We start from the raw sequence: 72,089 nt of genomic DNA, 5'->3' as shown, positions 1-72,089 counted from the left end.
CTTGGTCAAGGGATTTGCAATGTTAGCCTCTGTAGGTACTCTGCAAATCTTCACATCTCCTCTCTCGATAATCTCTCGAATGAGATGGAAGCGTCTTAGTATGTGTTTGGTCCGCTGGTGTGAGCGAGGTTCCTTCGCCTGTGCTATAGCTCCATTGTTGTCACAATAGAGCTCAATAGGGTCAGCAATGCTAGGAACCACCCCAAGCTCGGTAATGAACTTGCGGATCCAAACTACCTCCTTTGCATCTTCTGATGCAACAATATACTCGGCCTCTGTCGTAGAATTAGCTACTGTGTCCTGCTTCGAACTCTTCCAGCTCACAGCACCACCATTTATGCAAAACACGAACCCTAACTGTGATCGATAATCATCCTGATTGGTCTGGAAGCTGGCATCACTGTAACCCTTAATAGCTAGCTCATCATTACCTCCATATATCAAGAAATATTCTTTAGTCCTTCTCAAGTATTTAAGAATATTCTTGACCGCTATCTAGTGACTTTCACCTGGATTTGACTGGTATCTGCTCGTCATGCTCAAAGCATACGAGACATTAGGACGAGTACATAGCGTGGCGTACATGATAGATCCTATGGCTGAAGCATAAGGGATCTGATCCATGCGGTCTCTCTCCTCTCTAGAAGAGGGACCTTGAGTCTTCTAAAGACTCACGCCATGTAACATTGGCAGAAATCCCTTCTTGGAGTTCTGCATGGCAAACCGAAGGAGTACCTTGTCAATATATGTACTCTGACTTAGGCCAAGCAATCTCTTAGATCTATCTCTATAGATCTGTATGCCTAGAATGCGAGATGCTTCACCTAAGTCCTTGATTGAGAAACAACTCCCTAGCCAGGTCTTGACAGACTGAAGCAAAGGGATGTCTTTCCCAATGAGTAGTATGTCATCCACATACAATATGAGGAAGACAACTATGTCCCCTACAACCTTCTTGTAGACACAAGGTTCATCTTTATTCTTGATGAAACCAAATTGTTTGATTGCATCATCGAATCGAAGATTCCAGCTCCGAGAAGCTTGCTTTAGTCCATAAATGGACCTATGCAGCTTGCATACTCTGCCAGTATGTTGTGGATCTACAAAACCCTTAGGTTGTGTCATATACACATCCTCGAGCAGGTTTCCATTCAAAAACACGGTTTTGACATCCATCTGCCATATCTCATAGTCATGGTAGGCTGCAATAGCAAGCATGATCTGAATGGACTTAAACATCGCTACTGGAGAAAAGGTTTCATCATAGTCAATACCATGAATCTGCTTGAAACCTTTAGCTACCAAGCGACCCTTATAGATAAGTTCATCCATGTCAGTCTTTCTCTTAAAGACCCACTTACACCCTATGGGTTTTACCCCTTCAGGTGGATCAACCAAAGTCCATACTTGGTTAGTGTACATGGATTCCATCTCGGATCTCATGGCCTCTAGCCATTTCTCGGAATCTGGTCTCATCACAGCTTCCTGATAGGTGGTAGGCTTATCCTCTATGAACATAACGTCATCATGGTCAGACAAGAGAAAAGAATATCTCTTAGGTTGACGACGTACCCTATCAGACCTGCGAAGAGGTATGTCTACTTGAACTGGTTGTTGTTCTTCAACTCTTTGTGGAACAACATCATCCACAACACTTTGTGGTTCCAGTTCAACTTCCATCGAGGCTTCAGTGCTATGGTCCACATCTTGAACTTCTTTAAGATCGAACGTACTCCCACTAGTCTTTCTAGAAACAAAGTCCATTTCTAGAAAGACCCCAGTCTTTGCCACAACTACCTTGTGCTGACTGGGAATGTAGAAGTAGTATCCCTTAGTTTCCTTGGGATATCCAATAAAGTAGCACTTTTCGGATTTGGGTCCTAATTTGTCTGAGACTTGACGTCGAACGTAAGCCTCACAACCCTAAATCCTCATAAAAGACACCTGGGCATCTCTCCCAATCCATATCCTATATGGTGTCTTTATCACGGCCTTGGATGGAACTCAGTTGAGTATAAAAGTTACCGTGTCTAGAGCATAGACCCAAAGAAATGTAGGAAGATCTGTGGGACTCATTATAAACCGTACCATATCTAATAGGATACGATTCCTCCTTTCGGATACACCATTCCACTGTGGTGTTCCAGGAGGAGTGAGTTGGGATAGAATCCCACACTCAGCTAAATAGTCACGAAACTCATGGCTAAGGTATTCTCCACCTCGATCTGATCGAAGTATCTTAATACTCTTGCCAAGCTGGTTTTATACTTCATTCTTGAATTCTTTGAACTTTTCAAAGGATTCAGACTTATGTGTCATCAAGTACACATAACCATATCTACTGAAGTCATCAGTAAATGTGATGAAGTACCTATAACCGCTTCTAGCAGCGACATTGAAAGGGCCACATACATCACTATGTATAAGTCCTAATAAATCAGTCGCTCTTTCGTTATGTCCACTAAAGGGAGTCTTGGTTATCTTGCCTAGTAGGCATGACTCGCATATCTCATAAGATTCGAAATCAAATGAGTCCAGCAAACCATCCTTATGGAGCTGGGATAAATGCTTGTCATTTATATGACCTAAGCGACAGTGCCAGAGATAGATTTGATTCAAGTCATTTGACTTGAACATCTTGGTATTTATGTTATAGATAGGGCTTTCAAGGTCTAGAATGTAGAGTCCGTTCATCAGAGGTGCACTACAATAGAACATATCTTTTAAATAAACAGAACAACATTTGTCCTTTATTATAAAAGAGAAACCTTTCTTGTCCAAACAAGAAACTGAAATTATATTCTTAGTTAAAGCAGGCACATAACAACATTCATCTAATTCTAATACAAGCCCAGAGGGCAGAGATAGATGATAAGTCCCTACAGCAACAGCAGTAACCCGTGCTCCATTGCCTACGCGTAGGTCCACCTCACCCTTTGCCAATGCCCTGCTATTTCTCAGCGCCTGCACATTAGTACAAATTTGAGAAGCACATCCGGTATCTAATACCTATGATGAAGAAATAGATAGATTGACTTCTATAACATATGATCCGGCAGTAAGGACGGGGGACCCCCCTTTGAGGGAAGTCAACGCCACGTGGAGGTCAAAAGTCAAAAGGTCGACCGGAAAAGGGGGCCGACCAGCCGAACGGGGTATAAGCAGAAGCGAAGATAACCCGACGGGGAGTCGGGTCTCCGACGCTCATGATAAGCTAGGTCGCCGGGCCGAGCGGGTATAAGTAGCCCACTCGGCCGAGGCATAAAGCAGTAATGTTGTGAATAGTTTCATCCGAGCACCCGACCTGGAATCTCCCGAGCGGATCCGTACCTGCGTCCGGTCGGACGAGATGGGACTGCCGAGCGGCCGGACGCTCGGCGCAGGAGCAGAAGAGACAAAAGGGTAAGGGCAACATTGGGAAACATCTTCTGACAACAAGCATGTCCAGTGACCAAGCCCTATGCTGAACCTTACGACAGAAGGTTCTGACGTCCCATCAGAGAGGTGCTTGGACTGTAGCGGTATGGTGTCAGGCAAGCTCCTCTGACAAGCCCATACTGAGGTATGGTAAGAGGACACATATTTGCCTCGGTATGGGTGCATCAGCCTCCTCATAGCTCTATATAAGGGTCCTCATACTTCGCCGGAGGTATGCATTCTCGCATCTTCGGAGCCACTTCTTAGTTTCCTCTTGCCTGACTTGAGCGTCGGAGGGTCGTCGCCGGGAACCCCTTCCCAGCTCGACTTCTTTGCAGGTTCGCCGGAGATCCCTACTACCGGCCGGAGATCCACGTCATCAGTTCGAAGAGCGCCACGTGCCCAGCGTCCGTTGATTCAGCGTTCGGACAGGATCAAATTGGCGCCGTCTGTGGGAACGCACCTGCATCCGAGTGGAAGCAATGGACGAAGCTGGACTACCGCATACGGTGATGCTCTCCACGGAGGAGCTCGACGCTCTGATCGAGACAAGAGCGGCTAAGCTTGTGGAACAAAAACAAAAGGCACAAGCCGAGCGGATCGAGCAACAAGCAACGTCCGCATCGGGAGGCCGAGCGGAAGTACCCCCCCCCCCCCCCCCCCCGCCACAGTTCCATTTCATCGGGCCCTATTTTGGACGCCTCTCGAAGCCGCAGCAGTCAATCGTGATCGAGGATCTTCATCCGACGAGGCACCTATGCGAGATAATAGAAAAGGTAAGGCCCCCCGAACGGACGCTTCCCCCGAGCGGATCAACCGGCAATTTTCAGAGACCATCCTGCGGGACCCTCTGCCGAAGCACTATGTGCCCCCGGCGATCGGTGAATACAACGGAACCACCGACCCGGACGATCATCTTGGTAAGTTCGACAACACGGCTGCCCTACATCAATACATAGATGGAGTAAAGTGTCGGGTATTCCTTACCACTCTCTCGGGATCGGCGCAACGGTGGTTTCGAAGGCTGCCGGACGGATCCATCACAAGTTTCAAGGACTTCCGCACGACCTTCCTCCACCATTTTACAAGCAGTCGGCGTTATCAGAAGACTAGCGTCAGCCTATTTGCCATCAAGCAAGAGCCCAGGGAGCCGCTCAGAGCTTATATCCAACGGTTCAACCGAGTGGCCATGGATATTCCAACAGCCACCTCAGAAACGATGATGAATGCGTTTACACAGGGCCTCGTGGACGGTGACTTCTTCCGTTCACTTATTCGAAAGCCGCCCCGAGACTACGATCATATGTTACACCGGGCTAATGAATATATCAATGTGGAGTAAGCCCAGGCGGCTCGAAGGAAGGAAGCTCCAACCGAGCGTCCACCCCCTGCCGAGCGGAAGCCGCACACTGCTCATTAGCCGCCCAGCGGACCGCGAGCTGAAGTAGCCCGCCCCCAGCAACATGCAAGATCCCACGCCATTCAAGAAGTATCTGCCGAGCGGCCCAAACCTAAAATGAAGGTATGGACCCCAATGTTTTGCTCATTCCACCGGACAGACACGCATAATACAAGAGATTGCTGGAGCCTTCCTTTGATCGCCCACCCCGTGCCTCGGGGTGGCCACCGTCGATCGCCATCGTCCGACAGGCGACAGTGACACCATGAAGCCGATCGACGCCAGTCTCCCGAGCGGTATCACCCTCAGAGGCATGAGAACAATCCCCGGGTGTTTAGGGAGCGGCCTAGGCCGTCCGCTCGGGAAGAAGAAAACAGAAGTAACACTTCCCGAGGTGAAATCAACATCATCGCTGGCGGGCCGACCGGAGGCGACTCCAACAGAGCAAGGAAGGCGAGCGTCAGGCAGCTTCAAATCCATGCGGTCGGCTGCAGCCAAGAACGGGCGAGCGGTCCCGAAATCAATTTCGGGCCCAAGGACTTGGAAGGAGTCGAAGTGCCACATGACGACGCTCTCCTCATCAAAGGGTTAATAGCTAACTATACTATTCACCGCGTTTTCATCGATACAGGAAGCTCGGTCAATATTATATTCAAAAAGTCCTTCGACCAACTGCAAATTGATTGAGCCGAGCTGCTGCCCATGACAACCCCCCTCTACGGGTTTACGGGCAATGAAGTTCTGCCGGTCGGACAGGTCCAACTGGCTATTTTGCTGGGAGAGGAGCCGCTCTGAAGGACAAGGACTGCCAACTTCATCGTGGTCGACTCTCCTTCAGCATACAATGTTATCTTGGGGCGACCGGCACTAAGCGAGTTCCGAGCGGTCGTCTCCACCTTCCACCAGAAAATCAAGTTCCCGGTGGAGGATAAAGTGGGAGAAGTACGAGGAGACCAGCTGGCGGCTCGGCGATGCTACGTCGAGATGGTCCGAGCTGAAGCTAATTTCGCTCGGAAGACGCCGCGGATCGAGGTGAACGCCATAACCGAAAAACCACCCTCTTTGGTTTATGAAGAAAAAGAGGAAGTGCAGATTCACCCGACCCGACCGGAAGCAACCACCTTCATCGCGACCGATCTGGAGGCAAGCCAGAAAAAGGAAGTGATCAAATGTCTCCAGAAAAACTGCGATGTCTTCGTTTGGTCGACGCATGAGCTGCCCGGAATTTCGCCAAGTATAGCGCAGCACGAGCTCCAAGTCCGACCGGACGCTCAGCCGGTGAAGTAAAGGAAGAGGGACTTCAGCGCTGAACAAAATGCCATAATCCAAGCGGAGGTTGAGAAGCTCCTGGAGGCCGGCCACATACGCGAGGTCCAGTTCCCGAGCTGGCTGGCGAACATGGTGCTAGTCTCCAAGCCGGGCAACAAGTGGAGAGTTTGCATCGATTTTCAGGATCTCAATAAAGCATGCCCAAAGGATTTTTATCCTCTACCCCGGATCGATCAACTGGTGGACTCCACAGCTGGCTGCGAGTTGATATGCATGCTCGACGCCTATCAGGGCTACCATCAAGTGCCGCTCGCCCGAGAAGATCAAGAGAAGGTCAGCTTCGTTACAGCCGACGGCACTTATTGCTACAATGTGATGTCGTTCGGACTGAAGAACGCTGGAGCAACTTACCAGCGCTTGATGAACAAAGTGTTCAAGGAGCAGATCGGACTAAATTTGGAAGTGTACGTGGATGATATTCTCATCAAATCCGTCTGAGCGGCCAATCTCTTTAAAGACATGGAGGAGACTTTCCGAACGCTGAGGAAGTATGGAGATAAGCTGAACCCTCAAAAGTGTCTGTTCGGGGTAAAAGGAGGGCGTTTCTTGGGCTATATAGTGACCGAGCGGGGTATCGAGGCCAATCCCAGCAAAGTGAAAGCATTACAAGACATGCCGCCCCCAAGAAATCTAAGGGAAGTACAACGCTTGACCGGTCGGATAACAGCATTGTCCAGATTCATCTCGAAGACGGCCGATCGGAGTCTCCCTTTTTTCAAAATCTTGCGCAAAGCTACTAAGTTTCAGTGGGATGAAGAATGTGATTGGGCATTTGAAGAACTGAAGACATATTTGAACTCTTTGCCCGTGCTAGCCAAGCCAGCTGTGGGTGAGCCGCTCTGTATTTACTTATCTTCAACCGAGCAGGCAATAGGCTCGGCATTAGTGAGGGCGAGCGGAGAAGAGCAACCCGTGTACTTCTTGATCCATATTTTAAAAGACGCTGAATCTCGCTACACTGGACTCGAGAAGCTGGCTTTTGCTTTGGTCCTCGCCGCTCAGCGACTTCGTCCTTATTTCCTAGCACATACCATCATAGTCCGGACGAATAGCCCATTGGGAAGAGTGTTGCTGAACCCAGAAGCGTCCGGCCGGCTCATCAAATGGACAACATAGTTAAGTGAATTTGACGTCCAGTTTCAACCCCGCTCAACAATGAAGGTGCAGTCCTTGGCAGATTTTATCACCGAAGTGTAGAGGCCAGAGCCCGAAGCTGTGTGGAAAATATTTGTGGATGGATCGTCCACTCGGCTTGGGAGCGGGATTGGCGTGCTATTACTCTCTCCCCAAGAAGAAAGGATGCACCTATCCGTCCGGCTGGATTACAGATCCACAAATAACGAAGCGGAGTATGAAGCCCTCATAGCCGGCTTGCAGGCAGTCCGCCATGTAGGAGCCGGTCGGGTGACAATCCATTCGGACTCCCAGTTGGCAGCTCAGCAACTCTCGGGCACTTTTGAGATTAACAACGCTCGGCTCAAGCTTTACGCTGAAGCCTTCGAAAAGCTCAAGGCCAACTTCAGAGAGGTCATTATCCAGAAGATACCCCAAGCGGAGAACCAGGCTGCAGATGAGTTAGCCAAACTCGCAAGTTCAATATCACCGGTCGTCATACAACAGCCAATTGAGCAAGTATCCCTGGTGGCGCATATCGATCGGATGGAGGGCCTCGAGTTTCTGAGCGATTGGATGACAGCCATCATGGAGTTTCTCCGCTCGGGTGTGACACCGTCCGATCGGGAGGTAGCCCAGCTATTGAGGAGGAGAGCCGGCTGGTTCACACTTGTTAGAGATCAACTCTACAAGAAGGTTTTCTCCCGCCCACTTTTGAAGTGTGTGAGCTCAGAAGACGCAGAGTACATCCTCCAGGAAGTGCACCAGGGATCATGAGGAGGACATCCAGGCGGACGATCGCTGGCCAAGAAGATCTTGCTGGCCGGATATTTCTGGCCAACCCTGCAAGCAGACGCCGCTCGGACCGTCGCGACGTGCCTTTCCTGCCAGAAGTACCACAACGTCTCCCACCGACCGGCGGAGGAAATGAAGGCATCTACAATTTCCTGTCCGTTCGATCAGTGGGGAATGGATATCGTGGGTTCGTTCCCTATGACGACCGGTCAACGGAAGTTTTTACTGGTGGCGGTCGACTACTTTTCCAAATGGGTGGAGGCCGAGCCGCTGGCGAAGATCACAGAGCAAATGGTCAAAAAGTTTATCTGGCAGCATATAATCTGTCGGTTCGGCATTCCTCGTCGGCTGGTATCTGATAACGGGCGGCAGTTCGTCAGGAAGCAGCTCGAAAAATGGTGCAAAGGTTATGGCATTGAACAACACTTCACTTCCGTGGCGAATCCCCAGAGTAACGGCCAAGCGGAAGTAACCAACAGAGAAATACTCAGAATTCTTCGAGCTCGACTTGACCACATAGGAGGAAGTTGGGTGGACGAGCTGCCAGGCGTCCTATGGGCCATCCGCACAACTCCAAAGGAGGGAACGGGCGTCACACCGTTCCATTTAGTGTACGGCGGTGAAGCGGTTATCCCAGTTGAAGTCGGCGTCGAGTCCGTCCGGATCTAGAACTATGATGACGACAATGCCGAGCGGAGGAACATGGAGCTGGACTTAATCGACGAAGAGCGAGCCACTCCGTCCGGCTGATGGCATACCGGTAGAGGATGAAGCAGAATTACAACCGGGGCGTGATTCCCAGAGCGTTCCAAGTCGGTGACTTAGTCTGGAAGAAGGTAAAGCCGGTCGAGAACGTTGGCAAGCTGGAGGCTCCTTGGGCGGGTCCCTTCAAAATAACGGAAAAGCTCTGCTCGAGTGCTTATTATTTGGAGGATGAAAACGAACGGCGGCTGGATCGACCATGGAGCGCGAATCATCTCCATTCGTACCGAGCTGGGTGAGAGGTGCGCTGATGCAACTCATTTTATGTATCTTTTGGTCACCTATGTCCTTGTAATGCAGGAAGCAAAATGATAAAAGAGGCATTTGCTAATCTTCGCCGAACGGCCGCGTTGAAATTAGCCTTAAAGACCGTCGAGCTCCGACGTTAAAAATCGAGAGTCGAGCCGGCGACTATAAACCCTCCGAGCGGAAGACCGTCGAGCTCCGACGTTAAAAATCGAGAGTCGAGCCGGCGACTATAAACCCTCCGAGCGGAAGACCGTCGAGCTCCGACGTTAAAAATCGAGAGTCGGGCCGGCGACTATAAACCCTCCGGCCGGAAGACCGTCGAGCTCCGACGTTAAAAATCGAGAGTCGAGCCGGCGACTATAAACCCTCCGAGCGGAAGACCGTCGAGCTCCGACGTTAAAAATCGAGAGTCGAGCCGGCAACTATAAACCCTCCGAGCGGAAGACCGTCGAGCTCTGACGTTAAAAATCGAGAGTCGAGCCGGCGACTATAAACCCTCCGAGCGGAAGACCGTTGAGCTCCGACGTTAAAAATCGAGAGTTACGCCAGCGACTATAAACCCTCCGAGCGGAAGGCCGTCGAGCTCCGAAGTTAAAAATCGAGAGTCGCGTCGGCGACTATAAACCCTCTGGCCGGAAGAAGACCCGAGCGGACCAGATATGCAAAACACTTGTAAAAATCCCTTTCGAACACAAGAAAGGTGGGAAAAGAGGCGAATAACGAGGAGAATTAAGGGAATATGAACAACGGTAGTTGGCAATCCGAGCGGCCAGCACTCATATTGATTAGCAAAAGAAAAAACAAGGATAACATTAAAGAAATTACGGCCGAGCGGCCGAATTACAAAAATGGATAAGTTTCGAGCCGAGCGGCCAAGTTACATAAAAATTTCTACTCTAGATAATCGTAAAGGTCCTTCGGGATGTTATTGAGCAGTGCCGCTTGGTCCTGGGCCGGGATGAGGACAGAGTTGGAAAGATGACCCTTGGACTTCAGGTAATCTGTGGTAGCTGTCATAGCAAGATCAAAAGCAGTGTACATCCGTTCACAAACCTTCTCCGAAAATTCGGCCGAACGGATGTAATTCTGCCGAAGGGCGGCGACCCGACCAAGCTCAGCCTCCTGGTATTCTTTGAAGGCCGCTCGGGAGGCATCGGCGGCGGCCTGGTGTTCTTGCAAGGTAGCCTCAAGCTTCTTAACTTCGTCCGATCGGGCCACCTTCTCGTCGGCCAGCTGGTCCATCAGCTCTTTAACTTTTTGCTCCAGGCCCCGAGCCTCTACGTTCTTCTTCTCTAGATCGGAGATAGCCGTTTTGTTCCGCTCGGTGGCCAGGCTTATCTTGCGATCCAGTGATTTGTTCAGGCGATCAAGTTCGACCAGATTGTGAGCCAGATCGACCGTCTTCTTCTGCTCGGCTGCCAGCAAGTCTTGGGCCTTTTTGAGCTCTTTCTGTAGCTCGGCATAGGAAGGGCCTTGGGAGCCGGACGGGCCGCCCGGAGCTTTCAGCCTTCTCAATTCTTAGTCTACCATCGCTAGACGATTGGAGACAACAATCTCCTCTACCCATCTCTGCAATTAAACAAATTCATTAATAGCCGATCGGAAAGAATGCATAAAAAACTTCGGAAGAAAATGCACTTACCCCGGTGGCCTGCTGCATGTGGCTATTGGCCAGGTTCCTCAGCGGAATCATAGCGACACGGGCCCGAGCATCGGCCCACATTTCGGCTAGGGGCCCCTTCAAGGTGATCGTGTGCTCGGGCGCGGTTGGTCGATCGGCCTCGGGCATCAGTTCTTCTGTTGGGAGGTGAAGTGAGACCCTGACAGTAGGGCGTCGACTGGGAGTCGTCTGAGCGGAAGCCGGAGAAGGATCGGAAGTCGGCGCAGAGAACTGGGACAAAATTGTTGAACGATGGACTTGACAGGGAGCGGGCAGAAGGACGCTGACTGGAACGACCTCAAGAGGGTCCGCCGACGCGTCCAATTGAGATGGAGTCCGATCGGAGGATATTGCCTCTACCGCTGGAGCTTTGCCTCGAGAATCAGCGGTGGTCCGCTCGGAATGATGGACCGCAGATGTAGCCAAGCGGAGTGGTGTCTCCGTGCGGCGCCGCTTTTGTCGGGGGGGGGGGGGGTCGCTCTTCCTCTTGAGCAGAGCCTCCCTCCCGGACGGAAGGCTCTCGACTAGCAGTTGTGCCAGCCGCTGGCTCCGGAAGAGAAGCCTGAGCGGCCGACTCCCCGGCATTTGTCTCGCTCTCTTCTTCATTAGAGCCGACCGGCTGGATGCCAAGCATCTCCATCTCTTTGGCAGCCGCGGCCTCGAGTGACGCCGCCTTTCTTTTCAGAATGTCGGCCATCATAGACTCCATGATAGTGTTCGCTGCAAAGGAAAAAAGAGAAAATCAGTTAGCAATCAAGGCAAATGTACCAAGCTAGATTCTTATCGAAGCCGCTCGGAAGGGGGTCCTGATCGGACTCAGGCCGAATATGTACATCACCCATTCTGGTAAGAACTTGTTGATGTCGATCCTCAGACCGACCAGCATGTTGGCAGCATGAAGATAGTCCGGTCTGGTCTTGAACCTTTTGAGCTCAGGGGAGACTAGCGGTCCGGTCTGCCATTGGGTTCGGAAGGGAGCCCGTTCGGGAAGGCGAATATAAAAGTAGAATTCTTTCCAATGCTTATTGGAAGAAGGTAGTTTATTGAAGAAAACTAAACCGGGTCGAGCCTAGAACATGTAAGTGCCCGGCTCAGACTGTTTAGGGTAGTAGAAATAGTAGAAAACCTCCTATCGGAGGGGAATGTTATGGATTTTGAATAGGACGACAACGCCGCATAGAAGGCGGAAAGTGTTGGAAACTAGGCTTCCGAGCGGAATGCCGAAGAAATTACAAACGTCAATGATAAAGGGATGAATTGGAAGTCGCAGACTGGCAGTGAACTGGTCGCGGAAAACACAAAAGGCTCCGCGCGGCGGTTTGTGTGGCCGAGCGGAGGGAGTGGGTAGGATAATTTTGAGGTCGGAAGGGATGTCAAAGTTATTTATCAGAATATCGGCGTCACGCCGATCGAAGCGTGACTCCATGGTAACATACCACGAGCCGAGAGTTTGGTCTTGGGATTGAGAGGAATAGGCCATGAACGGACCAAATCAAAAATGGCGAAGAAAGGTAGAGGATAGAAAGAAGACAGTAAACGAAACAGTGCCCCGAGGACCAAAACTCTGGAAAGAAATGCAAAGAAAACACAAGAACCAAAAGGAGAAAGAAGGAGAGCCTTACAACGAAGAGGAGGATCGAGGGAAGGACACCGGAGATCGTCGGAGAACAGGAGCAGGATCGCCGGAGCGCTGAGGAAAAGGAACTGGGGGGCACGCGAGGGCAGAAGTGAGGCGAAGGAAAGAAGAGAAGCCTTTATAGGGTGGAGCTCGAGCGGCCTCCACCGTCGGATCCAGGTCGCGAGAATCGGAGCACGCATCGCGCCGTCCATTTCGAACCGCCTCGGTCTCGTCACCCGCGGCGCCGCCGCCGTACGATGACGATAACAAGGCCACGTGGCATTCCATCACGGGGGAGCATTTAATGAGCGCCTTAATGAGGCACAGAGCGCGTGTCCGGCCTTAATGTCGAAGATTGGCACAAATTCTGAAGAGATCCGAGGAAGGTGGCCGTTGACTGAACGCCGTAGCTACCAACGTGGTGGTCGAGCGGAAGACAATTTCACGGAGACTCCGCTCGGTGTAACTAATAGTCCAGTCAGTCGGACTAATCGCCTCCTTCGACTAGACTTGAAGGGGAGGCAAGTGATTCGGCAGTAAGGACGAGGGACCCCCCTTTGAGGGAAGTCAACGCCACGTGGAGGTCAAAAGTCAAAAGGCCGACCGGAAAAGGGGGTCGACCGGCTGAACGGGGTATAAGCAGAAGCGAAGATAACCCGACGAGGAGTCGGGTCTCCGACGCTCATGATAAGCTAGGTCGCCGGGCCGAGCGGGTATAAGTAGCCCGCTCGGCCGAGGCATAAAGCAGTAATGTTGTGAATAGTTTCATCCAAGCACCCGACCTGGAATCTCCCGAGCGGATCTGTACCTGCATCCGGTCGGACGAGATGGGACTGCCAAGCGGCCAGACGCTCGGCGCAGGAGCAGAAGAGACAAAAGGGCAAGGGCAACATCGGGAAACATCTTCTGACAACAAGCATGTCCAGTGACCAAGCCCTATGCTGAACCTTACGACAGAAGGTTCTGACGTCCCATCAAAGAGGTGCTTGGACTGTAGCGGTATGGTGTCAGGCAAACTCCTCTGACAAGCTCATACCGAGGTATGGTAAGAGGACACGTATTTGCCTCGGTATGGGTGCATCAGCCTCCTCATAGCTCTATATAGGGTCCTCATACTTCGCCGGAGGTACGCATTCTCGCATCTTCAGAGCCACTTCTTAGTTTCCTCTTGCCTGACTTGAGCGTCGGAGGGTCGTCGTCGGGAACCCCTTCCCGGCTCGACTTCTTTGCAGGTTCGCCGGAGATCCCTACTACCGGCCGGAGATCCACGTCATCAGTTTGGAGAGCGTCACATGCCCAGCGTCCGTTGATTCAGCGTTCGGACAGGATCAACATATATACCTGAAGTGGAAGTCTCACTTCGCTTTTTCTTAAGATCTTCTAGGTACACCTTGCAGTTCCTCTTCCAATGCCCGGTCTGACCGCAGTGGAAGCAGGTAGCATCCTTGGTGACCCCTCCTTTAGGCTTCAGTGCCTTGCCTTTGCCCTTGGCTTGGGACTTTCCCTTGCCTTTGGGCTTTCCCTTGCCCTTGTGTTTCTGAACCATCAGAACAGAGTGGGGCTTAACCTTCTTAAGGTTCAGCTCAGCAGTTCTCAACATGCTAAGTAGCTCGGGCAGTGGCTTGTCAATTTCGTTCATATTGTAGTTTAGAATGAATTGACTATAGCTATCTAGCAAGGATTGCAAGATCAGGTCAGTGGTCAGCTCTTGGCCAAGCGGGAATCCCAACCTCTGTAGGTTTTCTATGTACCCAATCATTTTGAGTACATATGGGCCTACGGGAGCCCCATCTAACATCTTGCACTGAAATAGTGCCCTTGAGATCTCAAATCTCTCGTGCCTCGCTTGTCCTTGATATAGTTGACGAAGATGTTCAACAATATCGTAAGCGGCCATCAACTCATGTTGCTTCTGAAGCTCAGAGTTCATGGTCGCGAGCATTAGACAGGACACATCTAATGAGTCATCTTGATGCTTCTTGTAAGCATCTCGGTCAGCTCGCGTGGCAGTGGCAGGAGAAGCCTCCAGAATGGGCTGCTCCAGAGCATACAGTTTACGTTCCTGGGTGAGAACTATTCTCAGATTCCTGTACCAGTCTAGGAAATTTGCTCAGTTGAGCTTGTCCTTGTCAAGGACAGAATGCAAAGAGAAGGTGTTCTTGTTTGACATCATGGTTATCTACAACAGAAAAATACAGAAAATAAATAAACATCATATTCTAGTAATCATTTAATTAGGCCTTTTAATTAAATGATGCTCTCACTGAATTCTATAATTCATGTGGGACAAGATCCACATCATACTAACCCTTGAGTTAGCTTTGGCTAATACGCCCAAGATTTAGTATGATCGGTAGGTAACGATTTACCAATTACATCTCTATGCAACTCTTGTTTATAGGATCATTATCGGCAGTTATATTAAAACTTGAGTTAGCTTTGGCTAATACGCCCAAGAATTAATATAAATGTGATTTATGTCCTATCTTTCCAACCGTTGGAAGAATGCCTACAGTTAAACTTGATTTAACTAGTTGTACTCAATCAAATTGAGTCTCTATTCACCCATGCATTGATAGGCGGGACCAAGATTGTCCCTCCGTACCCTACCAAGATAATATGTGTTGCTCTGCTTTGGCAGATTCAACAACACATGTGATCGAGGTAGTGATAGGTATCACAGCATGGTAGACATTTTAGAGTTGATGTGATTGAGATCTAATCTAATCGTAGGGTGCATCTTGTACACGATTTAGATCTAATCTAATCGTTAAGGCGCTAATTAACTACTTTACTAGCATGCATCAAATACACACACACAAGTAATTAATTATACTATTTGTCATTAGTCATGGCCCTACTACGATCTTCTCAAGCCAATGAGAAGATCGAATGGTCAACCTAGGGTCAACAGCTTCTCAAGCTCCTCCCTTTGACCACCTTGTGTTGCTCGTGCCCTCCTCGTAACTCCGTCTCGAGTGGACCTTCCACGGCTCCAATTTTGTACATTACAATTTTGAAACTCAAGTTACATTCGAGTCTAAACTAATTTACAACAAGAATAAATGAAGGAAGGCACGACGCGCAGGTCGCAAATCACATATACAACACGCACAATCACATGACGGCACGCAGGTCGTATTATGAATTACAACACAAATATTCCAATCAAATTGGGTCTTTTTGGGTCATGACCATCACAAATTATACATAATTCTAAATTATGTAATTTCCATAATTTTCTGTAATTTTAATACTACTTTTTTACAATTTTTATGAGCAAAAATTCCCGGCGGTCCCGATTAGCGGTTTTCGGGAGCAATCGCAGAACGAATCCCCTTGCAGGGTTAGGGTCAGTGCCCCTACCCGCGATATAACCATCGCGAGTGTTCCTAAACGATCCTACAGCGTCTTAGTCCGCTGTCCCAAAAGGATTTGGGGCGAAATCTTGCCGTTTTGGAAAAATCTTCTCGGTAGTCGAAGCCTACAAGTGTCTAAACACTTGTGCTTCGCTTCTACGAGAAAAATACTCATAAAAACCATAAAAAAACCTAAATTTACAGAAAATTATAGAACCTACATTTTTCATAAAAATGCAAACTAAACTCGTACAAGACTTCGCACATGGCTCTGATACCACTGTTGGGATTTCGGACCGCAAAAACCGCTTTTTCGCGTTGCGAAAACCCCGAATCTCCCATCCCACCGGATCCGTGCGAAGTTTATAAACAAAAATTTCGAGTACGAGTTTACTAAAGCCTAGATCTACACTAGAGAAGGAAGTTACCTTCGATGCGATGCCCTTCGCAATCTCGCTCGTCCAACGGTTCGCCGGATCTCGAGATCGTCAAGCGTACGATCCTCTAGAAGTATCCACACGAACAAACTAGGTGGAGAGGCCAAACAAAAGGTGTGCTAGCACCTATGAAGTATTCGGCCAAGAGAGGATAGGGAGAAGAAAATTGAGAGCAAGAGGAAGAAGATGGAGTGAATGCCTTGAATGAAAAAATCAACTCTTTTCCTCACAATAAGTGGCCGACCACAATGGAGTTGTAACCTCTATTCTCATTTAATGTGGCCATTAAAGAGAAGATTTGTAACCTCCATGAGGTGGCACACACATGTGCCAACTATGATGGTGTGGCACATCATCATTAGTCCTCCTAATGCCAACTCACAAATGAGGTGGCAAATAGTCAAGTCAAACTTGACTCTTCCTCTTCCTCTCAAGTCAAGTCAAACTTGACATTATAACTCCCATGGTTGATCAAATCCAACCATTTGATTCAAGCCAATTTAATATAATGAATCTAATTCATTTAATTAAATTGATTCAATGAGTCATAATCTAAATTAGACTCATTGAACACATGAATCAAATTGAGTCCAACTCAATTAGTTCAATTAGGATTACTCTTAATCCAATTTGATTCATCACATGAATCTAATCCTCTTGATTCATCATATGAACCTAATCTCCATCTAATTATCCTTTGTGTGTGATCCTATAGGTTCTTATAACGTTGGCAATGCTCCTAAACCCATTTAGAAGCATAAGTAATGAGCGGTATCTAGTAGCACATCATTACTACCCAAGTTATAAGAATGTTGAGATCCAACATCACCTTGTGACTACTAATTGTGACTCTTCACAATATATGACAAGTGTCCTTCTATCCTTGACATCTAGATTGATCAATGTGAGGCATAGACCGTGTCATCCTCTAATCAATCTAAATCTTGAATCCCAAGTAGACTCACTCAATCAAATGAGCTCAACATCTCATATTGACTCATTTGGGCATGGTCATGCACTTAGTGGTCTCACTCTATCAAGAATATCGATGTCTCTCCCGTCATATAGGAGGGATAAATCTTATCTACATCACTCACATCCCTCTGCATAATTCGTTACATACCCAGCAATCACCTTTATAGTCCACCCAATTACGGGTGACGTTTGACGAAATCAAAGTACGTAATGTAGGACCGTTAGATTCGATAGAGGGGGGGGTGAATATCGATTCGAAAAACAAGAGTTTAAACGCAGCGGAAAAGTAAAATAGACACAATGGTTTTACTTCGTTCGGAGCCTGTGACGACTCCTACTCGAAGGCCCGTACTCCGTGAGTACTTTCGTTGGGCAATTCACTAGCAGTTCGAAATAATGATTACAAAAAAAATAGTACAATGAATGCTAATGAAAATGAAAAACAAATACCGACAATAAAGATAAGAAAGGAGCGTAGTGTCGGAGCTTTGTTAGCGTCGCAGAAGTGCAGAGCAGTGGAAGACTTTTCTTTTCGTTGTTGTTCTGAAGCTCTCCTCTGACCCTTCTTTTATATGAGGCTCGGGGCACCCTGGATGCCTTCCGGGCGCCCTGGTGAGACGTGGCAAGTCCAACCAGCGAGCTCCACGTGGCGACGCGCGATCAGGATGAAATTTCCCTCCCGGGCTCCCGGATCCCTTCCGGGCGCCAGGACCTCCAGGCGCCCGGACCCTGTTTTCCCACAGAATCCGTCCTGCAAGACAAACGTTAGTCCGGAGGCAAATTTACCCTGCAACACAGATTGTTAGCAAAAGCAAAGTGAGTATGAATTAGCAAAAAGGAGTATGACTTAGATTCCGTCTTTCTGAGACCGGAATCTAGTCACGATCTCCACTTAGATATCCGAAATGGATCTAAGTCGGATCGACGCCTAATGTTCCCTTCCCGGGAACGCGTTCTCGCAGTCACTCCCCTCCAGTGACTTACCTTACTTACCTGCCAGACGTCCGGTCAGCCCTTCGACCCGTCTGGACTTCTCGCCAGCTATCCGGTCAGCCCGTCGACCTAGCTGGACTTCTCGCCAAGCGTCCGGTCAGCCCATCAACCCGCTTGGACTTCTCGCCAGCTATCCGGTCAGCCCGTCGACCTAGCTGGACTTCTCGCCAAGCGTCCGGTCAGCCCGTCGACCCGCTTGGACTTCTCGCCAGCTATCCGGTCAGCCCGTCGACCTAGTCCGGTCAGCCCGTCGACCTGTCTGGACTTCTCCTGCACACTCGATCAAAGTGTCAGACAACAACAGACTAACTTAACCTGATTTGTCATTCATCAAAACCTGGGTTAAATCGTTAGTGCTAACCGCACCAACACGTAACTCCTTATGTAGGGATCCATGGTGACTTTAGGTCTAAGGACTAGTAGTCATACTAATAGCCACATGAGAAAGTATATGACACTCATATAACGATCCATGATACTTTCTCATGGCGGGTCATTCAGTATACATTCTCCAATGCATACCCATGTGTCAACTTGATATCTCTATATCCATGACTTGTGAGATCAAGTCATCGAGTTGACCTACATGCTAGTCTCGTCACATTAACATTGTCCCTGAATGTTAATACTCGACTAGAAATGATTAAGAGTAGTGTTCCCTATATCATCTCACTATCGGTTCAACTAACCGATTGATATAGGTAAGAACCCTCTACTCAAGGATGCTATTATACTTAGTTTATTTGGCACCAATACAAGTAAGCATAATAACCAAAAAACCAAATGCCTTTATATATAAGAATATGATACAATGAGTTCATACAACAATCATCAAATGATTGACTCTAGGGCTCTAACTAACATGATAAAAGAGCTCTTCCGACATAAATATTTTAGGGTTCTACCTAAGAATTTTAAGAATACTTTTAGAGAAACTAGGAGCTACTTGATAATTAAGTACATCTTCAACTTCGAGCCAACTTAATTGAATATATCTGGGCATACTACGAGTGTGATTAGTGAAATATTAATTTATTAACTATCTTAATTTTTTATAAAATGTATGTAATTATTTATTGTTTAATGTTGGACTTTTTCTTTTTAAATTTATAAAATTTCATAAGTATCTTTTAACAAATTGTTATTTTCAATAAAAATTATATATTCATTATATATATATATATATATATATATATATTAAATATACACCTTCCTATATAAATAAATGAAGATATCTGATAAGAGTGAGACTCGTTAAAATGTAGTTGGGGATTTTTAAAGATAGGTGAATTTGTTGAGTGTGGGCTTCATTTAAAAAAAATTTATTGGGAGATTTTTGTTATATAAGAGAGAGAAGAGTGAAATTTTTTGCTTTATTGGGAGATATGTTTTTTATATAGGGGAGAGAAGAGTGAAATTTGTTTACTTTTAATATGATAATGTTATGACACTTGAAAAACACAAAAAAAAAAAAAAGAAATCCCACTTTTTCAATTCTTGCATTCAGCCACCATCCTAGAATGGTGTATATAGGAGTCAGATTATTTATTTATTTAATTTATTTATTGATAATTAAGGTATCTAGGTCATGAGCTTAACTAATTTGGGAGGTAAGCCACCTTTCTCCTAATTTATTCATTGGGTAAATCTAGAAGAATACTACTCTTCACCCAACAGTTAACATTTCAATTTTTTATCACACTGAAGAAATGTCTTATAATATATCACAGCTAAAATTTAAATATAGATATTTAGATAGTCTGTTGAACACATTATTGTTGTACTATAAGGGCTTGTGTGAGATTGTTTATTGTTCATAGGGCGTAACGTAGATGATAGACATATAACATCTCTGGTATAATAGTCAAGGAGTGATTCTAAGGAATTGACGATCTAAAATTTATTCTACCATATGTCTAAAACTTATATATCTATATTTATCTCTCCATATTCATAGGATCAATATTAAAGACGTCGTTAAGGTAACGGATCTATATATATATTTTTTATTTTTTTTCTTTTCCATGAGATTATTTATTGCATAGCTCACGTTATATATGTCAATTTAAATTTATTTACCAATTTCAGATAAAAATACAAAGATATTTTAACGGAATGTTTCGCTATTAAATAAAAGCGTTTTATAATGAAATGAATGCATTTTAAATTATAATAAATATTGCCTAAGATAATATAAAATCTAAGATCAGTTGTGGCATAAAAAAGAATAAAATACAAACATTCTGTTACAATCTGAAATAAGAAAATAAAACTGAAGAAAGTATTGTAGATATTAAAAATGAATTTCAATATACTATAGAAGAAGCTAAAAAAAAAATAGATTGTGAGTGATTCATGGAAAATTTCATTCCGCCCCTCATATTAATCCGCAGTCCACGCCAAGGTCCAAACCCGACAAGACAGGTCGAACCGGTTATCGCATAGCCGTCACCGGCTGAAGCGGTTTTTTGGTTTTCCCTAATCCTTTTCTTTCCTTTTCCTTCTAACTCTCACAGCGCCAATCTCTCCCTCTTACTCCATCTCGTTGCTTCCCGAAGATCTCTTTCTTGGAGGTAAAGATCTCCTTTTTGCGTTTTCATTTTTATCGATTTATCTTTCGAAACTCGTTTACTGTTAAGGAGACGGATGCCATTTTTTATTTTTATTTTTATTTTTTTATTGAGTTGGATCTGGTTTTTCAATTAATTTTTTTGTGCATTTTCATCAACGAGACTCTAGGATTGCTGTTTCGGATTTGGAGTATGCAGGAAATTAAGTTTTCGTTATTTGTTGTCATTTCGGTATTGATATTGGAATAGAAGTATGCTATGTTCAAAAGACGAAGTAAACGTGATTTGCAGATTGCTTGATTGCATTGATTGCGAGGTTTGTATTTCAAAAGAAAAAAATGACATCATTTTGTATTTTATTTCTTCAGATTTGAATGTGGCCTCTCAATTTAATTCCAATGAGTTAAACTGGATTCTTCTAAGTAGGAAATAGAATCTAGATCAAATGGAGGATAACGGTTGCTTGTTATTTGGTTTTCTGTCGGTTGTGCAGATTTAGCAATCAAAATCTCATTTTGATTTTCACCTTAAAAGTCATATTTCGTTCTTTTTTTTCTGTTCTCTGCTAATGTTCATTTGTATAGATTGTAAAATCAAATCTCACTTTGATTTGAACATTATTAACTGCCCTAAACTAAAATAATGTTTTCCAGAATTTCTAGCGAATTTTTTATTTTGGAATGGCGGATGATGAAAAAGTAGGAGAGGAGGGTACTTCTAGGGGAGCTGACTGGGAAGTTGTATCCCTCACTGCTTCTACTTATGCTGCTGCACCTAGTCCACTTGAGGTTGATCCTGCTGGTGAAAGTGAAGTGATGGAGAGCGTAAGTAATCCTGAGTCATCTGCTGCTGGATTATTCATGTCTGGCCACTTTGTTTTTCCACCCAGTGAGCATGAAAATCTCCCAATACAACTGAATACAAATGAGATCTCTGGCGGTCCAGAGGAACATAATGGAAACCCTGGAATGGTTGATGCTGATGATGGCATATATCATTTGCAGACTGAATCCAAAGATGACTTGCATGGAGTTGAGTTTTTTGATGAGGGGAAGAGAGTTTCTGTCCATGAAATGGGATTGGAAGAGGCCAAGGGACCCCAAAAGTCTACCTTGGTTGGAATGGAGCAGTCTGTACTTGCTGATCCTGATTCTATTGCTAGTCATTCTGGAACACATAGAAGTAACATCAAATTTAAGACTAATGAATCTTTCGATGTGAATACAGACTCTTCTAGGGAGCACAAAATCGATGATGAAGATGAATCTAGTGGGCCTGAGCTTCCTTCACAAGCATGGTGGAAGAGGCATGTAGCATCTGTTTATCACCAAGCAAAGGAAGCTAATACATTTTGGTCTGTCATAGTGGCTGCTGCTGTTGTTGGCATTATAGTTATTGGGAGACGATGGCAACAGGATAAATGGAAGTTAGCCATCACCGATGAGGTATGCTTGGTTCCATTGTGAAAAAAGTGCTATGTAGAAAACTAAGTTTGCTTCCATAATACCAGCAAGGTTCTAAAATGGATATATACAGGTGATATTTGGTTGACTCACTATCTAGTGCATATGCAATGATATAGTTAGTATTGAACTATTTATATGGTAAAGATGACTAAAATATATTCAATATATTCTATTAATCAGCACATTTAATTCATACTTCCATGTAGAGAAAATATCAGATGCTTCAATGGAAAACATTTGAAGTATAATAATCAAATATTAATCAACATTGTAAAATAGATGATGCATAAGTAACATGAATATAATTAATATAAAAGTGCTTAACACTTATGAAACAAAATTTTAAGTTAATAATTACATAATAGAAGCAACCAAATATGGTCTAGTGTGAATTGGTTCAAATGAACCAAATAGACTTTCCTTTTCAACTGCATATGCAAATTTCACCATGTACGTTCCCTTCCAGAGCCACTTAGGCAGCTGTATTTGCAACCTAGACTGGTACTTTTCAAAACTATGGATACTTGTAATTGCCCCTTTCCTAGTAATAGATGAATATGGAATAAATTATTGTTTTTTACATTAAGTTGCCCCTACAGATTCTTCTGATGTACATTCATGCTAATTACAATTAGCTACATGTTGATGAAATAAAGTAAATAAAAAAGACAAAATATATTTATATAAGCCATATAATCAACAATCTAGAAAGAGCTGGTGCTAATAAATATAATTTATTCAGGAATTATAGATTTATTCGTAATATTAGATCAAGTAGCTCTTACAGTTATAATAGTTGAAGTGATCAAAGTGGTAGGTGTTCAAGAGATAACTTGAATTAATGTAATAAAACTTATTTACCTGGCTTGAATACTATTAGTGATATAGCTTGTAAAGTGTTTATCGGAGGGATAAAATCTATTTGGTCAACCTCAAATATAGTTGGGAATGACAATTTCATCACATCTGTTATGTCCAAATTTCAACAACTTTTCTATGTTGAGCTAGAGAGCAAAATGTCATTGAATGCCTAAAGGCTGCTGACCTTTCTCCAATTCTTTTGTATCTTATCCATTGAAAAGAAGACAGTGCACAAAAATCCATTATGTTGCATAGTTAGTTATTCTCTGCAATATCTTGTACATGGGAAGAGACAATGTAATCTAGAATTGATGATGGGCAAATGCTCCAATTGTCTTGAATCCAGTTTCACATTGACTCATCAAGAGTGTATCTCCATGCTGATACCTGTTGGAATTAGCCCTCTTTCTCGTGGAGGAATAACACAGTCTTCACTAGCAGCTAGATCCAATCCTGCGGCACCAGTAGATTGTCTAGTAGGTATTATTGCATTTGAAGAAAGTTTATGTACCAGTAAGTAGGGGTAGTCAGTTTCTTGTCTGTCTGGATTTGTTGGGATATCTACTTCTTCAAAGATACCATTTTCTCTTTCAATTAGGACTGCTATTATTTCATCATTCTGACTTTGTAATTCTTCATCCCGTTTGTTGTAAATAGCTTGTCTGGCTGATTGAGCAGCAATATAGTTATTGAAACTCAGGGAAATTCTTCCGTCCATCAGATTGTTACTGTTGACTTCAGATGGTTGCATGAGAATTATTACTTGAGTGGGTTTAATTACCGAGTTTAGCCCTTGTAATTTTTGAGTTGATAGGCTTCTTCCTGGTAGTGTTTTTACACCATGCGTTGTTAAGTAGTCGACCACCCCCTGTATTTTATAAGCAAAACCTACATTAAGGGTATTGGAAAGTCGACCTACCAATCCTCGAGTGATAAGGAGATTTGCTTCCCCGTTTTGCCATGCTTCATAGCCCCTTATTAATATAGAAATTTGGATATTCCGGAAAAAGTCACCAATAGTAAGCATTATTTCAGAATAATATAAACCATTTGGCTTCCTTGAGTTAAGTCTACTTCCATGGTGGCAAGAATAGCCTGATCTCCTTGCCATCTATTGTCTCGGAAGACAATCAGAGCCATTGTTCCTTCTCGTTGCCTGTGGAGGATTTGTATACGTACTTGGAGTATACCCAGATGTATATATTGCATGTTGCTTCTTTGAAGCTGGTTGAAGCTTTCTTCTTGAACAAAGCTTCTATCTGCTTGATTACCGTCTGCTACAAGTACATCTTCTTCTGATCGGTGGACGTATACACGATGGTTGGCGTCATCTCTCCGAGAATGGTATAATACTTCAGTTGGTACAAGAGATGCCCTTTCTTGCATAGATAGTTGAAGTTGAGCCTGCGGGTCAATTTGTTATTCCAGGGTATGACTAGGAGCTATACTTCCAGTAAGACGTCTGCTTATCCTTCTTGCAGTTTGCTTAGTATTATGTAATCTTCTCTGGTTTCGACGATATTCTCTTATTTGATATTCAAAAAGGGGGGTAGAGGATATCTGGTGTTGGTCTGTATTGGACATTGTTGTCATCATTTCTTTAACTTTTCTTGCTCCTCCTTTAAGATTTTGTAAGGATCTCTGAACACCCAAAGCCTTCCTTACTTCTCATGGGTTTTTGAAGGCCCGAGAGATAGATTCTTCAATTTCTCTATAAGATCTCCCAGAAGTGAGGTAGCAGCGTCCCTTTTGCCTGCAGCTTTTAAGTTGGTTTGTATCTCCCTTAAGGATTCTGCTATCTGTACTAGAAGCTGGATTTGTGTATTATTTTGCTTTATAATAGCAGAGATACTAGGAGATCCTTGATAGTTGCTAGGTTTTGCAAATCCAACGGGTGGAGCTTCTAACTGGTCAATTGTGGATATTGCGTCTCAGTAAGAGGCGGTGTTTCTAGTAATTATATAATTACTCATAAACTTCTTGAATCGTGCAGTTCCTTCCTGATGATGCTCACACAGATGTGCCCTTGGGCTTACAGCGGCCTCCTTGCCTTCTGCCAAGTTAGGATCTGTTCTTTTGCAAAATCAAGTTGCATAATACCAACAATCTCAAAGTATTAGGCATAATTATACAATGATTTTCTTACAAACTAGCTCCGATACCAAGAGATGAGTAGTGCGCAGTATAAGAAGTAATAAGAATAAGGAGGTGAGAACTCACAGATAGTATTACTTTAAGGGATCTTACAGGTGAAACTTCCCAGGTAGAGCTCAAGGTGCGCTTGAATGCTCTGCAAGGGCTGAGGTGCGTCTTATTTATAGTGAGGATGCTGGGTGCTCATGGGGCCCCATCGTCACATCTCAACTATTCTGATAAGAGCGCATCTTTCTTTACAGCACATAGATGTTTCTTTACAGATTTTGAGCATCTTTGCTTTACACGCGTATCACTACTAGTTAAAGTAAATCTTATCGTCTAGCGCATAGATGCTTCTTTACAGATTTGTTGATCTCCCTCAAATGTAATGGGGTAGGATCTGAGCTTATTAAGTTGCTCTTGGTACTGCTCAACAAGGTGGATAGGGCCACGAGGATCATTATTAGGTGGGCTTGGGCCTCCTGGTTAGGTCGCTTTGCTAATTCCTGTAGAGTTGGTGCCACTAGCTCCAGTCAGCTCATTTCTTGACTTGGCCATTCTGCCAAAATAAGTGAATTGAGATCGTTAGTATTATGCAACTTGATTTTGCAAAAGAACAAATTCTAACTTGGCAGAAGGCAAGGAGGTCGTTGTAAGCCCAAGGGCACATCTGTGTGAACATCATCAGGAAGGAACTGACCGATTCAAGAAGTTTATGAGTAATTATATAATTACTAGAAACACTGCCTCTTACCGAGACGCAATATCCGCAACTGACCAATTAGAAGCTCCACCCGTTGGATTTGCAAAACCTAGCGACTATCAAGGATCTCCTAGTATCTCTGCTATTATAAAGCAAAATAATACACAAATCCAACTTCTATTACAGATAGCAAAATCCTTAAGGGAGATACAAACCGACTTAAAAGTTGCAGGCAAAAGGGACATTGCTACCTCACTTCCAGAAGATCTTATAGAGAAATTGAAAATCTATCTCTCGGGCCTTCAAAACCCCATGAGAAGCAAGGAAAGTTTCGGGTGTTCAGAGATCCTTACAAAATCTTAAAGGAGGAGCAAGGAAAGTTAAAGAAATGATGACAACAAGATCCAATACAGACCAACACCAGGTATCCTCTACCCCCCTTTTTGAAGATCAAATAAGAGAATATCGTCGAAACCAGAGAAGATTACATAATACTAAGCAAGCTGCAAGAAGGATAAGCAGACGCCTTACTGGAAGTATAGCTCGTAGTCATACCTTGGAACAACAAATTGACCCGCAGGCTCAACTTCAACTATCTATGCAAGAAAGGGCATCTCTTGTACCAACTGAAGTATTATACCATTCTCGGAGAGATGACGCCAACCATCGTGTATACGTCCATCGATCAGAAGAAGATGTACTTGTAGCAGACGGTAATCAAGCAGATAGAAGCTTTATTCAAGAAAGCTTCAACCAGCTTCAAAGAAGCAACATGCAATATATACATCTGGGTATACTCCAGGTACGTATACAAATCCTCCACAGGCAACGAGAAGGAACAATGGCTCTGATTGTCTTCCGAGACAATAGATGGCAAGGAGATCAGGCAATTCTCGCCACCATGGAAGTAGACCTAACTCAAGGAAGCCAAATGGTTTATGTTATTCCTGAAATAATGCTTACTATTGGTGACTTTTTCCGGAATATCCAAATTTCTATATTAATAAGGGGCTATGAAGCATGGCAAAATGGGGAAGCAAATCTCCTTATCACTCGAGGATTGGTAGGTCGACTTTCCAATACCTTTAATGTAGGTTTTGCTTATAAAATACAGGGTGTGGTCAACTACTTAACAACGTATGGCGTAAAAGCACTACCAGGAAGAAGCCTATCAACTCAAAAATTACAAGGGCTAAACTCGGTAATTAAACCCACTCAAGTAATAATTCTCATGCAACCATCTGAAGTCAACAGTAACAATCTGATGGACGGAAGAATTTCCCTGAGTTTCAATAACTATATTGCTGCTCAATCAGCCACACAAGCTATTTACACCAAACGGGATGAAGAGTTACAAAGTCAGAATGATAAAATAATAGAAGTCCTAATTGAAAGAGAAAATGATATATTTGAAGAAGTAGATATCCTAACAAATCCAGACAGAGAAGAAACTGACTACCCCTACTTACTGGTACATAAACTTTCTTCAAATGCAATAATACCTACTAGACAATCTACTGGTGCTGCAGGATTGGATCTAGCTACTAGTGAAGACTGTGTTATTCCTCCACGAGGAAGAGGGCTAATTCCAACAGGTATCAGTATGGAGATATCATGGGGAACTTATGGCAGAATAGCAGCACGATCAAGCGCGGCATATCGACTTGGTCTTGATATTGGCACTGGAGTTATTGACTGTGACTACAGAGGAGAAGTAAAAATTATTGCCTTTAATCATTCTGACCAAATTATTTAAATTTATAGAAGAGACTGTGTTGCCCAAATTATTATTGAATATATTGCAATAACTGATGTATATGAGGTACAAAGTTTAACTCCACCGCGGGATTAAAGGTTTTGGCTCTACATCAACACCACTAATTTTCAAGGAATTATTACCAAAAGAATCTGCTGCAGTGCTACTTCAGACAGAAAGTGAACTTCCAAAGCCTACCCTTGAGCAAGACCATGCAAGAGAAACAAACCTAGGGGCCACTGTTCTCTAGTCCATGGATACTACTCTTGAGTATGCTGATACAGAAGATGACTTTCTAGAGCATATCCAATACTTAGCCTCTATTTCAACACCCTGGGATTCACAACTAAAATGAGACTCTTATGATTCAGATAAGTCTTGGACAAATCCATTCGCAACATAAGGTGGTGGGAAAGAAATCATCCCCTCTAAATCTAAATCAAAATCCAAACCCAAAAAGACAAAAAGGAAGTTTGACACATCAAAAGGCCGATGGGATACCATAGGAGAACCTAGTGGTAAATTTGATTATTATGTCAATTACGCACTTCCTGAGCCACTCCCAGACTTGGAGTTCCCTCCACCCTCTTGGGATGATTACGAAGAATTACTAGAACCTCCCAAAAAGGAGGAAGAAGAAGAACCTTCTCAATTATTAGCTACTGTCTATGAAATGGAGTATCTGAGCTTAAGGCGCTTACAAGAAATAATTGAAGAACCTCAGCAAGTTTATTCTACAAGTACTGTGATATCTCCATATCGACCCCCTCAGGATGTAGCAATGGGACCACCAGGATATCCTCCAGCAGAGCACAAGAAGGTCCATCTACATTCCAACCTATCTATGAACAACAACCGCCCAAAGTAAAATTCAGAGGAGGAATGAATAATGAATTATGGACTCTTCCTTCAGATTAGCAACAAAATGGAGCTTTATTTGTTATTCTTGAGCAACTGGGGTTATTTGATATTGCATTTTCCATATGGGAATCTATCACCAAAAATTATGTTTCAAATCAAGTCTCCACCGACACCAAAGATAAGGTAGAATTCATTGAAAATCTGCTAGGGGAAATTGAGAAGCTTACATGGATACAATGGTGAATGAGTTACCCAGCAAAATATGAAGCCCTTACTCAAACAGGAGAAGGAAGGGAAGGAACGCAAAATATATTATCTCAGATGCGAAGAGTATTTTATGTAGAAGATCCAGCCCAAGGATCTACAGCTATCCAAGATACTGCATATAGGGACTTAGAAAAGCTCTCTTGTGATAACGTGAAGGATATAATCCAATATATTAATGAATATATGCGGTTGGCAGCCAAGACTGGATGACTTTATGCCGAACCAGAGCTTTCTGAAAAATTCTGGTTCAAGATGCCAGGTGACCTAGGTAACCGAATTAAAATGACATTCGATGAAAAATACCCCGGGTTAACCGTTGGTGTATTTCCTAAGGTTATCTTTGCACACAAGTTCCTAGAAAAGGAATGGAAGGATGCAGCTTTCAAGAGACCACTTAAGAATCTCTCTTTCTGCAGCCAAATTCCTATACTAGGCTACTATAATAAGGGGCAAAAGAATTGGGGATCAGAAAGTCAAAGACATATAAAGGAAAGCCACATGATACCCATGCTAGAATTGAAAAGAGAAAACACTTGGTAAGGAATAAAAAATGTAAGTGTTATCTATGTGGGCAGGAGGGACACTTCGCCAGAGAATGCCCCAATGAAAGAAGAAATATCAAAAAAGTTGCGATATTTGAGCAACTGGAGATCTTTGAAGATTGTGATATTTTATCTGTCCAAGAAGGAGAAAATCAAAGCAATGCTATATATAGCATATCAGAGGGAGAAGATAATATAGAGGATTTGAATAGGTACTTTTCACTTGAACTCTTTATATATGTTAGGACAGATAGATGGTGGCTATTGACCGCAGGTAAAGGTTTCTGATCAGCAAATGAACTGTCTCCATAATTGGAAATTAAATGAAAGGATAATACCTCTGCAATCCACAATATGTATTTGCTGTAAGGGGCTACCCTTCAAAAAGCACGGATACATTGCCCGGAGTGTCTTATGTGGACCATACTACTTCAATAAAGAGGTACCTGTAACTCCATCTCCTCAAAACTCCATTTTTTTCCTCAAAATCTCATACAGGAGCAAAGGTACTATATTACCTGGTGTGAGGGAGAAATTGAACAATTACAAAAGGAGATAGCCTACTACAAAGGGCAATTTGAAGTATTATTAATGGAAAAGGATTTAAGAGCGGAATTTCAAGCTATAGAAGAAGATGAAGAAATGGCACACATGCTTCTTGAGACAACTACCAGCAAAGTCATAGCCAATGCTACTGCTCCAAGCCCAATGTTCTTATTAGTAGAGAATGCTGCAAATATAATATACTGATTAAAAAAAATTAACTTACCCAACAAAATAATCTGGTTTAAATTTTAAAACATAGCTTTGTTTCTAATTTTACTATTTCTTGCACCTGTATATTTTGCTCTATTCTATTGATAACTGATTATTGCAAAATCCCATAAGAGATCATCATTCTATTGTTACAATATTGAGCAATAATGCGATTTTGCATTTATATAAGTGGTTGATATTTGAAGGTCTCATGGACCCTCATGCTATCATTTTGTGTTTTTAGTAAACAAGTCCATAAACAATGTGATAGTGTCGACCATGCTTTATCGGTTAGAATAATAATCACAGACAAACATATTTTTATTCCCTACTATCTAGGGTGTGCTAAACTTTCCAAAGTCAATGGTGTTGAATACTTTAAACTTGTAGTTGTATAAGCTACTGGTATCTTTGTTTTGGTAATATAAAATAAAAATTAAAAAGTTAATGCAACAGTGTGGTATATTTAGATTGATGTAGTGGTTTAATTGGAGGAAATCAAATATGTTATATAACTAGCAAATAGTTAATTGTAATTAAGGGTGGGCAAAAAAATTGGTATATTTGATCTTGAACTGAAAATCAAATTGAACTGACCCAAAAAATCAGGGATTTTTTGGTATCAGGTTGAATTTTGGGTATTCAATATTTTGGATGTGTCGAGTTTTTAGGATTTTGTATAAAAACCACAAAAAACTCAAACACAATCGTTGCTATTCACATAATTAATCAATAGTTATATCCTTTATTATACATTATCAAGAATTATGTGTATATCTAATTATTTAATAAGCTTGTTAATTTTAGATGAGTTCTGTAGCCATGACTTGTTTCTCTTCTCATTTTGGCTTCAGGATTTGTGTTGTCTTCCACCATTTGATGATCTCACACAAGTGATCAATTTGTTTTCATCACCCACTCCTCTTTTTGTCGTCTCTTCTCCTTCTATGTTTACAACTTTATGTCTCTTTCATTGTTGTCATCCCTAGAGCAACCTTTCTTTCTTTCCATGATCTCATGTAATCTTTGCTTACATCTACCCCTATAGCATCTCTATCAACATTCCTTTTTTCCTTCTACGGTTGCATGAGATTATTGCTTGCCTTTGCCCCCGCCATTGTTATACCTTCTTTCATGTCAGCAACATGAATCTGCTTAATATTTTCTATTTTCAGTGTTTTTTTTCAGCGTTCTTCATAACATTTTCAATTATGACAGTTAGGATTAATGTTAAATAACTTATAATGCTCACTGCTCATTTTTGACAATTTTGTTTAGCAACATGGGAAACTTGCAACTGAAATATGGCAGTAAACATTGTGATATTTATTGGTTATTATTCAAATTCATAGTTCTACTATAATTTTATATTGTAAATTGCAAGGTTTGCATTCAAATGCACAGTTCTTGCAAAATTTCTGTGAATTTTAAATTTATTCTACATTTTTTATAAATTCTATCATTAGAGTCTTGCATAATCTGATTCTCTACAAGTTGCACTTTATATTTTGCTTTTGTCAATTGGTAGTAAAATTAGTATAAAAAATATGAAATCTTTTCAATCTCCAAAGATCTATTTATATCACTGAGCTTGAGGGCTTCCCCTGTTATTGCTTCCTTGATATAGATCTTGTTTTTTTAAAAAAAAAAAATCATTCTAATTGTGATGTCTCATATATTTTTGGTGTACAATAATTCCCTAGTTCACCAGAATCACATGGACTTACATCCAATTCTAACATGTGAATTCGACCTATGTTGCAATCAAGAGGCATTATCTATTAACAATTTTAGTCGCTTAACAATATCAATCTAATGTTTTAAGACATTCTGGTAGCTTTTTTTTCTTTTTCTTTTTCTTAGCGCTGTAAGTTCTTTGTCATCAAGTGCTTGATAATTTGTGTTAGCAATTAATTCAATGATTCTACATGGCACGTCCACATTAAGGATTATCATCAGAGTAATTAATGGTAAGGTGCCGAGGTGTTGGGCCATTTATAAACTGAGACCTAGACTAGAGACTTGCTGTCGCCTTTAAAGATTAGCTACATTTCATATTTTGAAGCAGTTGAGCAAATAATTCAGACTAGTGAATAGGCTGCCAATAGTTATGTTAGCTTGGTGCTTATAATTGCTACATCCATTTATGATCAAGCTAAATTTATTCAGAGTAAATGTTTGATTAGGAGACAATTGTCTAAAAGCTCAACCTGTCAGGTAGTGCTCAGTTTGTAGGTTTAGGATTTGATTTAGCAGCCTCTTTAGGAGAAGTCTCAATTTCTACATGCATGCTAATTCTGAAGGATAATTTATTTTCAACTTTATTACGATGATGACCAAGAAGTTCGACTTCCACACTAAACTGATAATTGTTGTACCTATGTGTAGCTTATTTTGGTGTGTCACAGCCTGAACTTTTAATAACCTTTAACAGAAGATGAGCAGGATGCTGAAACCTGTCGGCCGGTTTAAGAATGTTCTGCTTGGTGGCCACCAACCTAGCAAAGGGATACACTGAAATTGTCCTATCACTCAGTGAGGGAGGAGACGATGATGGCAAGGAGGAAGAAGAAGAAGAAATAAGTCCATATCGTTCAGGAGTTGCATTTCTGGGGAGAAGACACATCAAGTGCCTCTATGACAAAAAACAATTTTACCTTAAAACTTCCTGTTAATTTTTGTTGGAGGATCATATGCATGAGGATCTTCAGGTTCAAATTCATTCAGTTATTTCTGTGAGAACTATTTATACTCGCTGCAAATCTTTGTATTCAGTATTTAAGAATTTTATTCACTCTCTAGTCTGCAAATCATTTCTATGTTTCCAGTTGGTTCCTGTGCATGATTCAAAAACTGCACCACTTCATGTATGTTGTGACATTGTTTCAGATAGTTAATAAAGTATATTAGATTTTAAGTCTCGCAGTAACTTTGAGAATGGATGTAAGTTCAGAGACTATTTATTTTAGAACATATTGAGGATAAGTGTTTTTGGTATTGTTTGTCAAATATTAAATTTTCAAAGTTTGCATCTTACCCTCCACTACAATTTGGTTGTATAAACCTATAGATTACTCCCCAGTAACTTTTAATCCTCATTGTGGATGATAAAATTTAATTTTACAAAATTATAGGAAGGCCATTTCAACCCCTTATGAAATTGTAATTAAATAAAAACACTATAGTTAACTTCTAAATTTTGTGACATTATTAAATATTGCCCCTCTTCTTTAAAAAAAAAAAATCATATTGTTTCTCTATACTAGCACTTGAATGGTGAAATTTAATTGTATGAAAACATAAATTGTATGGAAAGATGAAGGAATGGAGAAAAGGTGGAACCAAGCGTGCGAAATTGATTAAGAAGAGTATTTCTTATTACATCCCTTCATCTTTTGTCATTATTAATAGCTTTGATTGAGTCAGTTGATTTAGAGGCCATTCTTGAGGACCATTGGGGATGGCGTGTCAAATAGAACTAGTTAAGCCGTTACTTTTTTTTTTTTTTTTTTTTTTTTTTAAATTAAACTATTTTATAATTTGATAACAGCTCTTTCGAAAATAAAATAAAATCAATAAAACATAAAAATTAGTGTTGAACCGGCTAATTTTTATTTTTTTAAACAATTAATAACTCAATTAATAAAGAGTGAAACTAAATTACTGAGAGATTTTTTTTAACAGTGAAAAAAAATTTAGATTTAATTCATTTAGAATGATTCGAGTTTGATTTCGAACTTACTGAGATCGACGATGGAATTGACTTTGGTAGATTTGTGTGTGTGATTTTTTGTTTTGGCAAATTACCTCTCCAATCTCAAAAAATTAATTTTGAAATCCCAAAATAAATTTATATTTTTTTAATATTTTTAAAATTCATCAGATGATTTCAACATTAATTGTGAGTCTGCCAATTACTTTTCAAATTTTGATTATAATTTTGTTTTGTACTAAATAATTTCCAACAATCAATTTAAAATAAATGTGTGAGCTTTCGAATTATCATATAGATTATTTTGAGATTACATGGAAAATTTCATAAAATAATTTAATTTTTCAAAACAATTAAAAATAATAATAATAATTTTAACACCCCAAAGTCTGTAAATTGAAATTTTCAAATTTTCAAATAATTTTATAATTGAATTCAGATTTCATCATTTCAAAGTTAATTTTCAATAATTAAAAATAGTTTTAAGTATTAGGGGGTGTTTGGTTGATAGATTTAAGAATGAGGAAATGAAATGATAATAAAAGATGGTGTTTGGATTGTGGATTTGGGAATGATTTCTAAATTTATGGGAATCAACCAGACCCATATAACTAGGTGGATTTCATTTTCATTTCCATTCCCATTATACTTTATTATCAAACTCATACCTATAGTCATTTCCATCATTTAACCAAACGCCCCCTAAATTCCAATGCATAATTTAGAGCAAATTGAAAATGCATCGCTAAATTCTGTGCTAAAGTGTTTATGGGCCAGCAGGACCCTTTAAGCCCTAAATAGAAGCTCAAATGCCAAGTGTCCAGAAAAGCTTACAAAAAATGTCAAAGCATAATGAAATTATTTCCAAGTTTTTTTTTAATAGCATACCAATGTAGCTTTTGGACCATGAAACTTATTCTCTCTTTTGCATTGTAGGATCAACAATGACTTGGGGAGTAAAATCTGGGTTTAGGTACTTAGAAAGTAATTCAGCATAGATTTCGTATCGAGCAGTCATGCGGAATCCCCATTTGTCTTTTAACTGCCTGCAGAGATTCAGATCCATCTCCGTGACCAATAATCCATCCCTGTATCGAGAAAGGGATGGTGTACAAGAAGCATCTGGTGCTGATATATGACTTGAACCATAAAAGTGACCAAAGTCAGAATGCTGTGGTTTCCCATCCCCAGAAGTGAACGGATTGGGGAATGTCTCTGTGCCAACCCGGTTAATTGATGCGACAAAATAACTATTAGCGATCGCAGCATTCCGGGCCTGTCACATTGCGCATGCAATTAGTGTAGTTAGATCAATAGAGCCTCCAAATCACCAAAGGCAAAAGAACCAAGTTATATGAAAACAAACCTCAATGGGCCACATCGGTTCACTTAGTTCTCCGACAGTTGCCGAAGGGTTGAAGACAATTTCAGCACCATTAAGTCCAAAAGCTAACCAATTTAAGGGATGATGTCTTCCATAACAGATATTGATGGCGATCTTTCCATAAGATGTTTCAAACACAGGATGACCAGTGTTTCCTTCCATGTAGTATGTGCTCTCATTGAAATCCCCGACTCTGGGAATGTGGTTCTGATATAAAATAATTAAAAAAACATCAATCAAATAGAAATACACACCACCATGATAGTAGAAATGAGGAAAATAAAAGAAAACAAACGTACCTTTCTATGAATGCCAATTATGTTGCCATGGTTTCCAATTACAACGGCAGTGTTCCAAATGGTATCCCCATGGTTTACATCTCTTTCAAGAATGGGATTAATAATGACCATGTTATATTTCCTTGCAAATTCTTGAAGAAACTGAGTTGTTTCTCCATTAACAGGTTCTGCAAATTCACACCATCTTTTCTCCCTAGTGCAAAAGGCAAATGGCATCATCCAAGCCTCCTGTATTGAACGAGAAGACATCCGTTACATTTTCAAGTAGAACAATATATGGGAAATTGGCAAAAAAGGTAGAACATTGTTTCATAATTATCATACATGAAATTTTAACAAACAAAATAAACTTGTCATTTAAAAAATAGCTTTGCCAGAAAGAAATGCATACATGGTCTAATTCTGCGAAATAGTCTGCTATGCTCTTGATTAAATTAGATGGAGTTAATGATTTTTTCAACACAACTTACTGTCAAGCAAAAGACATTGAAATTAATTGAATAATCTTCTAATCAGAACTTACTTGCAAGCACAATATATTGACACCAGATGCTCCAGCTGCATCAACCATGTGTTTCACATGTTGCAAGATACCAGACTTCTGGTCTGCAAAGTGGGCTGTGGTAGGAAACACGATAGAGTTCTGGATAAGGCCAACACGAACTATTCGTTCCTTTCTCAGTAACTCTTTATCAGCATGGAAGCTAAAAGCCTGAATACAACAAAGAAATTCATCCATTTTAAGCCATGGTAGTGCTTACATTATATGCAACAAAACGTACAGATTTCATTTGTAGATTCCATATAAAAATGCAGTTAAACAACCAAAACTCAATTTAATCACTTAAGCAACGGAAGAGTTAAGTCAACAAATTAACACTACCAAAGAACAAGTTCTGTCAAAATATAGCTGACTGCATTGTGCTTATTAAGGGTATGGATTTAGAATGAGTTCAGTCAAGGAACAAGATCAATGTAGCATACAAAAATTATTTATAAGTATGGCTTATTGTTTTTGTTAGAAGATTGCACGCCAATTAAATAGTAGTTAATTTTTACCTTGAATGTGCATTCAATTTTCAGCAAATAATGCCTATTATATAAGATAGTGCCAAGGATTAAGATGTGAAAGTAAATTTCAGTTTCTCACCAATGACAACATTAACAAGCCACAAATCCCAGCTATTTGGTGTTGGCTATATGGATCTTATTCAACAATTTAACAACTATGCCCCTGATAAAATTCATATTTGTCTACAAGGAATGGATAGATGTACTTCATTCTTGCTATCAAAGGTTAGCAATGAACTAAGTATTATCAGTATATCACAACACAAGCTATAGATTCTTGTAAATAAATCTTCTATCAATTAGATTATCTAGAATATAAAAGTGAAATTAGCATGCAATGACATTTGACTAACTACAATCTCGACAATTATAAATAAGAAAAGGTGAAGAAAATAACTTGGTTGAGGAACAACAATGGTGTTTTCCTAAGAGTTTACTCGGAGTTCTGAAAAGAAAATTAGTGGAGAGGAGTAACAGCATAGTGTGATATCTAGAACTTGTTGTGATGAAGAGGAATGAAGATGTCTATATAAAGATCCTTGTAACCTTTAAGTAATGGTAAAATATCCAAATACATAGATCTTTCATGGTTGAAGGTGACTAAGGATCCAAGGCGTGTATGGTTCCAAAATGAATAGGTTCTAAGGTAGAGTATCTAAGGTTGATTATCCGAGATGGAGTTGAATGAAAGAGACAAAATTTTAAATCATTAATTATTTTAAAAGCCCAAGAATCCCTGAAATAACTTAAAATTTTAAAATTAGGATTGAGGTAGAAATTAGAGGACCATAACTGTTATGCAACGGATGAAGGAGACCTACAGTTTGAACCTCCACTAGTGACAATTATATACATCTGTTTGAACTCGATGCACTACACCTTGAATCACCACATTGCTCAAATTTATACAAAAGCAAACTTGATAGGACATTAAGTGGGTTGCACTTTTAATGGCCCAATGCATATATCTATCAATTCATGTGTATCTTAGATATTTATCCGAATATCATAGTTGCAGCCTCATGGCTCTACGCACATAATTTTGTACTTTCAGGTATAAGTAGATGGACACCTACCTCTTACATCTTGGAGTGATCAGATCCATGATAGTTGGCCAATATTTCATGTGGTTTTACCAACTATGAAAGTTAACTATCAATCTATCAGGATCTGCACAGGAATGCTCATCTATATTGGGTATTTGATAGGAAGAGGGCAGATGGCAGAGGATAAACCACAAGAAGAGATAGCAAAATGTAAAAACCTTAAATATTGGAATGATGCTTAATGAATAAGTGAAATGAATTAGTAAAAAAAAACCAACTCATATTTATGCCTATGAATCAACTTGGTGTGTACAATAAGATAAATACACCTAATAAATAAATAAAATGAATAAAACTCTTAGAATATTGTAAATAAATATTCTAGCACCTAGATTATTGAGGATGTAAAGTTGATATTAGAATGCAATGACATTAGACTAAGTAAAATTTCATCAAATATAAATAGCAAGATAAGGTGAAGGAAATAACTTGGTTGATGCATGCTGATAGAAAGAGTTTTTCGCCTAAATCAGACGGAAGCAATATAGGGGAAAATTAAACAAAGATTTTCTTGGTTTTTTTCCTTCCCTCTCTCTTTTTCCACTACAGGAAATGGAGGGAAAGTACCAATGGAGGAATCTTTCATTCAACTTTTTTACTTCCTATCTTTCTTACCTGTTAGGAAACACCTTTACAGATACAACCACCCACTTCTCCTACCAACATAATTTAGATGATAAGTAAATACACACACCAATTGTCTTGTGTCAAAGAGAATCACGAAGAGAACTTAAAGAAGAAAATGAGGGGAGTGGGATGAGCATTTAGTGTGTTCTCTAGAAATTATAGTCATGAGGAGGAATGGAGAGGTCTATATAAGGATTCTTGTAATCTTTTAGTAATAATGTATGATCCAATTGAATCTTTGAGTAATTATCAAACAATTAAGGAGAGATCTTTATGGTTCCAAGGTGGGGAATCCAAGATAGAGTATCAGTTTTTGGAGGAAAGAGAAAACAACTTTTAAAAAAAACAACCATTAATCATCTACAAGACCAACAAAGATTTCTTTGTATTAGACAAGCAAGGAAGAAAAATATACGTTTAACTATGCTCTGTTGTTTGATCATTTCGCCATTGGATTTTGCCAAAAAGATAAGTAGAAAGAAGAAAAATACTAAGTAGGAGCTTCTAAGGTAAGGAGGATTAACAAAAAAAAAATTCAAAGTTGCAAAATTAGTCAGAAAGAAATTTTACAGGTTGTAGCAACACAACGAGGGTCACTCAACCAGAAACCAATCGAATAACTTATGTATCCAGTCGGGATATTAAGGGGTAGATACCTGTAAATCAAAATCATGCTCTTCCGATAGTGAAGTAGCAGCCTCGGGCAACGAAATCGGCTCGAGAGGGCGCCCACAGTTAAATCCCAACAGCAATCGACTCACTTCCTGTTAGATCAAGAACATCAACAGCATATTAAAATCGATCCATTCTTTTACGAACTTGAAGAAACGTTTCATTTATTATTCAGTGTTTCGATCTTTCTCAGTCACAATACAAACAAAAACCACGCCCTTCCCAACTAGGTCTGGTTTCATCATCTAATAGCCGTCGATCCAATCAAAAAGGGAGAGCCAGACCTGGAAGACATCAGGCTTCAGATTGGCCTCGAGGAGACGGTGGAGAGACTCGAAACCGCCTATGGAATCCGGCGGTGTCCGAATCGCCCGTCCCTCCTCCTCTCGCTGCTGCTGGCTTCCCATCATCTCCGCCGGATCCAAACTCCACTCAGGCGAGTGGCGATTTCTTGATGAACTGCAATTATTTGATACCATTCATTTCGGGCAATGAACAATTGTACGCGCTTCGCGAATCCAATCACGATGGGGGTGTATGGTGTGTAAGAGTTGACGAGTGTCAATATAAATCCGATTAATTAATACGAGATTCAGCCATTCGGCCACGTCACGTAGAGGATCTGCTGCAACACTTGCAACAAGATTAATCGGGACGTCCTGTAGGATCGGTCCTACTGTTGTTTGGAGAATCCAGGATAACTTCATTCGTAGAGAGGATAGGAAAATAAGTATTTTGCTGTTAGAAATTGACTTCCAAGTATCTGGATGACAATGTCTCGTGTACCCATCCCTGATTTATATATTAATAAATTTATTAAAAAAATACAAACTTTTTTGTGTTTTTTTTCCTCCAAAAAGGTAAAGATAGCATAAGTCATCGGCAATTGAGGCTTTGTTGCGTATTTTGATTAAATTCCATGTTTATTGGTGAAAGTTTTAAATTAGATTTATTATTTGACTCAGTCAATCTTTACCTATATTCTTGAAGTTGATGTACTGCAAAATTCAACACTATCTATCTAAAATCATTATGATGACATTTGGTATACATGAAATTTATTTTGACTAGTTAAGTGATAGTTCTGAAATAAATTTTAGGCTAACGTCTATGAACTAGTAGACTGATGGCACTTTACTAGTCCAATTGTCTGTGATTTTGACAAGTTTTATTTTATTTTATTTTATTTTAAATAATCAATTAATATTGACTAATATTATATTAACAATCGACTAAGGACAACGCCAATAGTAAATTTGGTCAAATATCAAAATTATGGAAGCTGATTATACCAATAATCTTTTTATTTTTGATGTTTGACAATTTTCTTAAGTTAGGTATTTAGTCTTTAGAGTTTTATATTAAAGTTAGGAGTTGAAATATTTTTAACTTGAGGTCTCCTCCTTTGACACACATCAAAAAGATTACCTAAGGTTCCCTTAGTGTTGTACTAACAATTTTGAAAACACTTAAGGAATTTTTGTTAAAACATTGGTTTCCAAACCTTATTTTTGAAATAGGATCATTTTTGAAAATATCACTTTTAAAATTGTAGTTTAAAAATGTAAGAATTTTCAAAAAAAAAAAAATTCAAATACAGTTTCAAAGAATTTTAAAAATTAACTTTGAAAGAATTTTAAAATTTATATTTGATCTTTCAATCAGGACTCCCCTCAATCTGACACTTTTTTAGGAATCCTTATTAACCATAAGGAACACATCCTATGTGTCTTAGGGATTCATCCAAATTAAAAGAACAACTAAAGTATTTTTAAAAAATATTTTCTAAATAATTTTTTTAAGGAAAGTATTTTCAAAAGTATTTTCAAACATTTAAAGAATATTTGAGAAGCATGAGTTTTAAACTTTTTCAAAAAGATTTTTCAAATTTTTCAAGGAATTTTAAAAAGTATTATGTCATCTTTTAATCAAAACGCTCCCTCAACCTGACATATTCTTAGGAAACCTTGTTAACTAGAAGGAAAACTACCTATATATCTAGGGGTTGATCAAAATCAAAAGATCAATTAAAAATATAATTTTAAAAATAAATTTTAAAATTTAGATATAAATATACCCAATCAAGTATGGAATTCATTAAACATTATTATATCAAATCACTATTTTGAAAATAATTTTTTAAAAATTATCTATGAATTTTGAATTTTTTTCAAAATAGTTTTAATATAATAGTCCTTGTCATCTCACTCATTTTAAGTATTTCAACACAATCAATCAAGGTAATTTTATGGATTTTGTGAGATGTTTTGTTAGTTTTATATGATTTAAAATTTAAGTTTGAATCTAAATATTGATTGACCTTGTGTTAGATTTAGGTTTAATAGTTAGTTCATTTAATGCATATTTCAAAGATTAATTAGGTTTAGTTGAGTTTTTAATAATTTTAATTATTTTTGAATTATCTTGATTAATTAGATTTGAATTTTTAAAGTTAATATTTTTATTAATTAAATTTAATTTCAAATTATTGAAATTATTAGAATTTAAATTTTTCATGTGAATATTTTTATTAATTAAATTAAAATTAAAATTATTATAATTATTCAAAAATTTTAAATCTAATTTATCATGCACAATATTATCTAATTTATTTAAAAAATTATTTTCTAAATTATCATGTATAGAGGTAGTTTCGGAAACAGTATCATTACGTAAATTTATAGACTATTTTTGAATGTACTATGATTGTAAAAAAATCGAATTTGCATGAAATATAAAATTACTAACTATTTTATAATTTTTCTTGTTGGGCAGAGATTCTTGTAGTGTCTGAACTCCTGACACTTGAAGTATTTGATGTGATCTTTGCTCCTATGAATTCCGAGCATCGATTCCTCCTTTATCACCAATGGCGTCATTCGATTTTTACGAGTAGGACACTTGTTTTTAAAGTGTCCTCTTTCTTTGCACTTGAAGCAAATTATGTGAAATTTAAAACCCATAATTAAAATTTATACCTTGCTCCCCCTCAATCCTTGGCCTATTTACTTCTTCAGCAATTAGTCCGATAAGAATCTCCTGCTCAGATGCTAATTGTAGGATCAGTATGTTAGTAATTAGCCCTAAGAGCCAATCATGAGATGATTAGACCTTTTGGTTACTAATTGAGTTAGACTCAAATGAACCTACTCATTGGATTGAGTTCAATCCGAATTAGACATATTGGATTAATGGGTTAGACTCAATGAGTTAGACTTATTGGATTATTGGATTAATGGTTAATCCAATATAATAAATCCAACCCATTAAGAGGAATACAAAGAGACAAAAACCCTTGGTATTCATTAGATGAATATAAATAGGTTTTTGGATTTTTTTTTTCATGAGAAGAGAAAAGGTGACTCTTGAGATTTGGTCTTCTTTCTCCTCCTTCCATGGTCGATTCTTGATGTTTGGCCAAACCATGCTTCTTGCTAGCACAAGAAGATGGTTCTTCTCCGAAGGATTCATTCGTGCGACGAATGAAAGATATGTTCGTGTGGATACCGTAGAGGCATAGACGCTTGAACGCGCTGAGATCTGGATCCAAAGAAAAGGTTGTTGTCGGGATTGCGAAGGGCACGTAACAAAGGTATAATCCCATCATGTAGCTTAGCATAGATTATTTTCAGAACATGTTTCTTCCCTTCGCATGGATCTGCTAGATAGAGGATCTAACATTTTTCCGCTGTGTTTCCGCGTCTTTCGCGCGCTAGATCCCAACACAGTGCACATTCGTCTGAGCACAGAGATGAATAGTAGGAGAAAGAATTGATTTCTTAAATGTAGAGCCTTCATTTTATTTTATAGAATTGGATCAGAACTTTATCTAGATCAACTCTTATCATAATGAAATCATATCATGCACCAACTGTAACACCCCTAGTTTTTTTTTACACATAATAAAATATAAATTGCGGGTTTCACCTATTCTTACTTCCATAAAGGTTTCTTAGTTCAAATTACATAGACGGTTCAAAGATAAACATAACAAAATACAGAATTTAATCTGGATGGTCTTCGGGTTGTACTGCCCTTGTTCCGAGCTGACTCACTGGTCAATGTCTCCTGTCTCATTTGTCTCAATATCTGAAAAAAAAAGTATAATCTGTGAGTCGAGAGACTCAGCATATTCGAAGCAGTGTTATGTATTAATTATCGAATATAATTTAGTGTACTAAGGGGAATCACATACAAGGTAACTTGGGGTCTCTCTACTAGCATACTATGAACGTAAACATAGGCACCAATATAAGCAAGAGAGAATAAACTGTTAGCTAGAGCCCTAGAGCCAATCATTTGATGATTGTATTTTGGACTTGTTGTATCATATTCTATATAAATAAAGGCATTTGATTTTTGGTTATTATACTTACTTGTATTGGTGCCAAATAAACTAAGTATAATAACGTTCTTGAGTAGACGGTTCTCACCTATATCAATCGGTTAGTTGAACCGATAGTGAGATGATATAGGGAACACTACTCTTAATCATTCCTAGTCGAGTATTAACATTCAGGGACAATGTTAATGCAATAAGACTAGCATGTAGGTCAACTCGATGACTTGATCTCACAAGTCATGGATATAGAGATATCAAGTTGACACATGGGTATACATTGGAGAATGTATACTGAATGACCCGCCATGAGAAAGTATCATGGATCGTTATATGAGTGTCATATACTTTCTCATGTGGCTATTAGTATGACTATTAGTCCTTAGACCTAAAGTCACCATGGATCCCTACATAAGGAGTTATGTACTTTAGTTTCGTCAAACGTCACCCGTAACTGAGTGGACTATAAAGGCGATTACTGGGTATGTAACGAATTATGCAGAGGGATGTGAGTGATGTAGATGGGATCTATCCCTCCTATATGACGGGAGAGACATCGATATTCTTGATAGAGTGAGACCACGAAGTGCATGGCCATGCCCAAATGAGTCAATATGAGATATTGAGCTCATTTGATTTAGTGAGTCTACTTGGAGTTCAAGATTTAGATTGATTAGAGGATGACACGGTCTATGCCTCACATTGATCAATCTAGATGTCTAGGATAGAAGGACACTTGTCATATATTATGAGGGGTCACAATTAGTAGTCACAAGGTGATGTTGGATCTCAACATTCTTGTAACTTGGGTAGTAATGATGTGTTGTTAGATACCGCTCATTACTTATGCTTCTAAATGGGTTTAGGAGCATTGCCAACGTTACAAGAACCTATAGGGTCACACAGAAAGGGCAATTAGATGGAGATTATGTTCATTTGATGAACCTAAAGGATTAGGTTCATTTGATTAACCAAATTGGATTAAGAGTAATCCAAGGTAGGCTAATTGAGTTGGACTCAATTTGGTTCATGTGTTAAGTGAGTCTAATTTGGACTTAGACTCATTTAATTAATTTAATTCAATGAATAGAGATTCATTAAATTAAAATTGACTTGAACCAATGGTTAGATTAGATCAACCAAGGGAGAAAAGTGGTCAAGTTTGACTTGACATAAGTAGGAAGATGAAGAATCAAGTTTTGACTTGACTTTGACTTGACCAATGCCACATCATCAAGGCTTCTTCATTTGGTCAAGTTTGACTTGACCAAATGCCACCTCATGGGAGTTACCAAGAGTGGTGACTCTTGATATTCCATGGGAGTTACAAGCCAAAAATGTGGCCGGCCACTTTTATTCATGAAAAGGAGTTTCATTTTTCATGTGTAACTCCATCTTCTTCTTCCTTGGTTCTCTTCTCTCCCTCTCCTCCTCCACTACTGATCTCTAAGGTTGCTAGCACATCCTTAGAGGTTTTTCTCCATCTCTTGCTTGTGTGGATACACATAGAGAAGTGTCTACTTTGACACTTTCGAGATCCGGCGAACCGAAGACGAGCGGGATACGCGAAGGGCTTCGCTTCAAAGGTATAACCCTTTTTCCATGTAGATCTAGGAGTAGATCTCGGTAGAAACTCGTATTCGTAGTTTTCGAAATTTTTCTTTGCACGGATCCGTTGGCTTTGGGGCTTTCGGGGTTTTCGCGACGCGAAAACACGGTTTTCGCGGCCCGAAAAACCCAACATAAACATGAGCGTGCATATTAACAACCATAATCATGAGCATGAACATAAGCATAATATAAGCATATGAATATACTTAATCGTGGGCATGAACATAGCATATCATGAACTTAACATTTTTATAACATATTATGGACTTAACGTATTCATAGCATAACATAGATCTGAATTTAGTTTATCCCGAACTTAACTTATTCATAACATATTATGGAAACTGATATTGGGCTCCCTCTGGGGCCTTGTTGTTGGAGTGTATACTGAAAGCCTAAGCTTTGTAAACATTCATTATAAATAAAGAATCACATTTGGTCTAATTATCTACATTTGTTTGTAGTTGTTCATTTAATTTATATTGTAGATAACATAGTATGTGGTGTCACATACAGAAGATGATGTTATCAGTACCTTATAAATTATAAACAGTAGCTCACGACCAGAATGGAAAGGAACAAACCATTAGAAGGTCGTAGTGTAATTAGGTATTAGTTTATCTTAACTATATAATTACACTAGTACACTCAGAGTGTATTGAGTAGGACCATTTGAGGTCGTTTCTTTTATACTGACTTTATAAAGGAACAAAGACCTTGTTTATTATGGAAGTGTGTGCTCTTAATCCTAATATAATAACAAGCACATATATTTGATATTTATTTCTTTAATTTATCAATGGGTGAGATTTAGTTCGATGAATCAATAAGCCCGATAAATTGGGAAATGATATCACTTATAGTGTGTGTTGTTGATTATAGAAGGAAACTGTGTCCTAGAGATACTAGGTTGATAATGTCCCCAAGAGGAGCTCATAAGGATTGTCATGTTAAACCCTGCAGGTGGACTTAGTCCGACATGACGATAAGGTTGAGTGGTACTACTCTTGGACTTAGACATTAATTAAATGAGTTGTCAGTAACTCACTTAATTAGTGGACATTCGATATCTTAAACACAGGGAGACTAACACACTCATAATAAGAAGGAGCCCAAAAATATAATTTGGGATTGGTGCGGTGGTTCAATGATAGTTCTCTAGTGGAATGAATTATCATTGATAAAATTAAGTTGTGTGTTCGGGGCGAACACGGGATGCTTAATTTTATCGGGAGACCAAAACCAATTCCTCCTCTCGGTCCCTATCGTAGCCTCTTATTTATAGAGTTCTATACCCACCTATACCCACCTTCTATACCCACCCAATGGGGGCCGGCCAAGCTAGCTTGGGAACAAGCTAGGGCCGGCCTAGGTATGATTTTGGGTGGCCGGCCCTAGCTTGAACCCAAGCTAGTAGGGCCGGCCAAAATAAATTAAAAGAAATTTAATTTTAATTTTTATTATTATGTGGAAGATATATTTTAAAGAGAATTAAAATTAAAATATCTCTCTTGTAAAAGATTTACAAAAGATTAAAGAAAGAGATTAGATCTCTTTCCTTATTTGTAGATTGGAGAGATTTTTTATTTTCTCTTTAAAATTATTCACATGTTAATAAAATTAAAATTATAGATATTTCCTTTTATTAACCATGAAGAGATTTTTAAAGAGAAATTTTATTTTTTAAAATTTCCGGAAACAAATAAGGAAAGTTTTAATTGTTGATTGAAACTTGTCCAATTTGCTTCCTCTTGATGTGGCCGGCCATTAGAGTTTATTTGGGAAATTTTATTTTATTTTTCTCAAATAAATCATGTCAAGGAAATTAAGGAAATTTTATTGTAAATAAATTTCCTAATTTGCCTAGGCCAAGGAATATAAAAGAAGGGGTAGGGGTGCCTTCATGAGACACAACCTCTATTGTTTTCTCTCCCTTTTTCCTTGGTGTTGTGGCCGGCCATTACCCTCTCCCTCTCTTCCTCTTGTGGTGGCCGAATACTTCATCTCTCTTGGAGTTCTTGTGGTGGCCGGATACTACTTGGAGAAGAAGAAGAAGGAGAGAAAGCTAGCATCTCTTGGAGCTTGGTTAGTATTTTGATTTTCTTCTTTGGTAATGTTCTTCCTTTGTGGCCGAACCTTGCTTGGAGGAGAAGAAGGTGGTTGGTGGTTTCTCATCTTGGTAGATCGTTGCCCACACAACGTCCGAGGTTAAAAGAGGAATACGGTAGAAGATCAAGAGGTTTTTCTACAAGGTATAACTAGTAATTTCTATTTCCGCATCATGCTAGTTATTTATGGAAATAATACTAAATACAAGAGGCTTACGTTCTAGAATTTCGAATATGTTTTTTCGAAGTTGTGTTCTTTTGTTTCTTTCTTTTCCTTGTGATTTGATTGCTCTCTTTGGTTAACCTAAAGTTATTTTAGGAAATTAAATATTAGCTTTCTATTAAAGGTTTTGTCTAGTCGGTGGTGGTTGCTCCCATATCCAAGAAGGTCATGTGCCTCGCCACGTCAGTACTGGGAACCTTTTATGGAAATTAATATTTAATGGAATTAATAACTTTAGGAGACTTGGGTCGAACGTGTTAAGTTCCGCAGGAGATCCAAGTCAAAACCTAAAAGAACAAATATATTAAGTTTTGGATCAAACGTGTTAAGTTCCGCAGGCGATCCAAAATTTAATTTAAAAGAACACATGGTAGCTAGGAAAAGGTTCAGACCTTTGTACAAAATTTTTGTACAGTGGAACCTATAGGTTTTCCGAGTAGCAACCAACACTTGTCCCATAAACGGGCTCCCTTTGGGGCCTTTTCCTATAAACGGGCTCCCTCTGGGGCCTTTTCCCATAAATGGGCTCCCTCCGGGACCTTTTCCCTCACAGTATTCCCATCAAATCTCATCATGTTGTCGTAGTAGACTTATCGATATTGGGCTCCCTCTGGGGCCTTCTCCTGTAGACGGGCTCCCTCTGGGGCCTTATTCCGTAAACGGGCTCCCTCTGGGGCCTTCTCCCATAAATAGGCTTCCTCTGGGGCATTCTCCCTCACGGTATTCTCAATAAATTTTTATTAATTAATTTACCCGATATTGTGTTCCCTTTGGGGTCTTCTCCTATCAACGGGCTCCCTCTGGGGCCTTCTTCCATAAACGGGCTCCCTCTGGTGCCTTCTCCCGTAAACAGGCTCCCTCTGGGGCCTTTTCCCTCATGGTATCTTCATTGAATCTTATTAACCACTTGTTAATTAATACGTTAATATTATTTTACTAAAACTAGAATTAAAGTGCAAATTATCAATTAAACCGTTATAAAATTGCTTAACCAATTCTATTAACTAAATCATAGATTAATTAACTTACCTTAATTAATTCCTTAATTAATCTCTCAATCATCCTTATTAATTAATTAATCTATCAAACTAAATTAATCAATTAAGTTGATTAAATTACTTAACAGACTTTTTAATTAATAATCTTAATTATGCAACCCCTCTAATTAATTTTCTGATTACATTAATTAAACGTATTAATCAAATGACTTAATTAATCGACTATTTCTTCAATAATCAAACTACACTAATAACTCGGTTAATATTACTTGATCGACCCATTAAATATGTATTCAATCAGATTAATAGTTAATGCGGATAATCACATACTAATCAACCTCAACCAATTAATGAATATCTATTATATCACCAACCATTTAATCAATCTATGAATAATAAATTATAAATAATTCAATTCATTAAATCTCTAATCAAGATTAGATTATCATACTATATATAAATTACATAGTAGACCTATTCGTTAAGATATTAAATTTAACTAACAATTGGAATTAAATAAATAGAATAAATCTTACGGTTAATTAAAGAAATAAATCATAATTTTAGTTAATTAAACCACATGGTCCCTACCGAAAAGTCATTAGAACTTCATCGAATGAACAAGAAGAGAAAAGCATAATCATTACCAATAAAACATTCATTGAATTTTGTAGCATGCAAAAGTATAGAGCCAAAATTAACATAACATACTAAATTATCTCTTAAACATGGTTGGGTTTACTATTCCTACACATCATTATATGAACTGAATATTGCATAAATTGGTTTAGAACATGCACAATTTATATAGAACCAAAACATGATATCATGATTAGAAAACAAGCCAACCTTACAAGCTGTAAAATTAATAACTTCACAAAATTATAGGTACTAATTAAGAGCATTAACATAATTAAAAACATGCACAATTCATTTAACTTAAACATGATATCATAACCAGGAAGCAAGCTAACCTTACAAGCTATAAAATTTCCAACCTTCACAGGATTATAGAAACTAATTAACAGCATTAACATAATTGGAAACATGCACCATTCATATGAAACCAAAACATGGTATCATAATAAGAAAACAAACCTAACCTTACAAGCTACCTAATCCGAAACTTCAAATAATTATAGAAACTAATTAAGAGTATTAACATTGTAGAAACATGCACCATTTATTGAAATCGAAACATGATATCATAAAAAGGGAACACCCAAACTACACAAGACTATAAAGGCTAACTACCACAATAACAAGGTTAGGAACATGCCTTCTACCAACTCCCACTTCTCGTCTTCCTTTGGGGCTCTAGAATTGGTGGAGAACAATGGGAAGGAGAGGAGCTCCTTAGGGCCGGTGGCACATCAAGAGGATGGGGCTTTTGGAGGTAGGATTTTTAAAGAGATGGAGATTAAGACTTTGTCTAAATTTTATCCTTCAAGTCATATAATTTATTTATCTCTTTTTTATATATACTTTATTTTCATATATGTTACACGTTACATACATAATATATTAAATCTTATTTTTTTCTTATTCTTATTTAATTATATATTTTATATTATATATAATATATTATTTATAGAAATAGTATGTTACACGTTGTGTTTCTTATATATTTTTTTCCTTATTTACTTTTATTTATTCTTTATAATTTATATTATACATTTCATATAATATATTATATATATTTTATTTCTATGTTAATTAGATGAATAATCTCTATAAATTTATAGATACTAAATTTTATCCCTAAATACATTAATTCCTATATACTAAGTTTGATCCACATGTTTTAATTTCATACTTATTTAATCTTTATTTACACAATATAATTTATATAATATATTTTATATTATACATAATATTTCTTTGTTACACGTTCTTACCGTTTTAAATACTATATAATTTACATTATATAATTTATATTATACATAATATTTCTTATTTACATGTTCATACATTTATTTTTATACTATATAATTTATATTATATATATATATATATATATATATATATATATATATATATATATATATATATATATATATATATATATATATATAATGTTATTTATATTTCATTTTCATATTATCTAGAAGAATGATTTATTCACATAAATTATATAAATACTAAATATTTGTATATTGGTTTATTATTATTTTTTAATATAATTCCATATATATCCACATATATAAAAATCCATAAGTTAAAGGTTTTATAAATGTTAAATCATTTATATTATTTTTATAAAACTTAATACTAAGTATAAAGAAGCCTATATCCATATATTAATTTTATATTTATATATATCCATATTTATATTAACTATACATGGTAACATATAATTCATGTTTATAATACTAAGTAATTGTATTAATTTTGTATATATATTTATTGTTGATACAGTCTGACCTGGATGTTGTTTTGCTGTTGACACTGATTTAAGTTTGTATCAGATATTTAACTCAGATTGATTACTAATCTAGGTTGACTTGGTTGACCTGATTGAGAAAGTCCTAACTGGGATGTTAGGCAGTTGGAAAGTCCTGGTGAGTGAAGCCAGGCAGATTAGAAGTCCTGGTGAGTGAAGCCAGGTAAGGGAAAATCCAGATGGATCAAGGGTGATCGGACATCTGGTGTTGAAAAGTCCAAGAAGGAAGCTTGGCATGCAAAGTCAGAGAGGGCTCGGTAGCTCGTTCTCTAGGACCAGATGAAGTCGGAGAGGGCTAGGGAGCTCGTTTCTCCGGACTAGGTCAGAGAGGGCTCGACCCGGACTGAGTCAAGAAGCTGGATCGGTCGGCAGACCGATCCAGTGAAACCTTGGACACCTGATCGGTCTGCCGACCGATCAGGAATCGATCAGTAGCTACTGTGATCTTACTGATCGGTCTGGAGACCGATTAGGAGGCTGTAAGCGCTTGGGAAGAGCGACATCTGATCGGTCTCGGGACCGATCAGATTAGTGCCTGATCGGTCCGCAGACCGATCAGAAGCTGAGCGCAGCGACATCTGATCGGTCTGGAGACCGATCAGATTAGTTCCTGATCGGTCTGCCGACCGATCAGCGATGATCCAGAAAGCGTGGATCGATCTGCAGACCGACCCACGGTATTGTTTGTTTTGCATGTACTTTTTCTGATTGCCGTATTTGTTTTCACCCATCTATTTTTAACCATCTGCTGTGAGTCTTTTTAGCTTGCAGGTTGCAGGTCACACTCTCATGGTTGAATTCAAATTAAGCTTCATTAAGAGAAGAAGACAAGTGCTCTTTACACTGTGATTTGCTGCAACAGATGCATTTGAGGCATCAACGTTCACTGGGTTTCTGATTGCGATTGGGCTGCGCTCAGTTTGACCTCTACTCATTGGTTCGTATCCAGAGATGCCAGTGATTTCCATTGGCATGGGTTCAGAGAACCAGATGAGGAGGAGAGGTGATTGGCTACGTCTTGTTGGCAGCAGCGATTCTGCAGGCAGCGGTGATTCGAGCCAGTGAAGCAGAGAGACATAAGAAGGAAGAAGAGAGGTTCAGAAAAGGAACCGATTCTCTATTTCTTTTCGATCAATCCTTTGAGAAAGCAAGTTTGTGAAGCTGTGAGCTCCTTGCTAAGAAGGTCGTTGTGCGCTCTCTGCTCTGTTTTTTCTCCGCGTGGCTGTAAGCTCATCGGATTATTCTTCTCAGCCACTGTAAGTCTTGTGCTTAATTCTATAATCAACTGAGACTCTGTTGAGAGGTTGCTCCACCAAGAAGGAGACATCTTTAGCCGGATTTTGTCCGGGGTGTGATCTACCGAAAGATCAAGGAGTCGTCCTCCTTACGGACACGCCGAGGAGTAGGGGCAAGTTATCCCCGAACCTCGTATATCCTTGTGTCTGCTGTGTGTGCTTTTCTTCCTTCGTTTTCGTTTTAGTTTTCAACTTCCGCTGCGCTAACAAGTTTTTCTTTAAGAAAGATTTTGTTTAAGTTTTCAAAGAGGCTATTCACCCCCCCCTCTAGCCATCTAAGATCCCAACAAGTGGTATCAGAGCAAGGGGCTCTTTGATTCGGATTAACACCCAAAAGAGTAAACAAGGATGGCTATGAAGGAAGGCTTTAGCACAAATCGACCACCCTACTTCGAAGGAGCAGATTTTCAATATTGGAAGGGCCGCATGGAGTATTACCTCAAGACCGACATTGCCATGTGGTTCTCAGTCAAGGAAGGTTTCACACCACCAAAGGATGAAGAAGGTAAGGAACTCGATTCGTCAAGGTGGTCTACCGAACAACTCCGCAAAGCACAAGCTGATGCCAAGGCTATGGTCACCTTGCAATGTGGAATCGCCAAGGACCAACTCGTCAAAGTAGGTCCGTTCTCGAGTGCAAGAGACCTATGGAACAAACTCATCGAGCTCCAAGAGGGAACTCGAGATTCTCGGATTGCCAAGAGGGACCTATTCTTAAATCAGCTCCAAAATCTAACCATGAAGGACAATGAAACGATAAGTGAACTTCATGGGAGATTCAAGGAGATCATCAACGGTCTACACTCTGTGGACGAACGAGTGGAGAATCGCGATCTAGTAAGGTACGCTCTTAAATCTTTTCCGAGGAATGCCTTGTGATCATCTATGGTAGATGCCTACAAGGTATCCAAGGATCTTTCCATTGTTAAACTAGATGAATTTTTCTGTGAGATGGAACTTCATGAGCTTGCTAACAAAGGTCAAAAAGAGAAGGGTATTGCTTTATTTGCAGGACCAAAGAGCAAGGATGGAAGAAGGAAGAAGGAAAAGAAGAAGGAAAAGGAGATTTCCTCATCCACCTCTTCCTCCAAATCCGATGATGAAAGTGGATCATCATCAAGTGAGATGGCGAACTTCGTAAGAAGGATTATGAGAAGAAGCAGAAGATACAAAGGAAAAGGTAAAACTAATGATCAAAATTTTGATAAATCTAATGTTATATGTTATGAGTGTAGCAAGAAAGGACACATTCGGAGCGAGTGTCCGAAATTAAAGAGGAAGGAGGAACGAGCCAAAAAGAAGGAGGAAAGAGTCAAGAAGAAGAAGGCTCTCAAGGCCACTTGGGATGAGTCCTCATCAAGCTCATCGGAGGAAGAAGAGAAGATGGAAAAGAGCACACGACAATTAGCACTTATGGCAAGGGAGGTTTCGGACTCCGGAAGTGAGGGAGACTCGAGCGACGCTTCAACCGCGGCTTCATCATCGTCGGATGATGAAGAGGTAACCTCTTCTCATATAGAAAAGTGTTATAAGACTATCACTCACTTATCTACATTGCTTAAAAAGTCAAAAACAGAAAATAAATTGTTAAAAGAAGAAGTAAAAACCTTAAGGACCCTTAGGGAAGATGAGGTCGATGACCTACATCTAGAAGTCCTTGAGGATGAGAACAAGGCTTTAAAGGGTGAGGTTGAGAAACTCAAGAAAATTCTTGAGAAGTTCTCAACTAGCTCTAAGACTCTAGACATGATTCTAAATGCCCAAAGGGCAGTCTACAACAAGGCCGGGCTAGGGTATCAACCCAAGGAGTCGAGTTTCATTTCTCTAATGTCAAGAACTCAAAATAGTAGATCACATGTTTCTAGGGCTCATGGAACTAGGAAAGGTATGACCAAGGCATGGGTTCCTAGGTCTTTCGTTGTAGAAGCATTAGGTCCCAAGATTTGGGTACCTAAAACCTCTATCTTCCGTGTCTTGTAGGCATTGGTCGAGGGGGAGCATCTATCAACTTGGTTTGTTGATAGTGGATGCTCCAAGCACATGACCGGGGACAAATCACTGTTTACAACCATTCAAAACAAAAGTAGAGGTAATGTGTCTTTTGGTAATAATGGTAGTCTTAAGGTTGTAGGAGTTGGAGACATTCATATATCCGAATGTTTCCATATCAAGAATGTCCTTCTAGTCAAGGGGATGACTTTTAATCTCCTAAGTGTCAGTCAATTGTGTGATACGGGTTACACAATTGAATTTCATTCAAGTCGATGTTTGGTTAAACACATTGACACACTTGACACGGTACTAGTAGGCACAAGGGTTGATAATATTTATCAAGTATCGTTTAAAAGTGCTACTAATGCTTTGATTAAGTGTTTCATGTCGAAAGAAGAAGAGTCTTGGCTATGGCATAGAAGGTTGGCACATGTAAACATGAAGAACATCCGGAAGTTGGCCAACCAAGGATTAGTGCGAGACTTACCCAGCATCAAGTACCACAAGACCAAACTATGTGATGCATGTCAAAAGGGTAAGCAAACAAAAGGTGTTCATAAAGGTAAAAGCATTGTATATACTGCTTTAGATTTATTGCACATGGACCTATTTGATTGCAGTAGTGTAATATCATTGAATGGAAGTAGATATTGCTTGGTAATCGTTGATGATTTTACTAGATACACATGGACTTTCTTCTTGAAACATAAGGACCAAACTATAGATATTTTTATTTCTTTTTGTAGAAGAACTGAGAATGAAAAATCGACAACAATTAAAACCATTAGAAGTGATCATGGTGGGGAATTTCAAAATCATAAGTTTTTAGAGTTTTGTCAAGAAAAGGGATATAGGCATGAGTTCTCTACTCCAAGGACCCCACAGTAAAATGGGGTTGTGGAGAGAAAGAACCGAGTCCTACAAGAGGCTGCACGAAGTATGCTCAATGAGTACTCACTACCGAGCTACTTATGGGCTGAAGCTGTGAATACAGCTTGCTATGTGCAAAATCGAGTTTTAATACATAGGTTTTTAGGAAAGACTCCCCATGAACTTTGGTTTGGGAAACCGCCTACAATTAAACATCTTAGGGTGTTTGATTGTAAGGTGTTTATCTTGAACACCAAGGATCATCTTGGGAAGTTCACGGCTAAGGCTGATCAAGGGATACTAGTCGGGTACTCTCTTACCAGCAAAGCCTATCGAGTCTACAACAATAGGACTAAATTGATTGAAGAGTCCTCTGATGTAGCTTTTGAAGAAATCCCTAACTTAAATGATCAACCAAGGGATGTAGGAGAAATTCAATTTGAACTTAGAAATCCAAGTTTGAATGATCAAAATGAAGAACGAGTCGAAGTTGACTCTGATGTTGATGAGCAAAGGCAACAAAGAACTCAATCTGATCCTTTGCCTGATATTGAGTCCTTGCCTGTGCCGAGTGAGACCACTCATGAGGCACCGCCAACACCAAGGCAGTCTAGGTTAGACACTAGTCATCCCCAAGACCAAATTGTGGGAGACATCCAACAAGGGGTTAGGACTAGGTCATTCTTTAGAAATGAGTCTAATGAAGTCGCATTGATTTCAGAGATTGAACCAAAAATAGTTGATGAGGCATTGCACGATCCTGATTGGATCTTAGCTATGCAAGATGAGTTAGGTCAATTTGAAAGGAGCCAAGTATGGGACTTAGTTCCTAGACCTAAGAAGACCACCATTATTGGAACTAAATGGGTCTTCAAAAATAAGTTAAATCAAAAGGGAGAAGTTGTAAGAAACAAGGCAAGACTTGTAGCCAAGGGCTATAGTCAAGTCGAAGGTCTCGATTATGATGAGACTTATGCTCCCGTGGCCCGATTAGAGTCCATTCGTTTGATGCTAGCTTTTGCTGCACATAGAGGTTTCAAGCTCTATCAAATGGACGTTAAATCAGCCTTCTTAAACGGATTCATCAAAGAAGAGGTCTATGTTGAACAACCACCGGGGTTTGTGAATACCGAAGTTCCAAATCACGTGTACAAGCTCAAGAAAGCTCTTTATGGGCTTAAACAAGCACCTCGAGCATGGTACGAAAGGTTGTCAACTTACCTATTAGAAAAGGGCTTTGTAAGAGGCCAAATAGACCCAACACTATTTCTGCGTAGAGATGGTGAAAATATTTTTGTAGCCCAAGTGTATGTCGATGACATAATTTGTGGCTCAAATAACAAGGGCTATTTGAATGAATTCATTTCTCACATGGAAAGTGAGTTTGAGATGAGTCTAGTAGGAGAGTTGACATTCTTCCTCGGACTTGAAATCAAACAAACTCGAGATGGAATTTATGTCCATCAGACAAAATACACTCAAGAGATGCTTAGAAAATTCAATATGAGTGACTCTAAGGAAGTGTCCACTCCAATGGCGACAAACACTCGCCTTGACAATGATGAGAGTGGAAAACCAATTGATCTAACGCAATATAGAAGCATGATTGGTAGTCTTCTATATCTCACAGCTAGTCGACCAGACATACTTTTTGCTGTGGGCATGTGCGCTAGATATCAAGTCTGTGCCAAGGAATCTCATTTAATTGCAGTTAAGAGAATATTGAGATACCTTAAGGGCACAATTCGAGTAGGTCTATGGTACCCTCGTACAGAGTCTTTTGACTTGATAGGCTATACCGATTCCGATTATGCTGGGTGCAAATTGGATCGGAAAAGCACTAGTGGGGGTTGCCAATTCTTAGGTTCATCATTAGTTAGTTGGTCAAGTCGGAAGCAACATTGTGTTGCTCTCTCCACGACCGAGGCTGAATACATTGCCATGGGAGAGAGTGTATCACAATTGTTGTGGATGATTCACACTCTAGAAGATTATGGACTTTCGTATAAGGGAGTGCAAGTGTTGTGTGACAACATTAGCACAATAAACCTAACGAAAAATCCAGTCCATCATTCAAGGACCAAACACATTGAAGTGCGTCATCACTTCATTAGAGATCACGTAGCTAGGGGAGACATTGCACTCACATATGTTGAGTCAAAGTCAAACTTAGCCGACATTTTCACAAAACCCTTCCGGAAAATGAATTTAGTCATTTAAGGAGGGAATTGGGAATGTGTTTGGCTCAATAAGTCATGTTGACCACATCATGATCAATAAGGACCATTAAAATGACAAGAAAAATTGGGAAATTAATTTGGGCAACTTGGGGACATCTCACACAAACTATAAGGTTTAACAAATTGTTTTTGTTTGCTAAATATGGGGTGAGATGCTAGGATCAACCAAATTATTCAAAATGTATCATGCATCCCTTGAATAATTAGGTTGAAGAGACATTAATTGAGTATGGGGAAGGCCATTACATAATTCATGTGTATTTGGCTCCTAGATCTTACTCATATATTCCAACAAAGGAATCTTGGTTGGACTTTTGCCTAGAAATTATCTAATTATGGTTGATGGTTGATGTGTTGATTGGTATTGTTGTTTGGTTCATTTCATGACTTTGATTGATAAAACGATAGGTTGTTAAAGGAAATAATAGCAACTTGGATATATTTTGACAAACTTGAAACTAAACATAACAAGGATCAAAAATTTCAGCTTTCATGCCTTGATTGAAAAATTAGGACAAGTTGTTTATATTTTGACAAATTTGAACCTGATCATAGAGATGAGTTTAGCAAAAATATGTTTTGAACTTCTAAGGACCAAGAAGACAGAACTCCATATGGTTGGAGTTATTGTGAAGTTTTGTTTGATAAGAGTTTGAAACTTTTGGATTATGAACAAGTTCAGGCCATAAGAAATCATATTTCGAATATATTAGTGTTTGGTGATTCCTAAGTTCTAGGGTATGTCTTAGGGAAGTTATGAATTCTTGAGTTTCGGATTCTTCAGACTTCATGGCTCAGTATTTCAGTTACTGAAATTACTGAAATCGGGTTATCAGACACTGATCGGTCCACAGACCGATCAGGAAAGTCTGGATCGGTCTGTCGACCAATCCAAAATGAAGCCAAACTCTCTGTTTGGTATCTGATCGGTCCATGGACCGATCAGGAAGAGCCCTGATCGGTCCCGCGACCGATCAGGATGATCCCTGATCGGTCTCCACGACCGATCGGGTCGATCACTGACCGATCAGGATGGATCCTGATCGATCAGGATTTCTCCTGATCGAACAGCCGTCCGATCAGATCACACTGTGCACTATCCCCTCATTAAATCCTCCCGACCTCCTCTTCCCGATCTTCTTCCTTCTCAAAATCCTAGCCGACCGACTCATAACCTAGCCGACGCCCCTCTCTTCCTCCCGTCTTCTCGACCCATCGTCTTCTAAAAGCCGAAGGTCACAATGGCACCGAGGTAATCTCTCGATCTCTACTGTTTATTGTCTTTGGCAGGTCATGTTATCATGTTCTTACTGTCACTGTGGTTTGTGCTCGGTGGTTTGCCCATGACCGGTGCTCTTTCCTTATTCCCATTGTCCTAATTGTTAGGAAGAAACCCACTGGTGGTGAGGGAACCTCTAAGGAACCAACCAAGAAATCCAAATCCAAAGCTCCTGCTCCTTCCCGACCTCAACCATCCAGTTCGGGAAGATTTCCCAACCAACAGTTTGAACAATCCTTTAAGGAAAGGACCTTCAAGTTGCTCCCATGTAGATCAGTCGATAAAAAATACATGAATGAGTTTTGTCCAGCGATTACGGAGACCATAGCCTACTATAAACTTGATTCCTTGGTATATTTAGAGAAGGATATCAACCTTGACCTAGTTTCTGAATTCTATAACAACCTTCATCAGACTATTGATGGTAGTTATAGATCAAGAGTGGCTAAGCAAACCGTTGATTTCAGCTTAATTGCCTTCTTTGATTATTTAGGTTGTCGTTTGTGTTCGGGGACGGTGTTCTCATTCTATCCTGCTTTGCCTGAACCCGTGCCTCATCCTCTTGATGTCTCATCTGACTCGATTTATGAGTACTTCTTTGGACATCCGAGACCGGATGGATTAGATGAGTTAGATGTCGACTTTCCTACATTTGCAGCCCTTGGCCTTTCTGCTCCTGATTACATTCTTTTCAAAATTGTCACAAACTGTCTTCTACCTATTACTTCTAAACCATTGGCAGAGATTCGACCGTATCATTGTCTGATGCTTTACGGGTTACGTAGGCGTCTTGACTTTGATGTCATGTCGAGTGTCTATACTTCTATCATATCCCATAGCGAGCCAAGCGGTTACACCATCTATATGCCTTATGGGCATGTAATTACTGATTGGCTTGAGACCCTGGGTGTTGACGTCTCTCGGGGGAGATTGGTAAAAATGGTTAGGCAGGATTGTCGACTTGGGAAACGTGCATTTTCTAAGTCTGGAATCTTAGGAGAGGCTGGGGCAGTTAGGTGGAAGGATGGGAGGGCACTAGGTGAGTTACCTCGACGACAGGTTGCTGCTGCTGCTGCATATGGCGAGGCGGATCCAGATCTGCGCTGGCAGATCGCTGAGTTGGAGAGCCGATTTGATCGCCACGAGGAGATGATGGCTGCTGAGTTCGATGGACTACGCATACGGATTGACCAGCGCTACGACGATCTGCGCAGCCAGCAGTTGGTGACTCAGCAACTGCTTCGAGGGTGGATGGCCAGTTACCCACCTCCGCAGCACCACCCGGACCATACACTTTCGAGCAGCAGCATCCCGCCTTCGGAAGATATTCCTCCAGCCGACACTGGAGATGTTCCTCGTCTTGAGGAAGATGACTGATACTTTTTGATGATCATATTGATTGTATGTTTTGGATGATGGTTGCTAGATACTTATGCCTGACCTGGTTGTATGCTACTTACTATTATGCTACTCATTCTTCCTTATATATTTGCTGTTCTTTTCTTGGTTGTTACTATACTCTTCATATGTCTTTTATTTCTTTATTCATTTACTGTCCTAAAATACACTTAGAAGGAATTCTAGGGGGATTAAGCAGAAGACAGTATGGATTAAAGGGGAGCTCTTTAAGTTATCTTACCTTGTTCGCTCCTTTTCGGTGTTTGACAAAGGGGGAGAAGATAACTAAGTTTAGAAATGAATGAAAGGTTGATTTTAGGGGAGAGGATGACTTTGAGTTTTTTTTTTTGAATCCTCTTACCTAATTCGCACCTATTTGACTAAGTTAAGTTAAGCGGTGAATTGACTTCATCGAGTCAATATGAAAAAGGGGGAGAAGATAACTAAGGTATATCCGTCTTAGGGGGAGGATCTTGATTTTCCTAAAATTATGGGTATATGAGCATTTCTGATCTAAACTTAAATCATGTTGTCAAACAATAAAAAGGGGGAGATTGTTGATACAGTCTGACCTGGATGTTGTTTTGCTGTTGACACTGATTTAAGTTTGTATCAGATATTTAACTCAGATTGATTACTAATCTAGGTTGACTTGGTTGACCTGATTGAGAAAGTCCTAACTGGGATGTTAGGCAGTTGGAAAGTCCTGGTGAGTGAAGCCAGGCAGATTGGAAGTCCTGGTGAGTGAAGCCAGGCAAGGGAAAATCCAGATGGATCAAGGGTGATCGGACATCTGGTGTTGAAAAGTCCAAGAAGGAAGCTTGGCATGCAAAGTCAGAGAGGACTCGGTAGCTCGTTCTCTAGGACCAGATGAAGTCAGAGAGGGCTAGGGAGCTCCTTTCTCCGGACTAGGTCAGAGAGGGCTCGACCCGGACTGAGTCAAGAAGCTGGATCGGTCGGCAGACCAATCCAGTGAAACCTTGGACACCTGATCGGTCTGCCGACCGATCAGGAATCGATCAGTGGCTACTGAGCGATTACTGATCGGTCTGCAGACCGATCAGAAATCGATCAGTAGCCTACTGTGAGTTTACTGATCGGTCTGGAGACCGATCAGGAAGCTGTAAGCGCTTGGGAAGAGCGACATCTGATCGGTCTCGGGACCGATCAGATTAGTGCCTGATCGGTCCGCAGACCGATCAGAAGCTGAGCGCAGCGACATCTGATCGGTCTGGAGACCGATCAGATTAGTTCCTGATCGGTCTGCCGACCGATCAGCGATGATCCAGAAAGCGTGGATCGGTCTGCAGACCGACCCACGGTATTGTTTGTTTTGCATGTACTTTTTCTGATTGCCGTATTTGTTTTCACCCATCTGTTTTTAACCATCTGCTGTGAGTCTTTTTAGCTTGCAGGTTGCAGGTCACACTCTCATGGTTGAATTCAAATTAAGCTTCATTAAGAGAAGAAGACAAGTGCTCTTTACACTGTGATTTGCTGCAACAGATGCATTTGAGGCATCAACGTTCACTGGCGAATCTGATTGCGATTGGGCTGCGCTCAGTTTGACCTCTACTCATTGGTTCGTATCCAGAGATGCCAGTGATTTCCATTGGCATGGGTTCAGAGAACCAGATGAGGAGGAGAGGTGATTGGCTACGCCTAGTTGGCAGCAGCGATTCTGCAGGCAGCGGTGATTCGAGCCAGTGAAGCAGAGAGACATAAGAAGGAAGAAGAGAGGTTCAAAAAAGTTAACTGATTCTCTGTTTCTTTGCGATCAATCCTTTGAGAAAGCAAGTTGGTGAAGCTGTGAGCTCCTTGCTAAGAAGGTCGTTGTGCGCTCTCTGCTCTGTTTTTCTGCGCGTGGCTGTAAGCTCATCTGATTATTCTTCTCAGCCACTGTAAGTCTTGTGCTTAATTCTATAATCAACTGAGACTCTGTTGAGAGGTTGCTCCACCGAGAAGGAGACATCTTTAGCCGGATTTTGTCTGGGGTGTGATCTACCGAAAGATCAAGGAGTCGTCCTCCTTACGGACACGCCGAGGAGTAGGGGCAAGTTATCCCCGAACCTCGTATATCCTTGTGTCTGCTGTGTGTGCTTTTCTTCCTTCGTTTTCGTTTTAGTTTTCAACTTCCGCTGCGCTAACAAGTTTTTCTTTAAGAAAGATTTTGTTTAAGTTTTCAAAGAGGCTATTCACCCCCCCTCTAGCCATCTAAGATCCCAACATTTATTTCCATATACTAATTTCATATTTATATATATCCATGTATATATCACATATATATGGTAATATATATAGTTTATATATTTCTATATTACAATTTCTTAATTATAATATATACTATATATTCTACGTAATACACGTTGTACATATATATTCTTTTTGTTTAGTTATATATTATGTATAATATATTTCTAATTAGATTAATAATCTGTATAAAAATTTATACAAATATGTTATATAAATACTAGATTTTTATAAATTTTATATATTTAGCTCCAATTTCTTAATATACTTGATTAATCAAATTTACATAATTGGACTAGCTGAATTAATTAAATTTATTTATGTAAAGAATTCATAATTAAATCAAATGAGCAATTACAATTAACCCAATAAATATTCTTAATTAAATAAATTTAAAATCTAATTATAATTAATCCAATAAATTTCTTAATTAAATAAATCCATATTCTAATTAAATTATAATTTAATTCAATAAATTCCCTTAATTAAATAAATCCGGATTCTAATTAAATTATAATTTAACTCAATAAATTTCATTAACTAAATAAGTGATTTTGGACACTACAATTCTATTAGGAACTAGGGCGCTAAACACGCGAAAGCGCAGCGGAAACATTTAGTTCCTTTCCAGAAGATCCATGCGAAAGGAAACCATATACTAAGTACTAATTCTTCTACATGAGAAAGTTATACCTTTGCTGCGTGCCCTTCTCAATCCCGACAGCAACATTTCTTTAAATGCGGATCTCACCGCGATCAGTACGTCCGCGCCTCAACGGTATCCACACGAACACGTTCTCCATCTGTCTCACAAACTCACAACTTGGAGAAGAAACAACCTTCGTTGTGCTAGCAACTCTACAAGGTTGTTTTTGGCCAAGAGAAGAAAAGGAAGAAGAGCAAAACCAAGAAGAGCACACTCACCCAAAAGGTCACTTCATCTATATAAGGTGACTTCATAAAAGGGTTACTTTACCAAATAGGTTACTTCACCAAAAAGGTTACTTTACCAAAAAGTTACTTCACCTAAAGGTTACTTTTACAAATGGTTTTTGTATTCATCCAATGAATACGAAATACTTTTGTCTCTTGATCTTCCTTTTGATTAATGATATATTAATCTCTATTAATATTCATTAATCTTAATGGGTTGAATTTAGAATATTAGATTAACCATTAACCCAATAAGCCATTAACCTAATAAACCAATGAGTCTAACCCATTACTCAATAAGTTTAATCCGAATTCATTCGAGTCTAACCCAATGTGTATAATTCAGATTAAACTTAACCCCATAATCCATCTCCAAGTCAACGTGTTCTTTGTGTGTGACCCAATAGGCTCTCGTAACGTTGACAATGTATTTAAAACCATTTAGATACATAAACAATGAGTGACATCTAGCAATGCATCATTGCTACCCAAGTGACGAGAAGGTCAAGATCCGACCTAACTTGTCTGTGGCTATTATCTTATATGACTTGGTCCCTCTATCCTTGATATCTAGGTTGATCAATGAGGCATAGATCGTGTCATCCTCTTATCAACCTTTGTGTTTCTTGATCTCTAAGTAGACACACTCAATAAAATAAGCTCAATATCTCATATTGACTCATTTGCGTATGACCATGCTTTCTTGTGTCCTACTAATCAAGGGGCCCACAAATATCGCTTCCATCATATGGAAGGGATAGATCACATCTACATCACTCACATTCCTCCACATAATTCATTGCATACCCAGTGATCGACTTTATTGTCCACCTTGTTACAGGTGACGTTTGCCGATACCAAAGTACACAACTCCTTATGTAGGGAACCGTAGTGATTTCAGGTCAAAGGACTATTTATACCAATAGTCACATGAGAATGTTTATGACACTCATATAATGATCCATGAAACATTCTCATGGTGGGTCATTCAGTATATATTCTCTAATATATACCCATGTGTCAACCTGATATCTCATATCCATGACTTGTGAGATCAAGTCATCCGTTGATCTACATGCTAGTCTCAACGCATTAATATTGTCCTTTGTATATTAATGCTTGACTAGGAATAGTTAAGAGTAGTGTTCTCTACAATATCTCACTATCAATTCAACCAATTGATATATTGTAGATAAGAACCTACTACTCAAGAACATTATTATACTTATTCAATTGGCACTGTACTGAAACAAATATAATAACCAACTTTGCCTTTTATTAATAATCATATATGATACAAAAATGTGTCCTTTACAATTAGGGGTGTCAAAAATGAACCCGACCCGACGACCCAACCCGAGTCGACCCGAAAAAAATCAGGTTCGGGTTGGGCATTTTCGGGTTCGAGTTCGGGTTCGGGTTGGAGGGTTGGAGAGTAAAAACTTTTCGGGTTGGGTCGGGTCGGGTTCGGGTTGACCCGGGTTGACTTAAATATAGGATTTTATGGGTTTTTTGGGGTTAAATCAAATTTTATTTTAAAAATTTAGATATTTTTATTTATATTAATATCATGTTTGTATGATAATGATGGAGTATTGAGATAAAAGTGAAGAATTATAGGGAAAATAGCCCAAAAAAGTCGTTTTGAATCGGATTTTCGGGTTATATGGGTTGATCGGGTTGGTCGGGTTCGGGTTCGGGTTCGGGTTGAGATGTTTTGGGTTGAACTCGGGTTCAGGTCGAGTTCGGGTTGGGTTAAAAAAAAAAACTCAACCCGACCCGACCCACCCGAATTGGCACCCCTATTTACAATCATCTCATAATTGGTACTAGGGCAAATACTAACAATCTCCCACTAGCACTAGTGTCAATCACTAAGATATCGAATACCCATGGACCTAGTGTGACCATCATGCTTTCTCTATGCCAAAGCCTTGGTCAAAGGATCTGCAATGTTAGCATCGGTCGGTACTCTGCATATCTTCACATCTCCTCTATCGATAATCTCTCGAATGAGATGGAATCGCCGTAGTATGTGTTTAGATCTCTGATGAGAACGAGGTTCCTTAGCCTGTGCAATAGCCCCATTGTTATCACAATAGAGGTCTATTGGACTCGCTATACTAGGAACAACATCAAGTTCTGCAATGAACTTCCTGATCCAAACAGCCTCCTTTGCTGCAGCTGAAGTAGCAATATACTCGGCTTCTGTTGTAGAATCAACGATTGTGTCCTGCTTTGAACTCTTCCAGCTCACAACACCACCATTTAAGCAAAACACATACCCTGACTGCGATCTATAATCATCCTTATCTGTTTGGAAGCTAGCATCAGTGTAACCCTTTACAACAAGCTCTTCATCACCTCCAAAGATCAAGAAATAATCTTGAGTCCTTCTCAAGTACTTAAGAATATTCTTGACTGTTGTCTAGTGACCTTCACCTGGATCTGACTGGTATCTACTCGTCATGCTTAAAGTATATGAGACATCTGGGCGAGTACAAAGCATGGCGTACATGATAGACCCTATTGCAGATACATAAAGAATCTGATTCATGCGATCCCTTTCTACCTTAGAAGAGGGAGATTGAGTTTTCGAAAGACTCACACCATGTGACATAGGCAAGAATCCCTTCTTGGAATTCTCCATGGCAAAACATTTAAGCACCTTGTCAATGTATGTACTCTGACTTAGGCCAAACAATCTTTTAGATCTATCTCTATAAATCTTAAGGCCTAAAATATAGGCTGCTTCACCTAAGTCTTTCATTGAAAAATAATTCCCAAGCCAAGTATTCACTGACTGAAGAGTAGGGATATCATTTTCAATGAGTAGTATGTCATCTACATACAATATGAGAAAGATGACTGTGCTCCCACTAACCTTCTTGTAGATACAAGGTTCATCTTCATTCTTAATGAAACCAAACGTTTTAATCGCAACATCAAATCGAAGATTCCAGCTTCTAGAAGCTTGCTTTAATCCATAAATGGATCTTTGCAACTTACAAACCTTTCCAACATGCTTTGGATCTACAAAACCCTCAGGTTGTGTCATATACACATCTTCGAGTAGATTTCTGTTAAGAAATGCGGTTTTGATATCCATATGCCAGATCTCATAATCATAGTAAGCTACAATAGCAAGTAAAATTCGAATGGACTTAAGCATCGCAACTAGTAAAAAAGTTTCATCATAGTCTATACCATGAATTTGCTTGAAACCTTTAGCTACCAATCTACCTTTATAGGTATGCTTATGTCCATCCATGTTAGTCTTCACTTTGAAGACCCACTTACACCCAATGGGTTTGATCCCTTCAGGTGGATCAACCAAAGTCCATACTTGGTTAGTATACATGGATTCCATTTCGGATCTCATGGCCTCTAGCCATTTCTCAGAATCTGGGCCCTTACAACTTCCTGATAAGATGTAGGCTCATCAAGACCAATAAGCTCTACATCACCGTGGTTAGAAAACAGAAACGAATATCTCTCAGGTTGACGATGGGTTCTATCAGATCTGCGTAGAGCGTGTGCTACTTGAACAGGTTGTTGCTCCATAACTTCTTGTGGTGCATGTTTAATTTCCATCAAGGCATCAGTGCTAGTTTATGTATCTTGAATTTCTTCAAGATCGACTTCACTCCCACTAGTCTTTCTAGAAATAAATTCCTTTTCTAGAAAGACACCAGTTCTGATAATGAACACTTTACCTTCTATGGGATTATAGAAGTAATATCCCTTTGTTTCCTTGGGATATCCTACAAAATAGCACTTGTCTGATTTGGATCCAAGTTTATCTGAGACTTGTCATCGAACGTAAGCCTCACAACCCCAAATCTTCATAAAAGACATCTTGGGACTCTTCCCAGTCCATATTGTATATGGTGTCTTTATGACGACCTTAGATGGAACTCGGTTAAGTATGAAAGCGGCCGTCTCTAGAGCATGCCCCCAGAAGGAAGTAGGAAGTTCTGTCTGACTCATTATCATTCGAACCATATATAAAAAAGTATGATTTCTCCATTCTGATACACCATTCCATTGTGGTGTTCCAGGTGGAGTGAGTTGAGATATTATCCCACACTCAACGAGATGGTCATGAAACTCTTGGCTAAGATATTCCCCACCTCGATCTGATCGAAGCATCTTAACACTCTTACCAAGTTGATTTTGTACTTCATTTTTGAATTCTTTGAACTTTTCAAAGGATTCTGACTTGTGTCGTATTAGATACACATAGTCATATCTACTGAAATCATCAGTAAAAGTAATGAAGTAATGATAGCCTCTTCTAGCAGCTATTCTGAAAGGCCCACATACATCTGTATGTATGAGTCCTAATAGATCATTAGCCCTTTCGCCATGTACACTAAATGGAGTCTTTGTCATCTTGCCTCGAAGATAAGATTCGCATGCCTCATATGATTCAAAATCAAACAAGTCCAAAAGTCCATCCTTATGGAGTTGGGATATGCGACTCTGATTTATGTGACCTAGGCGACAATGCCAGAGATATGTTTGGTTCAAATCATTAGACTTGAACCGTTTGATATTTATGTTATAGATTGGGTTTTCAAAGTCTAGAACATAGAGTCCATTCACGAGATGTGCACTACAATAGAACATTTTATTGAAATAAACGGAACAAAATTTGTCCTTTATTACAAATGAGAATCCTTTCTTGTCCAAACAAAAAATAGAGATGATGTTCTTAGTTAAGGCAGACACATAACAACACTCTTCAAGTTCTAAAACAAGTCCAGAGGGCAAAGATAAGAAATATGTTCCTACAACTATAGTAGCAACTCTTGCACCATTGCCTACTCGTAGGTCTCACTTTATCAATGTTCTACTATTTCTCAAGCCCTGTACATTAGTACAAATGTGAGATGCACATCTGATATCTAATACCCAAGAAGAAGAAATAGATAGATTGATTTCTATAACATATATACCTGAGGCAGAAGTTTCACTTTTCTTCCTTTTCACTTCCTCTAGGTATAATTTGCAGTTTCTCTTCCAATGTCCGATCTCACCACAGTGGAAGCAGGTTCCTTCCTTAGCTACCCCACCTTTGGATTTCAATGCATGAGCCTTGCCCTTGCCATTGGCTTGGGTATTACCCTTACCTTTGGGCTTCTACTTGCCTTTGCCCTTTGGCACTATCAAAATGGTGTAGGACCGTTAGATTCGATAGAGGGGGGGGGGTGAATATCGATTCGAAAAAACAAGAGTTTAAACGCAGTGGAAAAGTAAAATAGACACAATGGTTTTACTTCGTTCGGAGCCTGTGACGACTCCTACTCGAAGGCCCGTGGTCCTTGACCACTTTCGTTGGGCAATCACTAGCAATTCGGAATAATAATTACAAAAGAACCGTACAGGGAATGCTAATGAAACTGAAAAACAAATACCGACAAAAGGGAAAAGAACGGAGCGTAGTGTCGGAGCTTTGTTGGCGTCGCACTGAGCGTCGAGCAGCAAGACCAGCAGTAGAAGAGTTCTCAGCTTGATTGATTTCTGAAGCTCCTGCCTGGGGCTTCTTTTATATGCTGTTCCGGGCGCCTGGATTCCTTCCGGGCGCCTGGAGTGTGACGTAACTGCTCAAACCAAGATGCTCCACGTGGCGACGACTTGGCTGGATAAAATTCGCCTTCCGGGCGCCCGGATCCCTTCCGGGCGCCCGGACCACCTTGTTCCAGAAAACTCCCTTTTCCTGCAAAACAAAGTTAGTCCGAGGCAAATGTATATCCTGTAAAACAGATTGTCAGCACAGTTAAAGTTCAACAGATAAATAAAAAGAGTATGACTTAGATTCCGTCTCTCCGAGACCGGAATCTAGTCACGATCTCGACTTAGACATCCGAAATGGATCTAAGCCGGATCGACGCCTAATGTCCCCTTCCCGGGAACGCGTCCTCACAGTCACTCCCTTCCAGTGACTTACCTGCCAGACGTCCGGTCAGCCCGTCGACCCGTCTGGACTTCTCGCCAAGCGTCCGGTCAGCCCGTCGACCCGCTTGGACTTCTCGCCAGCTATCCGGTCAGCCCGTCGACCTAGCTGGACTTCTCGCCAAGCGTCCGGTCAGCCCGTCGACCCGCTTGGACTTCTCGCCAGCTATTCGGTCAGCCCGTCGACCTAGCTGGACTTTTCTTGCACACTTGATCAAAGTGTCAGACAACAACACAACTAACTTAACCTATTTGTCATTCATCAAAACCTAGGTTAGACCGTTAGTGCTACCCGCACCAACAATCTCCCCCTTTTTGATGGAATGACAACCTGGTTAAGTTAGTGAAAACATATGCAAGAAAACAACATGCATTTATGTGGTTGTAAAGTTTGTTAGTTTGTATTTACAAATTGGTTTAGCTAACTTAACTAACTTAACCACCTAACCCTCCTCCCCCTTTGGCATTCATAAAAAAAAATGAACAAAGGTAAATAACCATAGTGAAGAGTTACTGTAACAGGTAATCAAATTTTGAAAGATAGCTAAGTTTGGTTCAGAATTTGAAAGATAAAAGTGCAATTTATAACACCAAGTTTAAAAAATAGTCAAGTTGACTTGGGGTAGACAAGTTGAGTAAATTTTTATGTTTAAGTAACATTTAATTTTCAAAAAGGTAAATTTTTCAACTTCGATTTAAACTTTTCAAGAAATAAATTTTTTGCCAAAATTAATTTTTAAGGCTAATTTTGGAAATAGTTAATTTTTCAAATCAGGTTTGAAAATTAGGTGGGATTAAACTTTCACATTTTTCAAATACTTAGTTAAATTTAACTTTTTGTAAATCAATTTTCAAACATAGGTTAGGTTTTAAAAGGCATTTTTCAAACATACAAAATTTGAGTTTATTCTCCTCCTAAACTTGATACTTACTCTAACCAGCTGTCTAACCAATTAGCTACTAACTGACTATCAGAAGATAGTAGCTTTCACTTGGTTAGTCAGATTAAGTTAATTATAACCAGTCAGTGTTTGACTTGACTGATGAACTTTAATCTGATTAATGTCTGAATTGTATTTAACGTCCAGACTTATGTTGATGCACTGAAATAAGCATCTTAAGTCCAGACAGTTGGCCTATGCATCTCACCCCTTTCTATGTTTGTCAAACACAAGCAAGGTAAACCTAAGGTGTTGGTGAGATGCTCAAAAACTAGTCTTATGGGTACATGCTTTCTAAGGATTCAAAACTAGTCTAAGGCCAAAACTGTTTTTGAAAATCTAAAAATGGAAAGTTTTGAAAACAACCAAATTTGACTTATAATTTGAAAGAGTGATTTTTTAAAGCAATTTTGAAACTTAAAATTTCTAGTCTATTGAGCACATTCCTAATTTTCGGCGTAAGTTGCTAAACTCACTTTCAGGGAGTGGTTTTGTGAAAATGTCAGCTAAATTTGATTTGGACTCAATGTATTTGAGTTCAATATCACCTTTAGTAACATGATCCCTGATAAAGTGGTGCCTAACTTCAATATGTTTGGTTCTTGAATGATACACAGGGTTCTTGGTTAAGTTAATTGAACTTATATTGTCAATTAATACTTTTACATTTGTAATGTTTAAGTTGAAATCTTTTAGAGTATGCATCATCCATAGTAATTGTGCAACACATTCACCTATGGCTATGTATTCTGACTCAGTTGTAGATAGAGCAACACAATGTTGCTTTCTACTAAACCAGCTAACAAGTGATGAACCTAATAATTGGCATCCTCCACTTGTGCTCTTGCGGTCTAATTTACATCCAACATAATCTGAGTCAGAATACCCTATTAGTTCAAAATTATTGGTTCTAGGATACCAAATTCCTACATTTATTGTTCCTTTAAGATATCTAAAAATTCTTTTAACTTGTGTCAAGTGGGATTCCTTAGCACAAGTTTGGTATCATGCACACATACTAACTGCAAATAAAATATCGGGTCGACTTGCAGTTAAGTATAGTAGGCTACCTATTGCACTCCTATAATATTTTAGGTCAACGATTTTCCATTTGGGTCATTATCTAAGATTGTGTTTACGCCATAGGTGTTTTTATTTCTTTTGTATTTTCCATTCCGAATTTTTTAAGTAATTCTTTAGTGTATTTGTGTTGATAAATGTAATTTCCCTCATTTGTTTGTTTGATTTGTAATCCTAAGAAATATGTTAATTTTCCTACTAGGCTCATTTCAAATTCTTTTTCCATTAGATTAATAAATTCCTCTAAAAAATCTGAATTTGTTGAACCAAATATTATATCATCTACATAAATTTGTGCAATAAATATGTTTGAATTTAATGATTTAACAAACAAGGTTGGGTCAATTTGACCTTGTTTGAATCCTTTAGATGTTAGGTAGGATGTTAGCCTTTCATACCATGCCATGGGTGCTTGTTTAAGTCCATATAATGCTTTCTTTAACTTAAATACATAATCAGGGTGTTCTAGACTTTCAAACCCAGGAGGTTGACCTACATAAACTTCTTCTTTTATTAGTCCATTAAGAAAGGCAGACTTAACATCCATTTGGTATAGTTTGAACCCTTTATGGGCTGCATAACTTAGTAACATTCTAATGGATTCTAATCTGGCTACTGGGGCATATGTTTCATCATAGTCAAGTCCTTCAACTTGACTAAATCCTTTGGCAACCAGCCTAGCCTTATTTCTAGTAATTTCCCCAGTTTCACTTAGTTTGTTTCTGAATACCCATTTTGTTTCAATTATTTTCTTATTCTTAGGTGGTGGAACTAGGTCCCAGACCTCATTATGCTCAAATTGGGCTAGTTCTTCTTGCATAGCTATTATCCAATCTGGGTCTAGTAGGGATTCATCCACAGTTTTGGGTTCAATTTTTGAGATTAATGAAATTTGACTTAGGTTTCTAAAGGATGATCTGGTTTGAACTCTTAAGTCTGGGTCACCGATTATTTGATCAATTGGATGATTTGGGTTAACCCTTATTGTTCTAGGAGGTTGATTCTCTTGATGTTGTTCCTCTTCTTCATGACTTAGAGTTTGGTTGGTTTCTGGAACAAACTCAGGTGTTTGTGTAGATCCTATGTCTTGTTTAGTTTCTTCAAACTTTACATTAGTAGTTTCTTCAATTTTTAAGGTAACCTTATTGTAAATTCTGTAGCCTCTACTATTTAGGGAATATCCTACAAAAATTCCATTTTCAATTTTAGAGGTGAATTTTCCTAAGTGTTCTCTTG

The 72,089-nt window shown here is 39.6% G+C and overlaps 2 protein-coding genes across 3 annotated transcripts; one reads left to right on the top strand and one right to left on the bottom strand.

Annotated features, from left to right (window-relative positions):
• The first annotated feature begins 20,542 nt into the window (after nucleotides 1-20,542).
• Nucleotides 20,543-32,941, top strand: LOC122045511 (ATG8-interacting protein 1-like). 2 transcript variants are annotated; one of them, XM_042605757.1, is made up of 4 exons: nucleotides 20,543-20,679; nucleotides 21,330-21,500; nucleotides 21,681-22,121; nucleotides 32,459-32,941. In XM_042605757.1, exons 2-4 carry the CDS (start codon nucleotides 21,357-21,359, stop codon nucleotides 32,540-32,542), a joined length of 669 nt encoding a protein of 222 aa, XP_042461691.1. In that variant the 5' UTR covers nucleotides 20,543-20,679; nucleotides 21,330-21,356; the 3' UTR covers nucleotides 32,543-32,941. The 2 variants fall into 2 exon arrangements, with proteins under 2 accessions (XP_042461691.1, XP_042461690.1); XM_042605756.1 differs by having other exon boundaries at nucleotides 21,330-22,121.
• A 1,553-nt stretch (nucleotides 32,942-34,494) lies between these two features.
• On the bottom strand, nucleotides 34,495-39,389 carry LOC122045510 (beta-ureidopropionase-like). The gene is made up of 6 exons (XM_042605755.1): nucleotides 39,180-39,389; nucleotides 38,880-38,987; nucleotides 35,943-36,131; nucleotides 35,420-35,647; nucleotides 35,103-35,327; nucleotides 34,495-35,012 (listed from the first exon to the last, which is right to left on the bottom strand). The coding sequence occupies exons 1-6, from the start codon at nucleotides 39,372-39,374 to the stop codon at nucleotides 34,650-34,652; spliced, it is 1,308 nt and encodes a 435-aa protein (XP_042461689.1). The 5' UTR covers nucleotides 39,375-39,389; the 3' UTR covers nucleotides 34,495-34,649.
• Nucleotides 39,390-72,089: the final 32,700 nt, after the last annotated feature.

The sequence above is a fragment of the Zingiber officinale genome, chromosome 2B (assembly GCF_018446385.1).
Source record: "Zingiber officinale cultivar Zhangliang chromosome 2B, Zo_v1.1, whole genome shotgun sequence".
Classification (NCBI taxonomy): Eukaryota; Viridiplantae; Streptophyta; class Magnoliopsida; order Zingiberales; family Zingiberaceae; genus Zingiber; species Zingiber officinale.
Note: the sequence above shows the minus strand (reverse complement) of the source record. Positions and strands in the feature narration are given on the sequence as shown.

Bases quoted from the DNA above. Each gene is read 5' to 3' on its own strand.
- LOC122045510 (XM_042605755.1), bottom strand. From the start codon at position 39,374: ATGGTATCAAATAATTGCAGTTCATCAAGAAATCGCCACTCGCCTGAG. The intron at 38,988-39,179 runs GTCTGGCTCTCC...TTGATCTAACAG, and splicing joins TGAAGCCTGATGTCTTCCAG to GAAGTGAGTCGATTGCTGTT. The intron at 35,328-35,419 runs GTACGTTTGTTT...ATTTTATATCAG, and splicing joins TAATTGGCATTCATAGAAAG to AACCACATTCCCAGAGTCGG.
- LOC122045511 (XM_042605756.1), top strand. From the start codon at position 21,357: ATGGCGGATGATGAAAAAGTAGGAGAGGAGGGTACTTCTAGGGGAGCT. The intron at 22,122-32,458 runs GTATGCTTGGTT...AACCTTTAACAG, and splicing joins AGTTAGCCATCACCGATGAG to AAGATGAGCAGGATGCTGAA.